Source organism: Apodemus sylvaticus, chromosome 1, assembly GCF_947179515.1.
Source record: "Apodemus sylvaticus chromosome 1, mApoSyl1.1, whole genome shotgun sequence".
NCBI lineage: Eukaryota > Metazoa > Chordata > Mammalia > Rodentia > Muridae > Apodemus > Apodemus sylvaticus.
In genome coordinates, this window is record NC_067472.1 from 200,018,168 (window position 1) to 200,090,095 (window position 71,928).

Consider the following 71,928-nt stretch of genomic DNA (forward strand, 5'->3'; position numbering starts at 1 on the left):
TACTCTTCCCTGATTACATGCATAGAACTTTTGTCCAGTGAGAAATTTCCTAAATTTCCTAATGACCTAAAAGGTTAGATGATCTGCTGGAGACTTTTTTCCTATTACTCCATGTGGTTTTATACTGGCTGTACTGTATAAATACACAACAAGGAAGTAAGACCTCCATTTGAAGGATTTCTCACCTTTATGAACTTAGGCTTTTCTGCAATATTACAATATGAATTATTTGATGCTCTATGAGAATTCTGGATGTAGTGTATCCCATGTGGTGACACGATAATTCTTGAATGATTTCTCTGGTGCCTGATAAGTGCTTGGGGAACTTTGCTCACTCCAGGCGGTCATGGTGTCTCTCCTCCATACGAAGTGAGAACTCCAACTGAGGCTTTTCCCACTCTGATCCCACTCACCGGCTTCACTTTGGGATGAGTTCCCTGTTGTCAAATGAGGTCAAAAAAGATTTCTTCTCACAGCAATGACACTCACAAGCCTTCTTAAAATCTTATTTTTTCTCCCCTATTTTTGAAAATAGATTATTTTCTCACATAATATATCTGCACTACTGTTTCCCCTTCTTGACTCCTCCCAGATAAACCCACCTCCTGTCTGTCCCGATCTCTGCATTCTGTCTCTCATTAGAAAAGAACAGGTTTCTAAGAGTTAATGAGCTCGCCCTCAGCTCTGCAGCAGGATAACTGTAGCAGCCTTCCCAGCCCACCCCATTCTCATCTCCTGTGGCTTCTTCTAACTTCTGTCCTCCCCACTCATTGCTTTTACCCAGCCCCCAACTCCAGCAGGGCCCCTCTGCTAACTCAGGGGCCACTCAAATGAAGGCAACAAGAAGGCCACACCTCTCCTGATCTCCCAGATCCAATCCCCACCCAGTCTCACCCCAAGCTCTGTTGCAGAAAACCTGCTGCAGTCTCCCTTTCCTCTCTAACCCCAGCCCCAATGGATCACAGAGGTCTTCACCCCAATCTTCCTTTCCCAAACTCATCCCATTATCCTAACCTCAAACACCAGTAGGAATTCACTAGGAACACATCTTCCAAAGAGGCCAGGAAAACATGTAAGCCAGCTGAAGACTTTCATCACCATCTCCTTCCCTCCAAATCCAATCCCCCAGTCTTTTCTTTCTAAATTCTTTGTTTACATTCCAAATGCTTTCCCTTTTGCTGGTTCCCCCTCCCCATATGTCCCATAGGCCCTCTTCTCTCCACCCATTCTCCAATCACCTCCCTCCTTTTTCTCTGTCCTTATATTCCCCTACAACGCTGCATCAAGCCTTTCCAGGATCAGGGCCCTCTCCTTATTTCTTCTTGGGAATCATTTGATATGCTACTTGTGCCTTGGGTATTCAGAGCTTCTGGGCTAATTAATATCCACTTATCAGAGATTGCATTCCATGTGTATTCTTTTGTGATTGGGTTACCTCACTTAGGATGATATTTTCCAGTTCCAACTATTTGCCTAAAAATTTCATGAATTCATTGTTTCTAATTGCTGAATAGTACTCCATTGTGTATATATACCACATTTTCTGTATCCATTCCTCCATTGAGGGACATCTGGGTTCTTTCCAGCTTCTGGCTATTATAAATAAGGCTGCTATGAACATAATGGATCATGTGTCCTTATTGCATGCCAGGGAATCCTCTGGGTATATGCCCAGGAGAGGTATAGCAGGCAATGCCCCAGTCTTATTCCTAGGTCTATAACAGAACACCAGCTGTGGCCTTCCAATCCCCCACCCCACCCACATCTCCAGTGGATTTCACAGGCCATCTATTTCTAGCCTCCATTCCTTGACTTGTTGTTTTATCCCAGCCCCCCAAATGGGTTGCTAACCCTGCGAATGCATAGACCTCCTGCTGGGAAAGCAGGCAGGCTGTCTGTAGATCTTTCCATCTTCTTCTGCTCCTCTCTCACCCCCAGCATTATAGCAGACCTTCTGGGATGCCCTTTCTTCACCGTCTTCCCCCCATTTCAACGAGACAAAATAAACAGATCCTGGTTAAAAACTCTGGTCTCAGCACTCCTGGGAACCCCTTCAGGCGCCTATCCTATCCCTATTCTCAAGTGTTAGCTTCCAAAACCCAGAAATACATTGTACTTAGGACAGTCAATAAACACAACTATCAGATTTAAAGAGTATTTCCTACCAGGCAACACACAGCCATCACGTGCTTCAAAATCTAGAAAGAAAACAGAAACCAAGGAACAAAATATCCACCCAGAAAAGACAAGTCAAAAATCCGCACCTAAATCTAAAATCTTCTCAATCCCTGATGCCTAGAAGCCAGTGTAAAAACATAATCAACAACAACCAGGGCAATATATTTTTACTAGAGAGCCCAAATATCTCACAACAGCAGGCCCTGAATATTTTAACACAGCTGAAGCAAAGGAAAAAGACCTTAAGGGCTGGAGAGATGGCTCAGTGGTTAAGAGTACCGACCGCTCTCCTGAAGGTCCTGAGTTCAAATCCCAGCAACCACATGGTGGCTCATAACTATCTGTAATGAGATCTGACACCCTTGTCTGGAGTGTCTGAAGACAGCTACAGTATACTTACATATAATAAATAAATAAATAAATAAATAAATAAATAAACAAACAAATCTGTCTTAAAAACCAAAACTCACAAGTAACAGAAATTATTAAAAGAGAAAAAAGAAAAAGACCTTAAGCCAGGTGGTGGTGGCGCATTCCTTTAATCCCAGCACTTGGGAGGCAGAGGCAGGAGGATTTCTGAGTTTGAGGCCAGCCTGGTCTACAGAGTGAGTTCCAGGACAGCCAGGGATACACAGAGAAACCCTGTCTTGAAAAAAACAAAAATAAAAATAAATAAAAAAACAAAAAGAGCTTAAACATTCGTTTATGAAGATGGTAGAAGTCTTTAAAGAGGAAATGAATAGATATGAAATCTCATTTCATATGAAATCTATGGAAACACAGTGTAAAGAAATGAATAAAACTGTCCAGGGTCTGAAAATAGAGATAAAATCAATAAAGAAAACCCAAGTTGAGGGAATTCTGGAAATGAAAAATGTAGGAACTTGAACAGGAACTACAGAGTCAAGCTTCATCATCAGACTACAGTGATGGAAGACAGAATCTCAGGCATTGAAGAAATGGCAGAAAAAAACAGAGACACCAGTCAAAGAAAATGTTAAATCTAAAACCCCTCTGTCACAAAACATCCAGGAAACCTGGGACACTATGAAAAGACCAAACCTAAGAATATTAGGAACAAAGGAAGGAGAAGAAACTCAGAGCAAAGACACAGAAAATAGTTTCAACAAAATCATAGAAGAAAATGTCCCTAACCTAAAGAAAAAGATTCCCATCAAAGTACAAGCAGCATACAGAACACCAAATAGACTGGACCAAAAAGGAAAGTCTCCTTGGAATACAGTAATAAAAAACCTTAATGCTATAGGGTAACAACAACAAAGAATATTAAAGCGGCAAGGGAAAAAAAACAAGTAACATATAAAGACAGACCTATTAGAATTATACCTGACTTCTCAGTGTAGACAGTAAAAGCCAGAAGGACCTGAACAGGTGTGCTGCAGACTCTAAGAACCACAGATGCCATCCCAGACTATTATATTCAGCAAAACTTTCAATCACCATAGATGGAAAAAAATACGTTCCAAGATAAAACAGTATTTAAACAGTATCTACAAAACCAACCCTACAGAAGGTGATAGAAAGAAAACTCCAACCAAAGGCGGTTAATTACAATCAAGAAAACACAAAACTTAAAGAGTAACATATATATTCCCAACCACCATCAACAACAATAACAAGACCCAGGAATCAACAATTATTGGTCAATGATATCTGTCAGCATCAATAGTTTCAATTCTCCATTAAAAAGGCATAAACTAGCTGGGTAGTGGTGGTGCACATCTTTAATCCCAGCACTAGGGAAAGAGGAAGGTGGATCTCTATGATTTCCAGGCCAGCTGGGTCTATAGAAAAAGTTCTAGGAAAGCCATGGACACACAGAGGAATCCTGTTTCAAAAACAAAACAAAACAAACAAAAAAGACACAGACAAAATGGTTACAAAACCAGGATCCATCCTTCTGCTACATCCAAGAAAAACACTTCAACATTAAGCGTGGTCATTGCCTCAGGGTAAAGGATTGGAAAAAGATATTTGAAGAAAATAGACCTAAGAAGTAAGCTGGTGTAGCCATTTTAATATCTAAAAAATAGATTTCAAGCCAAACTAATCAGAAGAGATAGGGAAGAACAGTATATACTATACTAATCAAAGGAAAAATGCACCAATGGGACATTTCAATTCTTATATATGCATGTATGTATGTCTTTATTTATTTTTATATGAGTACACTGTATCTGTCTTCAGACACATCTGAAAAGGGCATCAGATCTCATTACAGATGGTTGTGAGCCACTGTGTGGTTGCTAGGAATTGTACTCAAGACCTCTGGAAGAGCAGTCAGTGCTCTTAACCGCTGAGCCATCTCTCCAGCCCAACATTTCAATTCTTAACATCTATGCCCAAACACAAGGACCCCAAGGTTATAAAAGAAATATTATTACAGCTTAAATTACATGATGAGCCTCATCACTGATGACGGAAGACTCCAGTATTCTACTGTCTTAGATAGGTCAGACAAAAACTAAACAGAGAAATGCTGAACCTAACTGACGTTATAAACCAAATGGGCCTAACACATATACAGAACATTTCATATAGAAACAAAAGAAAATACTTTCTTCTCTTCATCTCATGGTTTCTCCAAAACTGATGACACTCAGTCACAAAGCAAGTCTCAACAGATACAGGAATATTGAAATAACTCCCTTCACCCTATAAGGGCACTTTGGACTAAAAGTGGACATCAGCAACAGAGACAATAAGAAGTTTATAAACTCATGGAAAGTGAACAACTCTCTATTGAATGAAAAATGGGCCAAGAAAGAAATGAAAGACTTTCTAGAATTTGATGAAATGAATACACAATATACCCAGACTTATGGGACACAATAAAGGCAGTTCTAAGAGGAAAGTTCATAGCACTAAGTACCTACCAAAAAAAAAAAAAAAAAAAAAAAACTAAAATGACAACTACAACAACCCCTACCCCCATACTTATTACACCTAAAATCTAGGACAAAAAGAAGTAATTACACCCAAGAGGAGTAGATGACAAGAAATAACCAAACTTAGGACTGACATCAATAAGATAGAAATGAAGAGAACAAAAAAAAATTCAATGAAACAATGCATTGGTTCTTTGAGAAAATTAACAAGATAGACAAACCCTTATCCAAACTAAGTAAAAGGTGAAGAGACACTATCCAAATTAACAAACTCAAAAACCAAAGGGGGCTATAACCACCAACATGGAAGAAATCCAGAGGAACCTAAGGATGTACTTTAAAAACCAGTACTCTGCTATGTTGGAAAATCTAAAATAAATGGATAATTTTCTTGGTACATGCCACTTACCAAAGTTAAATCAAGGTAAGAAAAGCAATTCATAGACTCTTTATTCTTCCATTTGTGGTTGTCTCTCATTATTACCGGAGAGCTTACTCAAATTTAATATTAAAAATTTCATAGCTGGCTGTGGTAGTACATGCTTTCATTCTAAGCACTTGGAAGGTACAGGCAGGTAGAATTCTGAGTATGAGGCAAGCCTTGCATATATAGTGCGTTCCAGGACAGCTAGAGATACATAGTGAGACTCTGTCTCGATCAGGACCCACCCAAGACCACAAAGAACTGGGTGGGCATGATGGCTCATACCTTTAATCCCAGAACTTGGGAAGCAGAGGCAGGCAGAGATTCAAGAACTCAAAGCCACACTTGTCAATATAGCTAGTTTGAGGACAACCAGGGCTACATAAGAGTGATCATGTCTCATTCTTTCCAAATACAGATTTTACATTCATATTTCTCATCAGCTATTTTTGGTAGTTTTTCAGTTTTCTTTGACCAACCTCTTCCATTTCTTGTAATGTAAAAGCCCAAGATTTACCTTCCACTCTTCTATCTTTAATCATGACAGTTATGTGGTAAATCTCATTCCTCCATAAAAAGTGCCTTCATTTCTATTGTCATAGTTCCAGAAGTGGGATTCCACGTCTAAGTAAGAATATATGGAGTTTAACTTTCTTTTGTTCTTGCTAAATTGCGCTTCCAGAATGGTGCTTAACAGGTTTGAGGATGTAGACAGCATAATCACAACTGTTATAAAGGGACATATTTAATTGGGACTGACTTACAGTTTCAGAGGATTAGTTGATTTTCATCGTGGTTGAAAGCATGGCAGTGGGCAGGCAGATGTACTGGAGTCAGAGTTCTCTATCTTGATCTGAAGGCAGTAGGAGACTGTGTACAGCTTGAGCATATATGAGACCTCAAAGTATATCCCCATAGAGACATGCTTCCTCCAACAAGGCCACACCCCCTAATTGTGCCACTCCATAATGACCAAGTATTCAAACACACGAGTCTTTGGGGGCCATACCTATTCAAGTCACCAGCGTCCCTCTGTGTACTAGCTGGGATTTTTGTTAATTTGATACAAGTTAGAGTCATTTTGAACTCTTGAGAAAATGCCTTCATCAGACTGGATTAAAGGCAAGCGCGTTGGGGCCACTTTCATGGTTAAGAGTTGATGTTGGAGAGCCCAGCCCACTGGCGACAGCTGCACCACTAAGCAAGTGGTTCTGAGTGCTATCAGAAAGCAGCCAAGCAAGTCACGAGGAGCAAGCGGGTAAGCAGAACTCTTCCACGGCCATTTCAGTTCTTATGCTGCTTGATTTTCGGCCTTGGCTTTCCCTCAATGGTGGACTGTGCTCAAGATGGATGTGTAAGTTGAAACAAACCTTTTCCTTCCCAATTTGCTTTTGGTATTGTTTTATCACAGCAACAGGAAGCAAACTAAGGTCCTTATAAAACTCCCAACTCTGCCTCAGAACTTTTCCTTGCCAACGTGGCCTAATGATTGAGAAGATGGGCTCAGTTGGGACTCACCCTTTCCTCCCACTGGGAGCACTTAGATCCTTTTCAAAACCTTACATATCTGTTATCTCACCTTTCCAAGTTGGGAAAAGCCCAGGTCAACTGGACCCCACCTGCTTATGACCACAGGCACTGGGTCTTTGTTGAAGGCACTGACTGGTCATTGGTCACCCATGCTGCCCCTGTGCCCCTCGCTCCCTTAGCGACTGACTGGCCTATAGTGGTTCCAAGACTGAATTCCAGAGTGACCATCTAGAGACCCAGAGTTACAACAGAACTTGAAGAAGCACCAGCTTAGCAACACTGTGACTTCTATCTTGGCAAGGATAGAAACTACTACCAGTCATTTTCTAAGCATCACTCACAGACTTAGTGAGAGGGGAATCAGACTCACTCCAGCTTTTGAAGGGAGACTAGCTGGGTCATGGAAGGCTTTCTCTGGGTAGGAAGGTCCACAGTTACGTTAGTCTTTATCTACAAAATTTGATGGTGAAGGCAGGAAGAGGAAGGTAAGGAGAGGATGTTGTGTGACAGGTTCAATGAGAGATTTCTACTTGACCTTACTTGATCATCTGAGAGCTTGAAAGGCAATCAACACACACAAAGTAGAGAGTCCATATACATCCAACCTATATTAAAATGGTCCCAGGTGTTTCACTTACAACTTGTTGTCTTTCTTGTTGATCCCAGAAACCAATGGTCAGGAACCATCTGTATGGTCTCCAAATTTACCCACAGACCACCAAATACCAAAATGGTGGTTTTCTGCCAGTAATTAGGAATTGCTCATTATACAGACTATATAAGCAAAGCATACTTCTGAAGCTGTAGATTGCACCTTCTGGCCCAAAGTTCTCCTATAGAGAACTCCTATAGTCCTCCATTGCTCGACTGCTCCCAGCTCATCTTTACTGTTAGGGATCCAGAAAAATGAGATTCTTGGGTTTTGATGTCTAGTCCAACCACTTCTTTCATACATGATAGGCAATAATGTGGAATAATTTACCAGCTAACACATCTTTGGGCAAACAAGCCCCATTTCAAAAATGCTAACAATCTTTAATCAGGTTGTTGAAACAAAACAGCACTATGTCTGATATATGCCTCCTGGTGGCCCTTTTTCTACACACTTGACCTTACAACATGCAATGTACCCTCTGTCTCTAGGTCCTATTTATTTCAGAGAAAGGTGAGGCATTCACCCAAGAGGGCCTAATTGCACCTGCATTATAAGATAAATCCCAATGGATCTGGTGTGTATGCTGAAGTTCAACCCAGGGCTTCATAGAGGCAAAGTAGCGCTCATCTATCGGGCTACATGCCTAGCTCTAGAATAAATGTAATAAATATAGAACAACCTGGAACTCTGGAAAAAGAGGTGACATGGGGTGTATATGATCTGGAGATGAAAATAAATTATGTGTGCCTGTGAGTATATGAGTGCAGGTGCCAAGAGGCCAGAAGGTTCTCTCTCTCAGAGCTGGAGCTACAGGTGGCTTTTGAGCCTTAAAATGTGGATGCCACAAATCAAACTAGATTCTCTGCAAAAGCAGCACAAATTCCTAACCATGGAGCCATCTCTTCAACTGCGAAGAATTCTGTAGTTTTATTTTGTGTGACTGTACACTATGGCACACATGTGAATGTTAGTGGACAGTTTGCAAGAATTGGTTCTCTTCCCACTGTTCTAATGGAATTTGAAAGTGAGCATCAAATACACAATGCCCTGGTGTTGCCAGTGTTTTGTTGCTTAACAGTGATGAACTTCTCCCATAACTGGTCTTTTAGGAAATATCCAGAGGTTATTCTCATGTGTTCCTGGACTTGCTATGGACTTCTAGACCTCTGGGCCTCCAACGATTCCTGAAGATTTCCTCCCACCTGTACACTGATCTGCTAGAACGTTTGAGATCACCAACATAAAAGACTGTTAATGGCCAGGTGGCTCACACCTTTAATCCCAGCATTTAGGAGGCAGAGGCAGGTAGATCTCTGTGTTTGAGGCCAACCTGGTCTTTTTTTTTGAGGCAGGGTTTCTATGTAGCCCTGGCTGTCCTGGAACTCAGTTTGCAAACCAGTCTGGCCTTGAACTCAGAAATCTGCCTGTCTCTGCCTCCCAAGTGCTGCCACCATTAAAGGTATGTGCCACCACTGCCAAGCTCAGCCTGGTCTATAGAGTGAGTTGTAGGGCCGCTAGTCCTACCCAGAAAAACCCTATCTTGAAAATCAAAAACAAACAAGATTCTTAGTTAAGCAGATATTATTGAAGGCACCCTAGTGCAGTGGGTCTGATAGAATGACTCTCTTTTCATGTGTACACATATACACATTCTAACTAGAATGACTTACAGGCTATAGTCCAGCTACTACGCCATGGCTGTGTATCAATGGAAGGACTAAGAATCCATGAGGCAGGATGCATCAGGAGGTGGATGCCAGAACCTCTAATGCAAGTGAAGGAGCAGACTAGGAAGAGCAGGCGGGCAAGGAGGGCAAACTTCCTTCTTCCATGTCCTTTATACAGGTTGCCAGTAGAAGGTGCAATCCAGATTAAAAGTGGGTTTGCCCACATCAGATGCTCTAAGAGAAAAATTCCTCAAAGGTATATTCAGCTGCTAGTGTTATAGTTAATTCCAGATACAGTCAAATTGACAACAAAAAACAGCTATCATGGCAGAAAAAAAAGTTCCACGCAAATGTTTATTTATCTACATACTTTTAGTTTTGTTCACTTACACACTTTACCCTGTATAGAAATATCAGTGCAATTTTTGGTACTTGACTTCTTAAACTTGAGATGAATTTTCATATCTTTTATTTCCTTTTAAGGATAAAAGAAGCAATTAATTCCCTGATGGTTTCACTCACTGCGTGCTAGGTGGTGTCCTGAGCTGCCCTTAAGGTGTGGGGATCTGCTTATTCAAAGCCTATCATACTCAGTGTCTGCATAGCACATCTCAAGGCTGAAAAAATATTGCTTTGAAAGGCACAAAGGCTACGGTTTGGGCTGCTTCTTGAACTTCATCCCGTGTGTTCTCTGATGCCCAATAAGGTGTGAGCTCTGTGTGAATGCCTTCCCACACTTGGTGCACACATATGGTCGCTCCCCAGTGTGGGTTCTCGCGTGCCTGGTGAGGTGGGAACTCTGGCGGAAAGCTTTCCCACAGTGCTGACATTGGTAGGGCTTGGCTCCAGTATGAGTCCTCAGGTGCTGAGAGATGGCTGACCGGTCATTGAAGGTCCTCCCACACTCTGAGCACTCAAACGGTCTCTCTCCACTGTGAATTCTAAGATGCTGCGTGAGGGAGGAGCTCTGAACAAATGCTTTCCCACAGGCCATGCACATGTAAGGCCGCTCTCCTGTGTGGATCTTCTTATGCACAGAGAAATACCTAGCATTTTGGAACATTTTACCACATTCACTGCATCGACAAATTTGGCTCCCCTTGTGAATTTTTATAAAGAATACCTGCTTAGCATGCCGGCTGATGGCTTTCCCACAGTTGTTGACTCTCCTGAGCTTTCCCACTCCAGAACCCTTATAGTAAGTTTTTATATAGGGACCATACTTTAGGGAAGCATTGATTTCCCCGCCTTTTCCTCTTTCAGAGGTCTTTAGGTGATTTTTTACATAGGGGACATGTTTTTCGGAAGTGCTAAGTTCCCTGACTCTTTCCCCTTTAGAACCCTTCTGCCGAGGTTTTACACGTTTCAATGAATTCCTGCTTCCTTGGACTTCATCTTCTTCATAGCCTTCCTGGTGAATATTTACAGGTAAAGCATGTGTCAAGATACTGCTGTCCCTGGCTCTCCCTGCCCCAGACCCCATCTGGTGATTTTGTACAGATGAGCCTTGTGACATGGAATTGTTACTTGTCCCAACTTGATGCCACTCGGGGCCTTTCTGGTGACTCTTTGTAGGTGCATCAGGCACCATGTCATTGCTACTGTCCCTACCCTCTTCAGAGCCAGTGGCTTCATGGTAAAATTTTGCAGGCACAGTAAGTGTAATGGGATGTCTGCTGGCCCGAGCCTTTCCCCGCTCAGAACCCTGTTGGTGGATTTTTATAGAGGAGCCATGTGTCACAGGATTGCGGCCACTCCTGCCTTGCCACTCCACAGAATCCTGCTGATTTCTTATGCGTAAACCTCGTGTCATGGAAATGGTGTTTGTCCCACCTTTCCCCTTTGCAGTGCCCTTCTGCTTAACTTTTACATGCTTTCTAGGAAGAACTTCATTGAGTAAGCAATGGCTTTCGTGAAGACTGGTTTGGTCCCGAGACTCGGAGCTTTCAGGGAGCTTCTTCTGAGGGTGGCCTTTTCCCTGTGGAAGCCCCACTTGATTTGATTCTATGGTGTGCATTTCTTGGATCCCATCTTGTGAGATACTTTCAAAAACAGTGGACTGGGGACCATTCCTTGAGAGATCTTTTGGGTTTGGGTCATGAATTGGTTTTACCACAGGAATGGGAAAGTCTGGAGTTAACTCTCTGTTTCCCAATGTAGGCTCCCATCCTGAAAGAAACCAAAAGATATATATTGCAGTTATAAGTGCCAGAGCGACAGTACTGTGAAGTAAGGATTCATCTTCTCAGTCATTCGGTCCAGGGAGAGGCGAGCTGTGAAGCAGCAAAGCCAGGAGCTTCCTCATTCCCGCAGCAAACCACACCTGAGGCTGCCTGTGCACTCAGGGCTCCCTACCAATGCAGTCACAGGTTCAGATAAAGATCCTGGACAGAGCAAGAGACTCTTGAGATCACAGACAGTTCTGACACTGGGCAGAGAAAAACTGAGAGATCTGGGGGGTTCAATGGCTTTCTAAATGGAGAAACAGACTTACCCACTGAGACCAAGTTGCCCAAGGTCTCTCGCATCACATCATGATACTCGGTCCTCTGCATCGGACCCAGTAGCCGCCACTCCTCCTGACTGAAGTCTACAGCCACATCCTGGAAAGTCACCGGCTCCTGTAATGTTATAAAAGTTTGATGTTTGCCAGTGTGGGTAGAAGAAAGGCCACTGGGACATTCTACCACACATCGGGATTTCTCTGCTTTGGTGGATTACTCAGGGACAATGACTTGTTTGATCCTGAAAGAGATCCACAGGGTATTTCTCCAAGCTAAGGTCTGGGTCCCACGCTGGTAGGCAGAGCTCCTGACTGACAAAGAGCTACAAGTGCAATAAGCACGGTGCACTGAGCACACCAGCATCTGCATGAAGCCTGCTTTGTAAGGACAACATCCCTCAAAGGACCTCTCCCTCTGGAAACAGCCTTGTCCCACAGTGTAAAACCTACGATGCTAATGGACAGGTCTGACCTATGTATAACATTCATCTATGCCATGTCAGTTTCTTACGAGTGGCTAAGGATTCTGAAGGAAGACTTTTCCATCTCAACACCTTGCCTGGATCTGGGAGGTATTTTGCCCAGATGCGGCAGAGCCTACCTTAGAAGGAACAGAATACAGAGCAATGAGTCTGGGATCCGTTTCTTCCCATTCCCAGGTAGCAGCCTTGCCTGAAGTCTAGCCCACACTGCCCATTACATGAGAGCCGGCAATTCCAAGCACATACCTGAACCAGTATGAACCACTTGTAAGTATCCTGGCAAACAGGGCTAATCCTATTGCATACCCATTACCAAGTTCTGAGACTGATCTGAGCCTATGCTGTTTTATTCCCAATTCCCCAATTAAGTGTCTCCAAAGGAAAAGGGCTCACTCAATCTAACTAGGGCACAATGTAGTCCTTACAAACTGCCTGAGATTCTTCTGATTCTTATGTCCCTCAGCCTTGATTCTTGGACTCCTGTTTGCTTTCTCTAAGCCCATCACAATGTCAGGAGGGTTACCCCTCACACTTGGGTTTTTCAGAATTCTACTCAGGCCCAAGAACTCAGAAAGTTAAAATGGCCTATCTCCTGTGAAGCCTTGGCAAGGCTCCGTGTAGAAATGACATCTCAGGGGCGGTCCCTTAAAGGAAGCTGGGACCAATGGAACAAAATGTTCTTGCTTACCTCAGGTGGTACAGTAACTGGCAGGGTGGCCACATCCTTCCTTTTCTCCTTTAGTTCATCAGTGGCCTCACTAGCACAGGCAAGCTGAGCTGAAGAAGATGCCACAAAAAGAGTGAATGAGGTGGTAGCCCTCAGGTAGACAGAACCACTGGATCTATAACCCATGACCTACACATACCTATGCCCCTTGATGTTGACCTCTTCATAACAGTAACCGATTTCCATATCTCGATGGGCCCAGTGTGTTACTCTGCATGGATCACTTGGGGACTACTGTCTCTACTATAGAAACCTTTTATTGTCTCCACATTCCAGCATCTGTCTCAGGCTCTGGCTTCTGAAGCAAAGGCCTTTTCCTTAGTGGTAAAGTCTGTTTCTAGTTTCCAAGCCATTATCATGCTTGTGTGATTCCCCCTTTGCTGCCTTGGAGAAGAGAAGGCTCTTCCCTTGGTCACAGAACTGTACCCATGTTGTGCTTCCGGTCATATTAAACATCCCTGGCCAGTGGTAACAGCCCTTCCAAGGATTCTCTCAGGTCTAGCCTTCCTCATGGGTCTCCACATACTCCACATGCTGGTTCTATTCTAGCCAGGATGGGGACAAAAGACATCACCCAGCCTAAGCCACCAGGCTATCCCTTCACCTTCACGGACTCTGGTAGACAGGGAGACCATATACTTCGAGAGCAGATGAAGTTTTGCTGGAATATTTAAGAAAGAGAAATTCTGTGCTTGGAAGCCCTAATGTCAATGAAGGCAGCTGAACGCATCCAGATGAGATGGGTGAGGGGATGAGTTAAGGCTCTTACTGAAACCCTAGGCAGAGGTGCGCCTAGAGTCAGAGCATCCTGGACTCTTCCAGTAAGGTTTCCTTCTTCCTGGAGCCACTTTGCAGCTTTTTTGGTGTTTGTAAGTACAGTGTATGTGCATGTACGTTCGGGTACACGCACAGGCTACATGAGGATGTTTGGTGTCCTAATCCATCATTCTTTGCTATGTCCATTTGAGACAGTATCTCTCACTGAACTTGTAGCCAGGCTGGAGGACAGGAAACCCAAGTGACCTTCCTGTCTCCAGCCACTATAATAGTGTGGTTAGGCATGCATGACAATGCCCCATTTTTTTAAATGTAGCTTCTGGGGGGGAGTTGAACTCCAGGTAACTGTCATAAACTGCCTCAATACCCAAATCCTGGGTCTTAAAAGCCAGAATACTGTGCACTCCTGGGTGATAGCCCCAGTCCATTTTTATTTTGAGACAGGATCATGATAAATTGTTCACACTGGTGTTGAACTCATTTGTAGCTCAGGCAGGCCTTTAACTGGTGACTTGACTTGGTGTCTTGAGTATCTTAGATGAGGCCTACCTCATCAGACCTGGTAAAATATATTAAGGTTTCAGAGACCAGAACTCTGGCATCAGCCTCACTGGCTTAAAATCAAGATGTTAACAGGGCTATGTTCTTTTTGGATATAGGGAAGAACTCATTCTTTGCCTTTTCAACTTCTACATACTTGGTCAATGTGTCATTGGGACATACATGCTGCTTCTTTTCTTCAAGGTTCTTGTCACAGCAGGTTTCAGTGACAGAGCAGCCTCCACACACTCCACCTGTACCCTGACCTCGTCGCCACCTTCATGCTATCATATGTGTATTCACTTATCACCTCCCATCCTGTCTGTAGGTCCACAGGCTCAGTCAACTCTCGGGTCCTCCCTCAGTTGGACTTCATTCACAGCTCCTTCAAAGAACTGGAAGGGTAGCTATGTGTCAGGGAGCCCAACAGGATAAAGGCGGGGCGGGGCACTGCATCTGTCAGCTTCCGCTGAAGCCCATGGAGGTTTTTGTTTGGGTGAACAGGGCTGGCTACCAAACACTTCAGGGTTCCATTAATTCTAACCTGGTAACATGGAAGACACAGATGTTTGTGATCTGGCATGGGAACATCCTCAGTCATCCCAGCACTCCTCATTCCCTCACAAAGCCTTCACAGACATGTTTGTCACCTCGCCCTTCCAGGACACTCACCATCGTCCTTAGACACTGAGGTCATATTCTCCAACAAAGCCACAGCTGCTCCGCAATCTTTTGGGTGCTGTGACTCTACCCACACCCGAAGCTTTCTAGGCAGTGCATTCAGGAACTGCTCGAGCACCAGCAACTCTAGGATCTGCTTCTTTGAATGTGTATTGGGCTGCAGCCACTGGTGACACAGCTTCCGAAGCCGGGACACAGCCTTCTGGGGACCAGCTGACTCCTCGTACTGGAAATGTCGGAACTTCTGGCGGGAAGCTTCAGTGTTAGTCAAACGCTTGCTTGTCTGTTGAACTGGCTTGAGGTTACCTGGGTTCAAGTCTTCTCCACTTTCTGGATAGAGGGATTGAATCAGGGCATTCCGGGGACCAGCCACATCCTTGTTCAATGTAAGGACTTCCACAACCTTGATCTTCATCAGGGGACTCTCAGCAGGAAAGCAATTCATTCTAGGGTCCGAGGAAGGCCCAGAACATTCTAAAAGTCAAAATCAGAGCAAAAGCTAGGCAATGTGGCACATTGCTATAATCACTGTTCTTGGGAGGCAGGGGTAAGAGGGGATCACTCTTAGGAGTCTAGCCTGAGTTATAGGCCAACTAGAGTCATAAAGACAGACCTATCTAAAAAACATATACAAAAACAGACTGAGTAGCTCAGTTGGTAGAGAATTACGTAGCATATCCCCAGAAATTCATTAAAACTAGTCACTGAGATGCATGCCTGTAACCCCAGCACATAGGAGATAGAGGCAAGAGGACAGATGTTCAAGGTCAAGCCTGGCCACAGTAAGGTTAAGGCCAGCCTTAGATATGTGAGACCCAGTTTCATGTTTTAAGAAACACAAATACTGTTTTATTAAGTACATAAGGAACTGGCTTATTCTTATATTAAAAACTACTACCATCAAGTTACATGCATTGCAGAGTACCTGTATGGACTTCCTCCCTTTCCATCCTTCTTTTATATAGATTTTTAAACTTGTCTTTTATTTTACACATCATTGGTTGTTTGTATTTTATCTAAAATAAAATAAAATAAAATAAAATAAAATAAAATAAAATAAAATTCATGTAGAATTTTTGTCCCTTTCCTTTTTGATTTTTCTTTCTTTGCCTAGGTCCTAGCCCTAAGGGATTGCTCAGTCACTGAGAGAGTTCCTAGGACCCAACCCATACTCTTTTGAGATAGGGCAGCAATCCCAGGGTGGCCTTGAGCTCTATGAAGCAGAGGAGGACTTTAAACTTTTGATGTTCTTCTTATCTCCTGGGCACAGGAACCCATGACCATACCTGGTTTATGAGGTGCTGGGGATTCAATTCAAGGCCTTGTGCATGCTGGACAAATACTTTGCCAACTGAGGTACATCTGCAGTCCCTCTTTTTGCTTTTTATTTAAGGACAAGTAATTGCCCAGACTGGCCTTGAACCTGCCTTAGCTTTCCAAGTAGCTGGGATTATTGGCCTACAACACCAGGGCAATTTGTTCTTCAGAGGGATGTCTCCCCTTCATCACCCACAAAGTTTCCTTTAAAGCTCTGTTCATTTGTTTTAGCAGTGCATTGTAAGCTTTCCAGTGACCCTAGATTTTAGGAGTGGATGCTAGAGAATGGTATCCATTTAAGAGAATCATGACATACATATTTGAGATAGACAGACAGACAGACAGATGTCATACAAAGGTCCCAGAGAACAAACACATGAAAGAAAAAATGTATTCTTGAACAAAAATCAACATGCTATGAAAATACACTACTGGCCTAGACTCTAGCACAGCAGTTCTCAACCTGTGAGTCACGATCCCTTTGAGTGTTGAATGACCCTTTTCCAGGGGTCAATAACAAAATTACAGTTATGAGGTAGCAACAAAAATAATTTTATTGTTTAGGGTCACCACAAAATGAGGAACTATATTAAAGGGTCTCAGCATCAGGAAAGTTGAGAACCATTGGTCTAGCCAAAATATATGGCCACTCTATAGATTCTAGACTTTCAAACAAATCTATAATTCTGAGCCCTCAGATGTCTCTGTAACACTATCTGCCTCAAGACTTCCCTTATTCTCTCAAAGTATGGACTCATACTGAAATTACCTTTGAAGATACCCTCTTGTTTCTTGGGGTTCCTTCAGGTATTCATTCACTCTGTAGTACCTTCTTACTAAGGGCCAAGTAATTCAGTCATATTGCTAATTGGAATGTATAGAACAATTTTTTTTAAGGCCCTTTTCTTATTCACTGTAATCCTTTTTTTTGGGGGGGGGGGTGTTGTTTTTTTCAAGACAGGGTTTCTTTGTATAGCCCTGGCTGTCCTGGAACTCTGTAGACCAGGCTGGCCTTGAACTTAGAAACTCGAACGCCTGCCTCTGCCTCCCAGAGCGTTGGGATTACAGGCGTGCGCCACCACCACCCAGCTCACTGTAATCCTTTCTAATTGTGTATTTTCTCATTCTCAGATAATGTGGGAATTAAAGTTGATGATTTCCCCAGAGAATACATCTAAAAAGTCCTTGCCCATATGAGTCCTCTGATACAGAATCCAATGAGGACTCCTACTGAAGCCTTCCACATTATCATACTCACGGGGATTCCTGCCAGGGGTTTCATTGCCGCTTAGTGGCTTCCTAACAGCAATTACATCCTTAAGACATCCCTAGTACAACTGTGACACTGAGTAAGAGCGCTCCACATGAAAGTGCGTCTGTATTATGCACATCCTCATGGCTTTAGAGTTCTCAAATGCTATTATTTACTGTGAGAAAATTGTGTTTTGGTGGGGGTGGGTCTCTAGTGCAAGTTCTCTCAAGGTAAAACTAACTTAGGTCAGAAGTTGTTTTCTTCTCCAGTGATACTTTTGAGATTTCTTTCCTTAGAGGAGTTCTCAGATACTGAAAATTTCACAAGAGTCCCAGTCACATCTTTACAGATTGTTATCCTGTTTTAGCCATCTAACAAGGTGGTCCAAGCTGAGCTGAAACTGGGCTTTCTCACACTAAACATATTTACTACACACTTTTTTGATATCACCCCCCCCCAAAGATCTCAGACAGAAAATTCATAAAAGATGAGAGAAAATGTGTTCTTGAAGAATCATCAACAACACTGGACTAGGCTCTATCCAAAATACATGATCACTCTAGATTCTAGACAGTCAACAAACTGATAAGGCCCTAAGAAGTCTGTAGTGAAATTCCTTTTTTCCCACATATATTTATTCTAACATTTTGTGTATTTCTTTCATTCTCTACATGTTTGCTCCAACGTGTGGACATCCTCATGCTATACAAAGAGTATCTGCTTCTTTTCCTCAAACAAAAGAGAAATGACTGTTATAAGGTTCATTTCCTGCTTCATTTTTTAAGTTGACAATTTCAAGTTTGGCGCTGGAGAGATGGCTCAGCAGTGAATAGTACTGCCTGTTTTTTCCAGAGAACCTGGATTCCATTCTCACCACACATATGATGATTCAAAACCATGTGTAAGTCCAGTCCCAGGGAATTAAATGCCCCTCTTTGGTCTCTGTGGGAACTGCGTGCATATAATGTACAGAAAAACATACAGGCAAAACCACACAAAGAAAAAAAAAGTATTTTTGCAGGTTCTCCTGTGATTATGACCTATTCATCTACTAGATACTCTCTTTCTCTTTTATTTCTTGATAGGGTCCCACTATGCTACCTTGGTATTCTCGAATTCTTAAGAGATCAGCCTTCCTCTGCCTCTCAAGTGCTGCGATTTAAGGTATGTGCCATGATGTCTGGCCAGTAGTGTGTTTTATGCATTGCTTCTGATGAGTAAGTCTAGCTAGCTTTCAAGTGCCCCACTTCAGGGATATACATGTGCTGTGCTTTTGGAATGGTTACAGAGTAACAGCTGAATACATGAGCACAACCTAATTTATCTTCTCATTCTGCCTTCACAAGATCTTATTTAACTCAAAGCTTTCTTGAGGATAAATGACATTTGTCTTAGTTTAAGCATTTTCTCATATTACCTCACCAACCACATTCCATGTTGCCATTCTAGCTGGAGAAGCTTGTAAGCTTAGTTGTAAGAAAAGATTTAAACTTTGGACTCAATCTCACCTTTGTGCATTAATAAGAGGCATTGCACATTACTGTTGGGACACTAGTAAAGATGTGTTTTTTCATTTACTAGTAATATATGACATTCTAAAATCTAAAATCTTTTTTTGCTACCTGGACCTCTTTAAGTTCAAATTAATTAAACTCAATTGGTTCAGCAAACCTTTTTGGATATGTCTTTGGTTCCTCTTCATCTATAATCTATTGACAGGATAAGTAGAGACTTAGTACAGTTTAAATCCAACTTTCAAGGTAAATACTATTAGGTAGTTCTTCACATGATTAGTGTAAAATTTTACCTAACATTATGTCATTACGGAAAGAAAATGAAAACCACAGTTCGACTCTTTAAATTTATGCCTTTAACACCTTTAAAATAAGTTAGTTCCAAAAATTCAGCTTAAGTTTCCCTTGCAATACATGGCTGGGGTGTATGCAGCCCAGAGGCAGAGGCCTGCACAGCACACACAAGGCTCTGGGATCCGTCTCCAGCACCACAGAGTGCTTGTAGGAAGCATACAGATTACGAACAACAGCCACAGGAAACCCCTTCAAGGCCTCCTGCACCCATAGGAATTCTCAGCAGCTTTTTGATCCAGTTTAGCTAATTACTTACTCAGATCCATGGGTCTACCTTCGAGTCAACACACTCTACAAACCAACCAGAGTGAGCTGTGAAAACCCATGCTACACCAGTCCTCAACAACAAACGTCAAGCTTTCCCCACAGCTGAGGTGGTCAAGTGCTTTCTGCTAACGTAACCTGCATGTTCTTGTATTTTGGTTTCCTACTCCTAGCCTCAAATTTTGCTATTCCCAGCATATAGGAATGATTTTCCATTCATCAGAAAGCACTAGATAAATATTTACTCATTCAGTTAATGTTGTTATGAAACTAAGCAGAATGTAGCATCATGTTTCTCTATACCTGCATGTCTGTCAGGCAGACACCCACATTTCCAGCATGTCTGTCAGGCAGACACCCACATTTCCTACATGTCTGTCAGGCAGATACCCAGTCTTTACTTTCGGAATCATGTTTTGCATATGATGATGGAACTATGTAATTGTCCAAAGCAAAGAAAAAAATTAACGACACCCATAGACCCCTATGTTTGAATACTTGGTGTCAGTTGGTTGAACTGTTTGGTAGGATTACAAGCTGCGGCCTTGCTGGACAAGGTGTGCCCACTGGGGGTGTTTCAGAGCTCATGCCAGCCCCAGTTAGCATCTCACTCTGCCTTCTGCTTGTGAATCAGACATATACTCTCCATTACAGCTGCAGTGCCAGGCCACCCACTATGATGGTCGTGGACTAGCCTTTCCCGTAAGTAAACCCCCAGTTACATGGACCTACAGGATTTGGAGTTTGCCTTGCTTAGTTTTGATTAGGTCCAGGATTTCCTCACTTTCCCTCTTCTGGAATGGGAATATATATTCTGTGCCATTGTATACTAGAAGAATGTAACTTGCTTTTTGCATTTTAACAGGGTTACAGTTAAAGAGATTGCTTTGAGTCTCGGAAGAGACTTTGAACTTGAGTACAGTGCCCTCGGAAGACAGAACAGGGCATCATGTAACTCCCAAGACTGGAGTTACAGATGGTTCTAAGCTGCCATGTGGCTGCCAGGGCTCTGCAAACAGCCAGTGCTCTAACCACTGAGCTACCTCTCCAGCCCCAAGGCTATGGACTTTTAAAGTGTTGAGACTATGGGGACTTTTCAAGTTGACGAAATACATACTGCCATGGGCTTAGGGGGCCAGCGAGAGGATTGTGGGGATCTGAATGAAAGTGGCCCTCCAGGCTAATATATGTGAACGTCTGCCTACCAGCTGGGGGAACTGGTCAGAGATGAGGTGTTGTGCTGTTGGAGGAGCTGTGCCACTGGGGTTGAGTTTTGAGGTTTCAAAAGTCCATGCCACTCCCAGTTAGCTTGAGCTCTCTAGCTCCTTCTGCCTTGTGAATTAGGATAAGCTCTTAGTCACTGCTTCAGCACCATGTCTACCAGCCTGCCGCCATGCTCCTCACCATGATGGCTATCACTTACCCGCTCAACTACACGCAGACCCTCAATAGAATCTTTTTTCTTGTATCTTGGTCATGGTATATCTTCACAGCAATAGAAAAGTAATTAGAACGTCAATGTTAGGAAGATTTAGCAGCATGCGGGCTCATAAGAACAACCATGTAAGAGTTAACCAGAACGGGAAAGAGCAACAACTAAGTCCAATCAAATTTAATCTACATTCTAACATCTTTTCTCAACTACTCTAGGCAAACAGGTCTTTATCTGGAGGACTGAAAGACAGCTAAGATCTCTTTGCCTTGTTTGTTTAAGACAGTTTCTCTGTGTAGTCCTGGCTGTCCTGGACCTTGCTATGTACACCAGCTGGCCTTAATCTTAGAGAGATCCAATTGTCTCTGTTTCTCAAGTGCTGGGATTAAAGGTGTGTGCTACCACTGCCTGGCTAAGATTATTTTTTTAAGCCACAAACTATTTTTTTTAAACTTATTAAAGTTCTTTAATATACAATAAAATGTGTTGCATTAGGATATACACTCAGAAATGGAAAAAACAAACTAACAAAGCACAAGACCACAGAAGAGGCTTAGTAATAGTAATTTAGTCCACAGAGAGATGCTATTTCCAACAGAAGAAGAATGATTCTGAATATTTTTGGGGTGCAAAGATTTTATGCCTACCATACATATATCAAGTGAAACCAGATAAATAGAACAACAACAAAAAAAGGTTAAAAATGCTTGAGTATTCAGACAATATGCCTATGTGCTTAAAAACAACAACAAAAAACTTAAAAGAGAAATTAAAAACAGGAGCTAGTGTGGTAGCATACATTTGTAATTCGAGAACTTCGACGACAGAGGGTTGGTTCAGGAATTCATATCCTTAGTTAATTAATAGGTTGGAGGCCAGCCTGAACTACCTAAGACCTCATCTCAAAACAAAACAAAAATCCAAAACAACAAAACCCCCGAACACAAACCCGACCATCACTACACACAAACCCCAAATACCACAACCCCCACCCCTAAATACAGACTGAAGCTGGGGATATTAGTTCAAGTGGTAGCACGCCTGCTCTGCTTATCATGGGAAAGGCCTTGGCTTAATCATTAGCGTCGTGAAAGAATGACAGCAGACTGGAAAACCACGAATACTTAAATCCACGTGCCACCCGGGTTCTCATCCTGCTCAGAGACAGTAGTCTCCGAATAACCAGAAGATCATCCCTTTTGGAAACTCCCGTATGCCTGGCTCTTACCTGGAAGAGTATCTTGAGGCATTTCTCTCTGCATTGGCCAGCAGTCTTCTGCTTCTTCTAACTGAGATATCACATTTGGCTTGGAAAAGTGATGCTCTGCTCAATCAAAAAGAGACAGGGCTTGGAGGTCTGCTTAGAGAAATGCTGCCCTGCCGCGCGCGACATTCTAGCTCCTCCTCCCCCATGCTGTGTGTGACACGATGACTGCAGGTCTTGGGCAGTGACAACTACATATCCATTCCTTTTGTTAGATTTCTTAGGTTTCCTTGACAACAAAGATACCATAAAGTAAAAATGGAGGTTGGTCAACTGGAGGACATTCTGGGAAAGCCTTTGCTTCCCTGCTAAATTTGACAGTTGAGAAAGAACTGGTCAGCACTATCAACTTTTGTTTCTGCTTAAACTTAAACATAGCATAGCTATGAAATAACTAGAGAGGACAGAAGACTTCCATTTATTTATTTATTTATTTATTTATTTATTTATTTGTTTGTTTGTTTGTTTATTTATTTTCTGGTTTTTCAAGACAGGGTTTCTCTGTAGCCTTGGCTATCCTGGAACTCATTCTGTAGACCAGGCTGGCCTCGAACTCAGAAATCTGCCAACTACTGACTCCCAAGTGCTGGGATTAAAGGCGTGCACCACCACTGCCCATACAGAAGGCTTCCTAAGAACCAGAAAGGAGTCACAATTTTTGATGATACCCCTGAGCTGTTGGATACTGACATCTCATGTTTGATGTGCCATAAAAATTGTAGGCAATTGTCAGTACAGCTACAAACATCCCTTATAGACTCTGCCCAGTATTCAGAGACCCTTATGTATTGCTTGCATTTAACTTCTTAAATCACACAGAAAAACTGCCTTTTTCTTCTCTAGCAAGCTCTACACTCCCTTAACACTTCTCTTGTTCCTCTAGCCTAAGCCCAAGCACAAACAGTTCGGAGGTACTACACATTCAGAGTTGGGGTGGGGACAGGTCGAGTCAAGACTGGCATCGAACTTCCAATCTTCCTCCACCTCTGAAGTGCTGGAATTAAAAGCATGGTCCACCCACCCAAACAGATCATTATTAAAGTGGAGGCTGGCTTACCCACTGAAATCACGTTATTGTAGTTCTCCATCACGATTTCCCTGTACAGACACTTCTGTTGGAGATCCAGCTGTGCCCACTCTTCCTTGGTAAAACTCACTAATACATCTTCAAACTTCACAGATTCCTAAAAGCCACAAGATGCAGTTCAGCCTCCGGTTTTCCTCTTCCGCAGTGACAGAAACATAGAAAGGCTGAGCAAGATGACCCACTTACATTTTATTTATCTCAAGATCCTCTGTTTGAATCCTTGAGCAAATCGGTCTGATACTAACCAGGGGACAAGTGAGACCTGTGGTCTGTGAAAACCTGTTCATTTCTCATTAACCAGGGGATAGGACTGTTGGCCCCATCTATACCTCTTTTCTTGTTTTTGAATTGTCACTTCCTAAAAGTAGCTGCTGAAAACTAAACATGAGCCTCTTATCTTCTTACACCTGTTTCTTTCGACAGCCCCCGAGCTTTAAAAACAAAAAGAAAAAAGAAGAAAAAGAAGGAAAAGAAAAGAAAAGGACTGCTGAGATGGCTCAGTGGGAAAAGGTGCCTGCTACCAAGCCTGAGTTTGACTGATCTCCAGGCTCATATGTTGGAAGAAGGGTAGCGATCCGGAAAGGTGTCCTCTGTCCTCTACAAGCAGGCAATGGCACAGACGTGCATACCCACACACAAAATAAATGTAATAGAAGTGGTTTTTTTTGTTTTTTAATTGAAAAGCCTCAACCTGGCTTGCCAGTTTCGGTTCAGAAATCGCTTTGTTTCTTTTATTCTAAGGACCCTCTTGGGCAGTCCTTCAACTCCTCCCGGAACTCTAGGGTATTTGAGAACAAACGTGTCACCACTAGCCGGCCCCTGAACACACTCAGAGGCTGAAAGAAGCCTTTACTCACATGGGTCCAGGTTGTAGGAAGCGTGGAAGCCATGCTGTCCTCACTGTTCTCTCGAGGGATTAGGGAGAATGCTGACGGACCTGAAGGTGGAAGAGGGGGGCACTAAGGATTGTGCCCGGGGGCTCCCCCACCTCGGCCCATATCCCGCCCCTCCGCAGGGTAAGGCCAGTCCACCCCAAAACTGCAAAGTACCCAGTGAGTCCTCTCTCCGACCTCCATAAGCTTACAAGACAGGTTCCCTTCTAACCGAGACGGGGCGGCTGGTGTCCTCTAATCCAGAATGCGGCTGGTTTTCATAACTGTGTTCCCCATCTAGAACGCGACGTCTTCCTCGGGATCCGGACCCACGACTACACACCTTCTCCCAGGTCCGTGGGAGAAATGGAGCCACTAACGAAGCCGACACTGGGGTCCAGAGGTTGCAAATAAAACAGAAGATGGGTGCAGTCCCGACGGGCTTTCACGCAGCGTCACGAGTGACTGCGAAAGACAATGGCGCTCGCCCGTCGGTCTTGTCCCGAATTGCGTCAGCTCACGGGGCCGGACTACAACTCCCAGACGCCCCCGCGGACGTCGAGCAGCCGCGACAGGCGGCGTCCGTCCCGGATGAAGCCTTCGAAGGCGTGTACTAAGACGCTGAGCACCAGCACCTCTGGAACCGAGACCGAGGCTAGGGGAGAGTCGAACCCACTAACAGGAGCAAATGAACTTGGACAAGCCGGAAGCTGGGAATGGGCCAGGGGTGGGCCGGAAGTGCTGGTGTTAGGTCTGCTGAGGGATGCAAGCCAAGGGGCAGAGTAAGGAAGGCGGGAGGGACGAGGGGGACAGACGGATCGCACAGCTCAGTTAGTACCGAGGGAAGAGATCCGGACGGGGCAGGCTGTGGGTCGGAGGCAGGAGAAGACAAGTTATTTAACCGAGTTTCCGGAGGGGCAGGGGAAAAGGATGCAATCTTGCGGAGGAAGTTTCACCGGTACCCTAAAGGGAGAGGAAGAAAGGACTAAACTGTAGAAGCAGAAAGCCATTGGGCTTTGGGATTGAAAGTTTACTCAAGTTCTAGGAGGGGACAGGCGTTTGCGTCCAGATCTGTAGAGAGGGGAGGGTTGTATGGCCTTGCAACGTTTAGGGGGCAGTGTGGACACCTGGTGGACTTGAAGTATATGGTAGGCTACACTAAATGACCTCTCCAGTTTTCCCCAGCAGAGGGATGTAGTGAGGATTCTGGAATGTTTGCTTTCTTGAAGAACCAAAGCAAACAGTATGAGAAGGTGCTTTTGTTTTGATTGCAGGTGTCGGGAGGTGGGGCTGCTTCGGACTGCCTGCGGCAGCTGGCCACGACTGGCCTTGTGCTCTAGCAGCACTGTGGCTCTGTCCGCAGCGGATAGTTTTCGTAATTGTATTATATTTGGAATTCTGACCATATGTAAATGTTTTGGGCCCGCGTAGGCTGGGGGCTGGGGTGGGCCAGTTGTTGGTTGTATAGGGAGGAGGTTGGTTGTGGCTTGTTAGTAGCCGAGGTCAAAGGAGAAGCAAAAGAAAAGAAATCAGATTCAGGGACTTTCCTAATTCCTCTCTCCCCCCTACTCTTGTTTCTTTCCCGTCTAGTGTTAGGGGGTGAAAAGGGGGCAGTGATAATGATGGGAGGAAAAAGAGAACCCACAAAGTAGCAAAGACCAGATACAAAGGGACATGGAGGATCAGAGATGGATGAGGAGAACTAAAATCACCCCCAGTCCCAGGGAGGCTAACTGTAAATATCCATACATGTGGAGAGCTCTTGGGGCCGCTTATAGGAATTTGGTAAGGATTTGACATTAGGCTAGGACATGGAAGTAGGCTCAGGCAGGAGTTTGACTTTGGGCTAGGACAAGAAGGTAGGCTCAAGATCTTCGTTGTCTTGTAAGTCCCTGAATACCACAGGACTTTGTTTATTGTCTTCTTTGTCCTTGACTGAGAACTCACCTGATTCTTTGCATGTACGTGAAGTGACATAACAACAGACTGGGGAAGAATAAACCTGCGTCAGCCTCAGCACTGGATTGAGTCGTGTTACAATGTCTAGTTCTGTTTTTCTTTTCAATCCTTGCTCCCTCCATTGGGACCCTGTTGACTGACTGAGCTGGCTTGGTCACACACAGGGACTGATTTGTATGCTACACATCCAGAGGGTGTGGGCTCTGGTAATGCCAGTTATTAGGTGACCCGTAATTAGGTAACCTGTGGTTAGGTTTGTTCCTGAGGGCAGATTAGATCAGGGGGTGCCTAAAGTCTGCCCCTGATCATAATTTGGTATGTTTGTAACTCTCCAGACAGCTTAGAGCAACGATGAATTCTGTTGTGTTCCTTATACTGACTAGTATTCTATTCCTAGGGTATCTTTCTATTCTGTTCTGATAGATGTAGTCTTACTTGGGGTCCAGACATTCTGATGTTCTCATAATGCCTAGAGCCTACTGACCTATCCTTCTCAACCCAGGGTTTGTGCATTCCTTTGAGGTTTCTAAAAAGGGTTGGCAACACTGTGTCTAACTGTGGTCATGCTTCTTATTATGGCTAAAATAGACTATGTATTCTTGATTTTTAAAAATTTTTATTTATTTTATGTATATGAGTACACTATGGCTGTCTTCAGACACACCAAAAGAGAGCATCAGATCTCATTTTAGATGGTTGTGAGCCACCGCGTGATTGCTGGGAATTGAATTCAGGATCTCAGGAAGAAGAATCGGTGCTCTTAACTGCTGAGCCATCTCTCTAGTCCTGTTCTTAATTTTTACTGCAATTAATTTTTATATTTAGTATTGACTAAGATTATTATGTTTTAGTATGATAGTATTTCCTTGGAATTTTTTCATTCATTCATTCATTCATTCATTCATTTATTCATTCATTCCATTTCATCCTGGATCACGTATATTTTAGACTGTCCTTGAACTTTGTAGCTAAGGTTAACCTTGACTTGCTTCCACCTTCCTAGTGCAAGGAATACAGATGTGGGCCACAGTGATCATCTATCTGTGGTGCTGGTGTTGGAACTCAGAGCTCTGTGGCATGTTAGGTAAACACTGATGGCTGAGCTAAATTGTGAGTCCTTCTTAGTTTTCAGAAGGACCATACCCGTTGAATAAGTAATTGGTCCCTTTTTTAATACTTCAAATTAAATAACCCTGGCTGTTTGGCAGACTCTTGCTGTGTGACAGAGTTGTGGGAATAGCCGTTGGCCGATGGGTTTTATTTTAGCTGTCACTGTGCGTTTGTTTTTGTGGCTCACCCAATGGTTCAGTAGAGAGCTTCGGTATTTTAAGGAGGCAAGTTATCTTTTTAGTTAAAGGTTGGTTCTTAGTTTTAAAAGTTAAATCTGGGAGGTGGTGGCACACACCTTTAGTCCCAGTACTTTGGGAGGCAGGGGCAGGTGGATCTCTGTAAGTTCAAGATCAGCCTGGTCCACAGAGTGAGTTCTAGGACAGAGAAACCCTGTCTTGAAAAACAAACAAGCCAAAAAAAGTTAATTAAATTGTTTTGTTTGATTTAGTGTGTGTGTGTGTGTGTGTGTGTGTGTGTGCATGTGTGTGCATGTACACACATGCATATTCATACTACAGTGTACATATGGAGTCAGAGGAAAGTTTCAGGGATTGGTTCTGTGCTGTATGTGGGTTGCAGGAATAGAACCTAGGTGGTCACATTTAGGTGGTTTTACTCAAAGAGCCAACTCAACAGCCTGAAAATGGTTTTCTAAAAAGTTTACATTTATATATTGTGCATGTTTGTATTTCTGCACCACAACATATTAGGAAATAACTTGAGGAGTTTGGTTCTGTCCTTTCATCTTCAGGTTCTGGAAATTGTGTACACATTTCTAGAGTGGGCAGGGTTACTGGTCTCCCAAGGTTAAGGTGTGTTCCTAGGGGTGGTACAATCCAGTCCAGACTGGATTGTGTCCAGTAAAGCGAACCTAAAGTCTGCCTTTCATGGATCAAACTTTGCTTTCTAGTTCCTGGATTTTTTTTTTCTTGTTTACTTACATATTACACCTGTGAGTGGTTATACACATCTAAACCAAAAGGAAACACTAGCAATTTTGATTTAAAAATTTTAGATGTTCTTGTTTTGTAAATAGATACTATAGACATATGTCTTAAAACTATTGGGGGAAGGTAAAAGAGGTAAATAACATACTTAAAAATCCAATATGGCCGGGCGGTGGTGGTGCACGCCTGTAATCTGGTGGTGGTGCACGCCTGTAATCCCAGCACTTGGGAGGCAGAGGCAGGTGGATTTCTGAGTTCGAGGCCAGCCTGGTCTACAGAGTGAGTTCCAGGACAGCCAGGGCTACACAGAGAAACCCTGTCTCGAAAAACAAAAAAACAACAAAAAAAATCCAATATGATTTTTTTGTCTCAGTGTGGAGCCTTGGCTAGTTTGAAACTTATCATTATGTTTATCAGGCTAGCTTCCAGCTCACAGTATCTACTTGCCTTGCCTCTGAGTGCTAGAACAAAAGTTTTGTGCCTCCATGTCCAGCCTAGAGGAAAACTATTCAAAACCAGTGAGATCAAAGTAGGCATAATAACATGAGTCATAAATTAATTTTCACATATGTTGGCACAAAAACTGCCATAACTTAAACAATATTGGGGTAAAGGGTCGTTTAATAGCAGAATCATAAAAATAAAATGTTAATTTGTTGGGTCGTTCAGAGAACCTCTTGACCTATTGAGAACAACTTTTGAGATACCTGAGTAAGCCTACACAGTTGAAAATGCTTGTGCTCCAGAATTAGACGCCAGTGCGTATCACTCATTCTCGTCCTCATTAGAGTCAATAAAATTTCAAGTATTAATACTGTACTGGTTGGTTTCGTGTGTCAACTTGACACAGGCTGGAGTTGTCACAGAGAAAGGAGCTTCAGTTGGGGAAGTGCCGCCATGAGATCCAGCTCTGGGGCATTTTCTCAATTAGTGATCAAGGTGAGGAGGGCCCCTTGTGGGTGGTACCATCCCTGGGCTGGTGTTCTTGGGTTCTATAAGAGAGCAGGCTGAGCAAGCCAGGGGAAGCAAGCCAGTAAGGAACATCTCTACATGGCCTCTGCATCAGTTCCTGCTTCCTGACCTGCTTGAGTTCCTGTCCTGACTTCCTTTAGTGATGAACAGCAATGTGGAAGTGTAAGCTCAATAAACCCTTTCCTCCCCAACTTGCTTCTTGGTCATGATGTTTATGCAGGAACATATGCAGAAACCCTGACTGAGACAAATACCTCCATGGACCATCCAAGCTGGGCATGGGGGTCCCTGGGATGAGGGTCGTTCAAAGTCCAGATGAGTAAGGATTCAGCGGGGACAAACAGAAACAAACACAGAGGCAGTTTGAATCTGAGGGTGTTCTGCAGCTCTCAAGCAGGGGATTTTATACATTAAAATCAAACATAAAAACTCGTAGAAACCATATCCTGTGCCACAATCACAAATACCAACAAAAATCATTTGGCACAGTAAAACACAAAAATCTTCCCAGTGGCTACCTCCTGCCCTTTCTGCTATGGCAGAATCCTGCCAGGTCTGCCACAGTGAAGACACCATCTCCTGTTACTTCCTAGAGAACTAGCAGCACTCAGGTCATTTGAAGTGCAGAGGCTCCTGGGAGGACAGGAGAGCTGGTCTCCCAGGAAAGCCTACATGCCTGTGTGAACAAAGAGAATGGGAATCCCAAGAGTACAGATACACAGGCTTGCAGAACAGATAAGCCAAAATCAGAGACAGCAAGACCAGCTAATACCAGAGAAAACCAGATGGCAAAAGGCCAACACAAGATCATTATCAACAGAACCCAAGGCAACATGGCGCCATCAGATCCCAGTTCCCCCATAACAGCAAATCCTGGATTTAAAATCACAGTTCATGATGCTGATAGAGGACTTCAAGAAGGACATAAATAACTCCCTTAAAGAAATACAGGAGAACAAGGGTCAACAGGTAGAAGCCCTTAAAGAGGAAACACAAATATCCCTTAAAGAATTTCAGAAAAACACAAGTGAAGGAACTGAACAAAACCATCCAGGATCTAAAAATGGAAGTAGAAACAATAAACAAATCACAAAGTGAGACATCTCTGGAGATAGAAAACTTTGGAAAGAATTCAGGAGGCTGGGCAGAAAGAATTCAGGAGGCTGGGCGGTGGTGGCACACACCTGTAATCCCAGCACTCTGGGAGGCAGAGGCAGGCGGATTTCTGAGTTTGAGGCCAGCCTGGTCTACAGAGTGAATTCCAGGAAGGCCAGGGCTATACAGAGAAACCCAGTATCCAAAAAAAAAAAAAAAAAAAACCAAATTGAAAAACCAAACCAAACCAAAACAACAACAACAACAACAACAACAACAAAAAGAATTCAAGAGTCATAGATACAAACATCAATAACAGAATAAAAGAGATAGAAGAAAGAATCTCAGGTGCTGAAGATACCATAGAAACCATGGACTCAACAGTTAAAGAAAATGCAAAATGACAAAAGCTTGTGACCCAAAACATCTAGGAAATCCAGGACACAATGAGAAGACTAAACTTAAGAATTATAGGTATAGATGAGAGTGAGGATTTACATCTTAAAGGCCCAGTAAATATCTTCAACAAAATTGCAGAAGAAAACTTCCCTAACCTAGAGAAAGAGATGCCCATGAACATACAAGAAGCCTACAGAACTCCAAACAGACTGGACCAGAACAGAAACTCCTCCCATCACATAATAATCAAAACACCAAATGCACTAAACAAAGAAAGAATATTAAAAACAGTAAGAAAAAAAGGTCAAGTAACATATAAAGGCGACCTATCACAATTATACCAGACTTCTCACAAGAAACTATGAAAGCTAGAAGATCCTGGGCAGATGTCACACAGACTCTAAAAGAACATAAATGTCAGCCCAGGTTACTATACCCAGCAAAACTCTCAGTTACCATAGATGGAGAAAACAAGACATTCTATGACAAAACCAAAATTACACAATATCTTTCTATAAACCCAACTCTGCAAAGGATAATGGGTGGAAAATACCAACACAATGCAGGAAACTACACCCAAGAAAAAGCAATAAAGTAATCTTCTTTCAACAAACCCAAAAGAAGATAGCCACACAAACAGAATTCCACCTTTAACAATGAAAATAACAGGAACTAACAATCACTTTTCCTTACTATCTCTTAACATCAATGGTCTCAATTCCCTAATAAAAAGACATAGACTACCAGACTGGATATGTAAACAGGACCCAACATTTTGCTGCATACAAGAAACCAACTTCAGTGACAAAGAGAGTCACTACCTCAGAGTCAAAGGTTGGAAAACCATTTTCCAAGCAAAGGGTCTTAAGAAACAAGCTGGAGTGGCCATTCTTATATCGCATCAAATCGACTTTCAACCAAAAGTTGCCAAAAAAGATAAGGAGGGACACTTCATACTGGCCACAGGAAAAATCTACCAAGATGAACTCTCAATTCTGAACATCTATGCTCCAAATGCAAGGGCACTAACATTCATAAAAGAAACTTTACTAACGCTCAAAGCACACATTGCACCCCATACAATAATAGTGGGAGATTTCAACACCCCACTCTCAGCAGTGGACAAATCATGGAAACAGAAACTAAACAGATATACAGTGAAACTAATTGAAGTTATGGACCAAATGGATCTAACAGATATTTATAGAATATTCCACCCTAAAGCAAAAGAATGTGCCTTCTCAGCACCTCATGATACCTTCTTCAAAATTGACCATATAATTGGTCACAAAACAGGCCTCAACAGATACATGAATATTGAAATAATTCCATGCACCCTATCAGATCACCATGGCCTAAGGCTGGTCTTAAGTTCAAACAAAATCAATGGAAAACACACATACACAAGGGCCTTGAACATGCTCTACTCAATGGTAGCTTGGTCAAGGAAGAAATAAAGAAATTAAAGACCTTTTAGAATTTAGTGAAAATGAGGTCACATCATACCAAAACTTGTGGGACACAATGAAAGCAGTGCTAAGAGGAAAACTCATAGCTCTAAGTGCTTCTAAAAAGAAACTGGAGAGAGCTTACACTAGCAGCTTGACAACACACCTGAAAGCTTCAGAACAAAAAGAAGCAAATACACCCAAGAGGAGTAGATGGCAGGAAATAATCAAACTCAGGGCCAAAATTAACCAAATAGAAACAAATAGAACTATACAAAGAATCAACAAAACCAGGAGCTGGTTCTTTGAGAAAAATCAACAAGATAGACAATTCCTTAGCCAGACTAACCAGAGGGCACAGAGGCACTACCTAAATTAATAAAATTAGAAATGAAAAGGGAGACATAACAACAGAAACTGTGGAAATTAAAAAAATCATCAGATCCTACTACAAGAGCTTATACTCAACAAAATTGGAAGATCCGGATGAAATGGACAATTTTCTAGATACATACCAGGTGCCAACGTTAAAACAGGTAGTCCCATAAGTCCTGAGGAAATAGAAGCAGTCACTGATAGTCTCCCATCAAAAAAGCCCAGATGGCTTTAGTGGGGAATACTATCATATCTTCAAAGAAGAGCTAATAATGATACTCTGAATTCAAACTATTCCACAAAATAGAAACTCAGAGAGCACTACCCAATTCATTCTATGATGCCACAATAACGCTTATACCTAAACCAAACAGACCAAACAAGGAAAGAGAACTTCAGACCAATTTCCCTTATGAACATTGATGCAAAAATACTCAACAAAATTCTGGCCAACTGAATCCAAGAATGCATCATAACAACAATTCACCACGATCAAGTAGACTTCATCCCAGGGATGCAGGGATGGTTCAATATACGAAAATCCACTACATAAACAAACTCAAAGAAAAAAGCCACATGGTCATTTCATTAGATGCTGAAAAAATTTTTGACAAAATTCAGCATCCCTTCATGATAAAAGCCTTGGAGAATTCAAGGCCCATACCTAAACATAGTGAAAGCAATATACTGCAAACTGGTAGCCAACATGAAACTAAATAGAAGCTTGAAGCAATCCCACTAAAATCAGGGACTAGACAAGGCTGCCCACTCTCTCCATATTTATTCAATACAGTACTTGAAGTCCTAGCCAGAGCAATCAGACAACAAAAGGAGGTCAAAGGGATACAAATTGGAAAGGAAGAAGTCAAAACATCACTATTTGTAGATGATGTGATAATATGCTTAAGTGACCCCAAAAATTCCACAAGAGAACTCCTATAGTTGATACACAACTTCAGCAAAGTGGTTGGATATAAAATTAACTCAAACAGATCAGCAGTCTTCTACTCAAAGGATAATCAAGCTGAGAAAGAAATTAAGGAAATGACACCCTTCACAATAGTCACAAATAATATTACATACCTTGGTGTGACTCTAACAAAGCAAGTGAAAGATCTGTATGACAAGTACTTAAAGGCTCTGAAGAAAGAAATCAAAGATCTCAGAAGATGAAAAGATCTCCCATGTTCACGGACTGGAATAGAATTGAAGAACCAGAAATGAACCCACACTTGATCTTTGACAAAGGAACTAAAAACATCCAGTGGAAAAAAGACAGCATTTTTAACAAACGGTGCTGGATCAACTGGAGGTCTGCATGCAGAAAAATGCAAATCAACCCATTCTTATCTCCTTGTACAAAACTCAAATCCAAGTGGATCAAGGACCTCCATAAAAACCACATACACTGAAGCGTATAGAGGAGAAAGTGGGGAAGAGCCTTGAACACATGGGCACAGGGAAAAATTTACTGAATAGAACCAATGGCTTATGCTCTAAGAACATGAGTTGGCCTCATAAAACTGCAAAGCTTCTGTAAGGCAAAGGACACTACTGTCAGTGGGATAGAACGACAACCAACAGATTGGGAAAAGATTTTTGCCAATCCTACATCCCATAGAGGGCTAATATCCAATGTATACAAAGAATTAAAAAAGTTAGACTCCAGAGAACAAAATAGCCCTAATAAAAATGGGGTACAAACCTAAACAAAGAATTTTCAACTAAGGATGGCTGAGAAAACACCTAAAGAAATGTTCAACATCCTTAATCATCAGAGAAATGCAAATCAAAACAACCCTAAGATTCCACCTCACACCAGTCAGAATGACCAAGATCAAAAACTCGGGTGACAGCAAATACTGGAGAGGATGTGGAGAAAGAGGAATGCTCTTCCATTGCTGGTGGGCTTGCAAGCTGGTAAAACCACTCTGGAAGTCAGTTTGGCAGTTCCTCAGAAAATTGGACATAGTACAACCTGAGGACCCAGCTATACCACTCCTGGGAATATACCCAGAAAATGCTCCAACAGGTAATAAGGACACACGCTCCACTATTCATAAGGGAAATTGGTCTAATGTTCTCTTTCTTTGTTGGGTCTTTGTGTGTTTTAGGTATCTGAGTAACTGTGGCTTTCTAAAACCAATTGGGTAGTGTTCCTTTTGTTTCTATTTTGAGGAATAGTTTGCAGCGTATTGGTGTTAAGTCCTTGAAGGTGTGGTAGAATTCTGCATTGAACCCATCTGGTCCTGGGCTTTTTGGGAGACTATTAATGACTGCTTCTATTTCTTTAGGGGTTATGAGATTGTTTAGATCATGTATCTGCTCCTGATTTAACTTTGGTACCTGGTATCTGTCTAGAAAATTGTCTATTTCATCTAGATTTTCCTCTTTTGTTGAGTATAGGCTTTTGTAGTAGGATGTGATGATTTTTTTTTGGATTTTCTCAGTATCTGTTGTTATGTCTCCCTTTTCATTTCTTATTTTGCTGATTTTTATACTGTCTCTGTGCCCTCTGGTTATTCTGGCTAAGGGCTTATCTATCTTGTTGGTTTTGTCAAAGAACCAGCTTCTGGTTTGGTTGATTTTTGTATAGTTTTTTTGTTTGTTTCTACTTGGTTTATTTCAGTCCAGAGTTTGATTATTTCCTGCTGTCTATTCCTCTTGGATGTATTTGCTTCTTTTTGTTCTAGAGCCTTCAGCTGTGCTGTTAACCTGTTAGCGTATGCTCTTCCCAGTTTCTTTTTGGAGGCACTCAGGGCTGTGAGTTTTCCTCTTAACACTGCTTTCATTGTGTCCCATAAATTTGGGTACGTTGTGCTTTTGTTTCATTAAATTCTAAAAATTCTTTCATTTCTTTATTTCTTCCTTTACCAAGTTATTGTTTGAGTAGAGTATTGTTCAGTTTCCATGTGTATGTGGGCTTTCTGTTGTTTTTGTTGTTACTGAAGACCAGCCTTACTCCATGGTGATCTGATAGGGTGCATGGAATTATTTTAGTCTTCTTATATCTGCTGAGGTCTGTTTTGTGACAGAGTATATGGTCAATTTTGGAGACCATGTAATACCATGAGGTGCTGAGAAGACGGTATATTCTTTTGTTTTAGGATAAAATATTCTATAGATAATCTGTTAAATCCATTTGGTACATAATTTCTGTTAGTTTCACTGTTTCTCTTGTTTAGTTTGTGTTTCCCTGATCTGCTCATTGATGAGAGTGGGGTGTTGAAGTCTCCCACTATTACTGTGTGGGGAGCAATGTATACTTTGAGTTTTAGCAAAGTTTCTTGTATGTATGTGGGTGCCCTTGTATTTGGAGAATACATGTTCAGAATTGAGAGTTCTTCTTGGTAGATTTTTCCTATGATGAGTATGAAGTGTCCTTCCATATCTTTTCTGATTACTTTAGGTTGAAAGTTGATTTGATTTGATATTAGAATGGTCACACCAGGTTGTTTCTTTGGACCATTTGCTTAAAAAATTGTTTTCCAGCCTTTTACTCTGAGGTAGTGTATGCCTTTGTGCCTGAGGTGGATTTCCTGTATGCAACAAAATGTTGGATCCTGCTTATGTGTCCAGTCTGTTAGTCTATGTTTTTTTTTTAAATTGGACAATTGAGTCCATTGATATTAAGAGATATTAAGGAGAAGTGATTGTTGCTTCTTGTTATTTTTGTTATTAGAAGTGGAGTTATATTTGTGTGGCGCTCTTCTTTTTGGTTTGTTAAAAGAAGATTAATTTCTTGCTTTTTCTAGTGTGTAGTTTCTCTCCTTTTGTTGGTGTTTTCCATTCATTATCCTTTGAAGGGCTGGATTTGTAGAAAGATATTGTTTAAATTTGTTTTTGTCACTGCCCAGATCCTGGGTGCAGGCGGAGTCTGGGCTGACCCTGTCCCAGCTGTTCTGCCATTCCTGTGTTCCCTGCACTCCTGGCTGTACCTGCCTGCTCAGTTGCAGGAGAGAAGATGGCGGCCTCACCTCTAAACTTTGAGTCAAATCCCTCCCTGCAGAGCAGTTCTCCCCTGGCAGGACAGCTGCACAGATGGCTGTGGAGCTGCCCAGCTCCTGGGTGCAGGAGGAGCCCAGATGGATCCTGTCCCAGCTGTTCTGCCACTCCTGTGTTCCCTGCACTCCTGGCTGTTCCTGCCCGCTAGTTGCTGGAGAGAAGATCAATAACTGATTTTTTTCTTATCACATTATTGATCTGTACATTTTGTATTGGTGAAAGATAACTATTTGGATTTACTGTTTTGTTGTGTTATTCCTATTTATTATATCAATATCAAATCAAAAATCTATAGTGAGGGGCTGCAGATATCCAGGCAGGGAAGCAAACTTAAGAGATGCAGATGAAACCTTGGTTCAGACTGATTTCAGCAACCCGGATCAGACTTTGGGGAGTCCAGTGCTAGGCATAGTTAAAACAGTTTCTAGCCAACAATCAGTCCAGTCACTCCAGTTCCAGGTACATAATAAAGTTTAATGTGAGACTACATAGAAACTCTTCTACAAAATATACATGACCATGAGGGTAGGTTCTAGAGCTAAATGGCCTAGAATCTAGTGTGGTCTCTGACCAATAGCATAGAGGTCAGCAGGCCATCAAGTAAGTGTGACATCTCCTCTACAAATGGATAATGGTCTAGGGAGGGAAGAGTCTGAAATAAGCATTCCGGGGAATTTGGGTGAGGTATGCCTCTACGGCAGAATGTCAGTGAGGTCTGCCTCCACATAGCAAAGGCCACCAGGTCATTAACACAATTCACTCTCAGCTTCCTGGATGGAATACAGGTAGGCAATTTATTTTATCTTCTTTTGTTGGGGAGACATCCTTTGTGATTACCATGATTGGTTCCCTTCATGTTTCTCTGGGAGGGCAAAGACCTTGGTGTCCCCAACACTACATTCCGTGAGCTATTTTTCTTTGTACTGCTTTTTGTTTTTCTATTTCTGGTTATTTATAGACAGGGTCTCCTGTAATCCAGGCGGGCTTTAAATTCCTGATTGTTCTGCTTCCACAGCCTGAGTGATGGGTGAAATTACAGACATGCATGCCCAGGGTGTTGTCTGCTTTCTTTATAAATGTTGTGGATCCTTATGAAGTAAGCTGTTTGAGGTTCTTGAAGTCAGGGTCTTATATATTACAGGCTGGCCTTGGACTCAGGATGTGCCTTGCGCTCCCAATTCTTCTGCCTCCACCTCCCAAGACCTGAGACTACGTTATTACCCTGCCCAGTTTAACATTTAATTTTAAATCTTTCACCCTTGCTAGTAAGACTATCCAAAGCTTAGTTTCCTCATTTGATATTTTTTGTTTACTTCACCATCCAGCCTTCAGAAAAGTTTGAGTTGTGTGTTTATAACTTTGAGACTCAAGCTGTTTGGTTACAGAAAGGTTTCCATTCTAACTGTAGCTCCTGCGTTTGCTCACCTGTGTTGGACGAAGGGCATCCATCTTCTCTCACAGCAGTCTTTTGGTCTTCCTTGTTAGTGGCCTGTGACAGCCGGCTCATCTCTTAACTGGTTGCTGGAGCCTTGTTTTTTTTGTTGTCCACAACATTGCATATCCTTATTGGCTGGGTCATGGTGAGTATCCGGCTAGTGAATATGGCGGCTGCAGGTACCTTCCTTATCGATGGAAGCAACAGTTCATTTCTCCTGTTTGTTTTGGTCCAACTCTTTGGAGTGTGAGCAGTTCAGTCAAGTCTATATAAGATGTCACAAAAAGGAAACCTCTCCCAAAGGAGAACATACAACTAAATCTGTGAGATTTCTAAAATGTCTTTTTCTCTAACCTAGCCTATGAAGAGAGAGAGAGAGAGAGAGAGAGAGAGAGAGAGAGAGGGAGAGAGAGACAGAGAGAGAGACAGAGAGACAGAGAGACAGAGAGAGAGACAGAGAGAGAGAGACAGACAGACACACAGAGAGACAGAGAGAGACAGAGAGACAGAGAGACAGAGAGACAGACACAGAGAGAGAGAGAGACAGAGAGAGACAGAGAGAGAGACAGACAGACACACACAGACAGAGAAACAGAGAGAGACAGAGAGACAGACACAGAGAGAGAGAGAGACAGACAGACAGACACACACACACACACACACACACACAGAGAGAGAGAGAGAGAGAGAGAGAGAGAGAGAGAGAGAGAGAGAGAGAGAGAGACCTTACCTGGCTTCATCTGTATCTGTGTCTACGAGGATAGAAGACTGTGCCATTACATCTTTCTCACTTGAGAAGCTGTCTTCTTAGAAAACTATCTGATCTGTGAGCTTCTGGTGCTCCTTCTGTCTTCTTTCACATCCAACTGTGGGAGAACTGAAGTCATACAAAGATGTGTGCCACTGTACCGGGCTCCCCATCTCCTTACTTAAATGTGGTTCTGGGAATGGAACTCACAGTCAGCCTTGCATAAAGCACATTTACCTGAGGAATCATCATGTGTCCTGATCACATTTTGTTTTTGAACACTTTCTCACTCTGTAGCGTTGGATCATCTGAACCTTGATATGTTGACCAGGCTGGCCTCCAACTCAGAGATCCACCTGCCTCTGCCTCCCAAGTGTTGGGATGTGACACCATGCCCAACAGTTCAGTGTGTTTCAGACACAGCTTTTTAACCTCCAGTACAACCAATGCAGACATTTTTTGTTTTGTTTTTTGAGACAGGGGGAGAAATCTATTACTACCCTAAATAGTCCCTGGTAGCAGAGTCTGTTTTCCCATTAACAACTCTGATTTGCTTTTGTTGGTAGTGTTTTTTTTTTTAAAGAGACTTATTTATTTCTATTTTATGTGTGTGGATGTTTTTTCTGTATGTTTGTCTGTAACCCGCTTATGTGCAGTGCCTGCAGGTTTAAGAAGAGGACAACAGATCCCCTGGAACTGGAGTCACAGACTGCTGTGAGCTGCCATTCGGATGCTAGTCATCATGCCTTGGCCTTCTGGAAGTGCAGCCAATGTCCTTAACTGCTGAGCCATCTCTTCAGTACTGTTTTCTTAAAAGCAAAGCAAAGCAAAGCAAAACAAAACAAAACAAAACAGAAAACGTGTTCTTTCTTGTGTTCAAAATGGAGAAATGCAGTTATAACTATTTTGTTGGTTAACCTTCATTGTCAATTTGTCTAGGTTCAGAAACATCTAGAATATTGGTGCAGTGCACCTTTGGCATGGGCCTGAAGAAATGAAGAAAGTGGTTAAGAGCACTTATTGCCCTTACAGAAGATTGGAGTTCAATTCACAGCACCCACGAGGCAGCTTACAACTGTCTGTAACTCCAGCCCTCGAGAATATGACACCTTTTTCTGGTCTTGAGGGCACCACAGGCACGTGATGCAGACATACATGCAGGCAAAACACTCATACACACAAGGAAAAAAAAATATGCTGGGCGGTGGTGGCACACGCCTGTAATCCCAGCACTTGGGAGGCAGAGGTAGGTGGATTTCTGAGTTCGAGGCCAGCCTGGTCTACAGAGTGAGTTCCAGGACAGCCAGGGCTACACAGAGAAACCCTGTCTCGAAAAAACCAAAACCAAACAAACCAAAACCAACCAAACAAAGAAAAACCAAAACAAAATACCAAAACAAAACATAGCTTATTTCCACAGATGATTGTCAAAAAAAAAAAAAAAAAAGAGCTGTATTTGGCTGAATTTTAGTATTTTCACCTATAATCGTGTTCTTGTTAAATTATGCAGTAAATAAAAATAAGGCTGTAGAACAAAATTATAACATCAGGAGAGTTCTGGAGATGCTGAGGTAGGAGACTCTCATACCCAGAGCAAACCCTCTCAAAAGACAGAATCGTGGTAGAAAATGAATATCCGCGAGTCATCAATTACTTAGTAATAACTCCGTACATAAAGGTGAGGAGACGTTTCTTCCCGATCGCAATGCTTTGCGCCTGCCTCTGCAGCTGCAGGTACCAGTGCGAGACACTCAGATCCGAGTGCACGGCGGTCAGAGGGGCTGAACGTCCAGGACGCATGCGCGGCCCAGGATAAGGGTCTGCGCATGCGCAGCTGCTGCGACCATGGCCGCCGCCGGAGTCCTCGGCACCTTGCTGTTCCTTCGCTTCCCGTCTTAGTGTCTTGCGCGAGGGAGCCGAGGGGTGCTGGAGGGGTGGCGTGCAGGGCGTCTGCGTCGGGCTCACCCGGAGGGTGCGAGCGGGGACGCGTCGGAGGGTTACCTGTCCGGCTGCTGTAGACGCTCCTCCGCGCTGCTGTCGGGTGAGGCTGCCCCGCTTTTCCTGCTCGTGTCTTATGGCGTCCTTGTCTCCAGCCCCGCTGTTCTCGGAGGTTTTGCTGAGATCTTTTGGGCGCCTGGGCTCTTCGGATCTGCCGGGCTGAGTTGGCTGCCAGGCTCCAATGAGCCGCAGGGCTGTTTTCTGTGGAGTCTTCTAGGTGGTTTCCACTTTACTGGTACTTGCAAAATCAATCAATCCATCAGTCAGCCAATCAGTCAATCAGTCTGTCCATCCATCATCTATGTATCCCTCTCTCCCTCCCTCCCCAGGGAGGTTCATGTGTTCCACTTCTGTTCTGCGGTCGGTTTGCTATTTCTTCCTTGGCTTTCAATGGTTTTATTTCCCTGAAAAAACAGGCTTTTGTTCATCCTCATCCAACAACTTCCCTCCATTCTTCTTTCTTCTCCTAGTCTTCTAATTTGAAAGGTGTCACACCCGCAGCTAAATCGCGGGCTTAATGTAATAGGTAATGACGAAACCATCCAGATTATCACGTATTAACATTTTACCACATTAGCTTTTCCGTTCTCTTAAACACATGCTCACTATATTTTACACACATAATGAGTGTAGGACAGGCAGGCGTGATAGTGTGTGTGGGGGCTGGATTACTAGAAGTAATACTGTGACTATTCTTACACTACACTTTGAAATTCTTTCGTGAAGATTCTCTTTAAAATGTGAACCTAGCTTTTTTTTTCCCTTTTCCTTTTCTTTTTCTGTTTCCATGAGCAAAGGAGAATGGGTATTCTACCAACCTCCCAGTCGCTACACTACTGAAATTAATGTTAATCTTGTGGGGTTGGAGAGACTCAGTGATTAAGAGCATTTGCTGCTCTTCAGATGACTTGAGTTTGGTTTCCAGCACCCAAGCTGTAATTAGCATATAGGCCTGTAATTCCAGCTCCAAAGGAGTCACCCAGGTATGCAATTCATTATTCTGGCTTTAGAGAGTGTGACATTCACTCATATGGACACACATATACAAATATATAAAAAGAAATCTTACAAAAAAAGAATTGTCTCTGCCAACAACCTTAACTGCCTGTGTAATCCTCAAGGAGGCATGGCAGTCCATGCCCCAACCCTGATCTATGATAGAATGTTGTTGGGGCCAATCATTGTTATATATAACTATACGTTTTAAATTTTTTTTTTAAAAATGCCTTGTTTCAAGGTTTATTCCAGGATTGTGTGTGGCATTAAGTTTGTCTTTTCAGTCATCTTCAACGATTAATGCTATTTCTCGTTGATAATTTTGTAATGTTTTGATGGATGTTTCTTAAAAGACAGGGTGTCATCTTGTGGGGTGTGCCTTTGTTCAGTTCAATACTGTCACTGACAATCCTTTTCTTGCCTTGCAGATAAGCATAAATAAAACACATAAAGTTGGTAGTGGTCAATCTTTGTGGTTAAAGTGCTTGTTCTTATTTGTAAATCATTCTTGGGGTTGCTACTTTAAATTTTTTACGTTTTTGATTTTTAAATGCCCAATATTCCTGTTTTTTCCTCATTTTCATATAGTTAGATGTTTCTTTTCTTTTTCCTTTCTTTTTTTTGGGGGGGGGGATATGTTTTATACCTACTGTCTTTTAGAGACGTTCTTTACCATAGTAACTTGGATAACTCCTTAATTCTGTATTTTGCTTTATATCTTTCCTTAGTTCAGTATTTTACCTTAAGACCTCCCTCTCCCTCTTCCCTGCACCCCCTGCCACCACCGAGTGTGTGTGTGTGTGTGTGTGTGTGTGGTTGGTTGGTTGGCTGGTTGGTTTTGAACTAAGCACCTTGTATATGCTAGGTAGCCATTGTCATTGAGCTACATTATTTTAGTCATTCTAAAGTTTATGGAGATTCCTGCCCCATGAGTCTTTTTTGTAGCATTTTATAAATGTGTGAGAATGTGTGTGAATTAGGAACTAGAATATTTTTCTCATCTGAAGAAGCAGTAAAGGAAACATGCACTCCTGTTAGACATGGTGATGGGTGCGTACAATCCCAGTGCTTGGGAAATGAACAGTTTCTACACAAGTTCAGCCCAGTCTTGTAGCTATTAATTTCTCTCCTGAACTTTTAATGAATGTACTATCAAAGTGTCAGCTGGTGAGTAGGCAAATAGGTCTGATCCTGGTGGCTCAACACACTTAAATCAACAATAACAAAAACCTTGCTATGTGGGTATACCACATAGTTTACCCTCTGAAGCTTTGTAGTTCAGCTTTTCTTTTTTCCTTTTTTCTTTTTCTTTCTTGAGACAGGGTCTCACCATTTAACCTTGTCTTGACTGGAACTTGCAATGTGGACCAGGCTGGCTTGTTCTCTGAGATCCATCCATCTCTGCCTCCTGGGTGCTGGAATTTAAGGTCAGTGTCACCATGCTTGTCAAGTTTAGAACCTTTTCATCTCTCCCAAAGGAAAACTCATTCGTTTAACTATCACTTTTATCTTCTCCATTTCTCTTTGATGTCTTTTTTTTGGTCTGTTTTGGAAATTTCTTATACCTAGTTAAAGAATCTGTAGTCCTTTGTGTCTGGTTTCTTTGACTTAGAAAACATCTTCAAGACTCATCCACTTTATAGGATGTATATGTATTTTATAGCTTTGTAATACTCTTTTTCTTTTTATACTTTGTAACTTTTTTTCAGTGTATTTTCTTGCTTTAGATGTCATAAACAATTTGTCTTGTAGAGTAGCTACATGGATGTGGAAGTGGTCACTGACTCTTAGTGGGTGTGGCTCTAATTTGCATTTTTCTCATGACTATTGATATCCAGCATCTTATTGTTTTGGTCAGCTGAAGTGAGCCCTTACCCAAACCTGACCATCGTTTTCGACTTCCCCGACTCCAGAACAGTGAGGTATAAATTTCTGTAATTGAGGTCATGAGACTATCATATATTCAGAACAGTGAGGTGTAAATTTCTGTAATTGAGGTCATGAGATCATATATTGGAATTTAGAAAGCGATCTAAAGTAAGACAAGATCTTTGCTTTGTTCATTAAAAAAGATGGGTTGTTGTTGTCGCCATACTTTGTCTGTACGTCCATCCATCCATCCACCCGTCCATCCATTTATCTATCTAGCAATGGATTGGGGGTGGGTGCAGTAGGCAGAGGCAGGATCTCTTATAGCTCAGGCTGGCCTCGAACTCTTGATTTGCCTACCTTCACCTTTCAAGTGTTCGGATTGTAAGTGTGCACCCACCATGCCTGTCTCATTTTATTTCAGGCTTCTAAGTTTTATATATTCTAGATACCTGTATATAATATTGTCTCTCATCTGGTAGTGTCTTTTGACTTTGTTGGTTGTGTTAAGTCTTAGGCTTTGATAAAATAAGTATCAGTTATAAGTGAAATGAACATTATTTTTTTTTTTAAATTCTCATGATTAGTTACCCATCCTATTCACAAGACTGTCACTATCTGAGCTTAGGGAGAACTTGTCAGACCTTACATTTTTATTTTATTTTAATTTTATGTGTATGGGTGTTTTATCAGTGTGTATATATGTGCACAGATGCAGTGCTCACTGAGACCAGAAGGAAATAATTGGTTCTTTGGGACTGGAGTTAAGAGAGTTCTGATCCTTCATGAGGGGGCTTGGAACTGTACATGGTCCTCCACAAATCCTCTAATATTTCTTGGGATTTTTCTTTCCCTTTAAAAATACATGGTTTTCATTTATTTGACACATGGGAGTATATATTAATGGAGTATAGAGTGAGAAATGAGCTTACTAGTGTTCTGTCTTGTTCTTTTTTAAGTCAAATTAAAAGTAGGTGGTGAAAGGATGATTCCATCGAAAGCCTCAAGTTTTACATGTTCAGGCAGTTTCCCCCTCCCTTTGTCTTGTGTTCTTAGTGGAGAACAAGTGCGTGTTAACTGCTCTGGAGTGCTGCTCAATGGGGATTCACGGGTTGAATTTAGAACCAGTAGATGATTGTGTTGTTGTAGCCAACAGAGGCACTTCGGGAACACCATGCTTTACCCACAGCTGCAGGTGCGGTTCCGCTATTCACATTAATAGCCAATACAATCCATGAGTTGTGACACCTTGGAGAAAAGTCCATAGAGGCCATGGTGGTCCCCATGGCTATTAACCTGCTGCAGCGTACACGTTAATATACCCAGGCGTTCATCATTGCTATTGTTCGTGATGCTGGGGCTGGAACACAGGGTGTGAGACATACTAGGTAAGCACTCTTCCGGATTACACTCCTAGCTCTGTGGTCTTCCGTTTTCACTATAAATGTTAAAGACTAATATTTTCTGTCCAAGAACTAAGTTTACTTCAGCCTGAGTTGCCTCATGTTTTGTGATACAGCATTTTCATTCTTGCTTACTTACAGGTATTTTCTAATTTTTATCAAAGTTTTCCTTGTGTCACTTAGAAATAGGTTATTAAGTTTTTGCTTTTCCGAAGAAGCACAAGTTTGTTTTACATTTCTTTTACTTTGTAGTTGATATTCTTCTGTTGATTGTTTCTTAGCTTGACTGCATTGTATCCACTAGACCTGTCTCTTCTGCTGTTGTCTGCTTTGTTCAATGTGTTCTTTTGTTAAGGGACTGTTTCACATATGCTTAGAAAACATTTGGCTTTTCATCTGGCTACTGAAATTTTCATCTTGGCTGGCTACTGAATATTTTTGCTGCGTGTCTCTCTGTCCAGCAGTTTTTCTGAATTTTATTTCTGACAGGAACTAAGCCCTTTGTTCTGTTTGTATATATTGATTTCTTCCAAATATAGATGCCTTTCCTCTTTTTTGACGCACAACTCTGTGATCTTATCTGGTCAGCACTGTTTTTCTTTTCAGCATTGGATATTATCCATTTATCATTTCTTTTTCTTCCTGTTCCCTCCTTTCTTGAGTCCCTCTTCCTTTGAAGAATTATTTTTGCTTTTTCTGAATTTGTTTTTATTTTACTCTCATTTCCAAATCTTGGAAATGGTTTTCTCAAATCTAGTAACTGGCTTTCTCTTCAGTACTTTGGAAGAAACTTTCGGATCATTCTTGGTTTTCTACTGTGGTATTGAGTAATCATGACCAGTTGTATTAAATTTCATCTTCACTATTATTGGTCTATTTTTTCCTCCTTCTCCTTCTTCTTTTCTTTTTCCTTTCTTCTTCTTTTCTTCTTCCTTCCATTTATTTATTTATTTATTTATTTATTTATTTATTTATTTATTTATTTATTATATGTGAGTACATTGTAGCTGTCTTCAGACACTCCAGACTCCAGAAGAGAGTGTCAGATCTCATTACGGATGATTGTGAGCCACCATGTGGTTGCTAGGATTTGAACTCAGGACCTTCAGAAGAGCAGTCAGAGCTCTTAACCGCTGAGCCATCTCTCCAGCCCATCTTCCTTCCTTTCTTCCTCCTCCTCCTCCTCTTCTTCTTCTTCTTCCTCCTCTTCCTTCTCTTCCTCTTCTCCTTCCTTTCTTTCTTCTTTTCTTCTTTTCTCCTTTCTTCTTCTTTTCTTCCTTCTTCTTCTTCTTCCTCCTCTTCTTCTTCTTCTTCTTTTCTCCTTCCTTTCTTCTCCTCCTCCTCCTCCTCCTTCTCCTCCTCCTCCTCCTCCTTCTGCCTCCTTTCTTCTCCTTCTTTTTCCTTTCTTTTTAAATTCTAAGATCATTCAGTAAGGGGTTAGAGAGATGGCTCAGTGATTAAGAGCATTGGCTGTTCCTCCAGAGGACCTGGGTTCAGTTTCCAGTCCTTACCTGGTGGCTCACAGCCATCTGTAGCTGCAGCTGTAGGGATCCCGCATGCTCGTTTGGCCCCTGCAGGTACCAGAAGTGCACGAGTTACACAGACATACATGCAGAAAAAGCATCTGTACACAAAATGAATTAGTAAAAAAGGTCATTTCATAGGTGCGTATTGATTATTCACCCGTCCTGATTAGGACTTACGTTTCTGAGGTAACCATGAGTATATGTTCATGATGGACGGGAAAGTGAACAGCTTTATGCTTTAACAGCTGCCACCAAATTATCCAGCCATGCGGATTAAATGCATAAATACAGGTTTTGACTGTCATACTGGGTGCCACAGAGCTTCAAGTATTTATCAAGCTTGTATTTATTCATTTAATTAGTTTCTTTATAGACAGGGCTTTACTCTGTAAGCTTGACTGATCTAGGACCTGGTATATAGAGTAGAGTACTCTCATACTTGTGGTGATCCTCCTGCCTCTGCCTCCCAACTGATGCATATACATCACTGGTTTACAATTCTGGATTTCCTTTTTCATTTTACTCATATCACACATCTGGTGTTGAGTTTTTTTGTTTGTTTGCCTGCATATTTGGTTGTTTGTGACAGGGTCTCATGTAGCCTAGGTTCCCCTCAAACTTACTATGTGGCACAGGATGATCCCCTCACTATTCCCTAACCATCCAGACTCAGCTTTCCAGGTGCTGGGAGCATAAGCAGAGGCCACTCCACCCATTTTGTTTTTAGAGTTATAGTTTATGAGTCATATGATGAAGAAGATGGTGCAGAAAGATCACTTGATTCCAGGAAGTTTGAGATGAATCTAGGCAACATAGTGAGACCCTGTCTTAAAAACTAAAACAGATCAAAACCTAAACCAAGCCAAAGGAAAACAAAACACAGAACAATAAGAAGATGTAATTGAATAACTCACAGAATGAGAAGATGGTTGTTTTCAGGATTTCTGTTTTCATTAGGATAAAATACATTTTTGTCTTTTTTGCATTTCTGTATGAGTTCTTTGTTGCTATTGGGTGGTAATCTTTATCACTATTTCATATTTATCTCTACCTTCCACTTGTATATTATTTTTTATTGTATTTTGTTTTATTGAAACTTTAGTGTTGCTGTTGAATTTGTTAGGCTGTCCGAATGGCTCTTCCTTCTTAGGCTCTGCTGCTCCAGGTCTGTCCTGTCTCTGAAAGCGTCTTTTATACTTTAATCTTTGGCTTTATGTAAAAGACTTTATCATCTTAAAATACATGTTCTGAGTTAAGTGTCTGGTTTTACTCTAAAAAGAGCAAGTTGTGTTTTAATTTCTCCTCCCATTGACTGATTGGTTGATTGAGGGTCTGGGCGTGTGTGCCCTGGAACATGTGGAGGGCAGATAACAACTTTGCAGGTGAGTTTTTTCCTTTCACTGTGTGACCTAGGCATTGAACTCCGGTCGTCAGTTTGGCAAGTGTCTTTACCCACTGAGCCGTCTCACTGCACCCCATTTGTCCTAATATTGTGAACTATAAAGAGTAGGAAAGGTGGTAGGAAAAAGGTTAACAATGGTGAAGAGCTGTGGAGCCGCTTTCCACATACGTCTCATTCTGTATTCGTGGGCCTTGCCTTGGACATGATCAGGTTTTCACAGCTTTGCAGGAGAGTCTCTAATGAATTCAGCATGCAGACCCAGACCTTTCAGGTTTGCTAGCCCGTGCTGTCTTCTTCTCCATGAGAGGACTAGCCCGTGCTGTCTTCTCCTTCATGAGGGCAGAGCTCTGATCATGAACCTGGGGCAAGAACTCCTCACTCTGTGTTTTTGTGGATAACTGTGAGGCTGGGGCTGGGAGAATGTGTGCTGACCTCTAATGAGGGGCATTGGTGCTGGGGACAAGAAGGCAGTGGCCAAGAGAGCAGAGATGTCTGACTCCTTGTCGCCCATGTACCTTCTACGGCACTCCTTTGACCTGTTCTCTGAGACTATTACAATGTAATGTCACTTCTTACAATCTGCTCTTGGCTTTGGCCCTTGACCCCCATTTGAACTCTTCATTTTACAGATATCAATCTTTTTTCATTTTCTTCCAGATATATCTGTGTTTACTTAATGTCCTTTTCTTTCTTTTCAGTATGGAACATGAGACTGAAAATAATAGCTCAGAATGTTCCTGAAGAAGAAAGTGTTTCCTTTGAGGTAGAAATGGAAGGATTTACAAGAGAGGGTCCCTGCTTCCCCATTTTAGGTGACAATTGGGACTGTGAGAACCAGGAAAGAAATTTGAGGCAATCTCCTTTAGTCGATGAGAAGACAGAGGCTCAGGAAGCAAATTGTGACCATCTTAATTTGGGGGAGCATTTGAGTACAAACCCAGCCCTTCTACCATCTCAGAGAATAAACCGCTTCCATGTTCATAACTCAGATATTAAAACTTTTGATTGTGACCAAACCATACATAGTTGTCCCCAGAATTATACAGTTAAGGGAACAGGTGACAGCGACGCTTGTGAAAAAATCACCCAACCTTCCATGGAAGTCACTCAACTTGTAAGGAACCAAACAAGAGATAAACCCTATAAATACGCAGAAAGTATTAAATCTTTAAACTACTTTACCACTGCCCTTTGTGATAAAAACATTAAGAAAAGAAGCAAGAAACTTTACAAAGGTAAGGACTTTGGGGACATCTCAGCCCTGAGCTCCTCTCTTAATGAGAAGAGAAGTCATTCTACTGAGAAACCCAATAAATGTGCTGAATGTGGCAAGTGCTTCAAACGGAACTCTTCTCTGGTTTTACACCATCGAACTCACACTGGTGAGAAGCCTTATACCTGTAATGATTGTGGAAAATCATTCTCCAAGAACTACAACTTGATTGTACACCGAAGGATTCATACAGGAGAGAAACCCTACAAATGCAGCAAGTGTGGGAAGGCCTTCAGTGACGGATCGGCACTGACGCAGCACCAGAGGATTCACACGGGTGAGAAGCCTTACACATGTCTAGACTGCGGAAAATCTTTCAACAGAAATTCATCCCTGATTTTGCATCAAAGAACTCATACAGGGGAAAAACCATATAGATGTAATGAATGTGGGAAGCCCTTCACTGACATCTCTCACCTCACGGTGCATCTCAGAATCCACACCGGGGAGAAGCCCTACGAGTGTAGCAGATGCGGGAAGGCCTTCCGAGACGGCTCATACCTCACTCAGCATGAGAGGACACACACTGGAGAGAAGCCTTTTGAATGTGTAGAGTGTGGGAAGTCCTTCAGTCGCAACTCTCACCTCATTGTGCATCAGAAAATTCATTCTGGGGAGAAACCTTTTGAATGTAAAGAGTGTGGGAAAACCTTCATCGAGAGTGCATATCTCATCAGGCATCAGAGGATTCACACTGGTGAGAAGCCTTATGGCTGTAACCAGTGTCGCAAACTCTTCAGGAACATTGCTGGACTTATCCGGCACCAGAGAATTCATACTGGTGAAAGGCCTTATGAGTGTAATCAGTGTGGGAAAGCTTTTAGGGACAGCTCCTGTCTGACTAAGCACCAGAGGATTCATACTAAGGAGACTCCGTACCAGTGTCTGAAGTGTGGGAAGTCCTTCAGGCAGAACACTCACCTGGTAGTGCATCAGAGACTTCATAACAGAGAGGGTCCCAGCCAGTGTCCTCACTGTGGGAAAATATTTAGAAGGAGCTGGTGTCTTGCCCGACATCAGAGAACACACCTTGAAGAGCAGCCCACGGTAACGTAATGGACATGGGCCGTACTCTTCTTGAGTGAACAAGGGATTTGTCTTTACATGTGACTTCCCTTGCTAACAGAAAAGAATTCTTTATAAAAAAAAAACTGAATAGGAGATATATTATAATTGCAGTAATACTGTTATTAGGGAACTCCTGAAGAGAGGATTGAATGGTAATCAATGTAGTAAAGGCTTCAGGGATGATTCAGTCTATACCAAACATATAGTGCATACACTGAAATAAAGCGCCTGTCGGTGAAGGAGGCATTTTCCTAGAGATACCCATTTACCTTTACATCAGGATACTGAAACTGGAAAAAAAACCTGGAATTCATTCAGTAAGTAACCAGTAGGAGACATCTTTAATAGTATCACCTTGTTGTATACAAGCAAATGCTTATTAGAGTCAGTCAAAGCTTATAAATGTTATTTGTAAGTGACATTTTTGTCCAGAGGTTTTACTGTCCTGTTTCCACAAAGGCATAGTGCTAGGACGTCTTTCACAGTGCTCTACAAACTACCCCAGGATGTAGCTGGGTTTGCTGTTCGAATGCACTTCTGTTTTATGGCCCTGCCAGAACACAGATGACTCACTTAATGAGATAGGAGTTGCTTGTGATTGAAATGAAGTTGTCCTTCTTAAGACTAAAATACTCTCCATGGTGGAAAGGGCCGCTTCTAAGAAATAGGACCCATTGTTTTAGGTGTTGAATAAGAAAATATTGAATTGTATTTCAGTTATCACCTGCCTTCACCATTGTTGATTATTTCGGATACTAATTTGTGTAGAGTTCAGGTCTTTTGAAGCAAAATCCAAAGGTTTCATTGCTATCCTAAAAATGCTTAGATCACTGCAAAAGAAGGCATAAAAGTAGATTTATTATAATCATGTAAGCATGTTCATATTTGATTGTAGGTTAGCAGTGGATGATGGAATTAAGTGGCTTCTTAGGAGACTACAACTGTGTTGTTTTGCCTTTTTATTTATACATTTTTATGTACTAATTTGGTAATGTATATAAAAGTGAAGCTAAAAGGAAACAAATTCGGAGTTTCTTGGATCTTTGCCAGTGGATAGAGGCCAAAGATACCATCAGATATCCTACAAAGGCTAGGTCATGGTTACAGGAAGCTATAAGCATCTCCAGGTGTATATTGACAGATGCTCTTCTGGAATCAGAGCATCCCAAAGCCTAGTCATTTATTTGGAATTTTGGATATAAAGATTATGGCGCTGTAGAGGGAGAGGCATAAGAGTCTTAAGGGTATGGGAGAGAAAGTTACGGAAAAATCTGGAATAATCTTAGCATGTCCTTTCTCAGTGCAGTGTTAGCTGACTGAGAGCTTCAGAGGCCTCTGATTCCTCCTGGAAATTTTGTTTTGACCCTATCTTTTATCTTTTGGTTCCTGTGGAGAGAGAATCATAAGTCTATTTTGAGATAATTAAGGCTGCTGAGTAGATTCATAAGGAAGTTAGACATCCCAGTCTTCTGTATGCATGCCGTTGACGGAACGGCAGGAAGGTTATCATCTGATAGGGATGGAGAGATAGTGGTAGAGAGTGCTTGATATTCTTCCAGAGGACCTGGGTTCAGTTCCTAGCACCCATACGATAGAAAGGGTCTGGTGCCTAGTGAATAGAGGCCAAAGATATTGTCAGGCATCCTATAAAAATAGCCCTTGGAACAGTTATGAGTACTGTGATTGGGACACACAAACACACACACACACATACACACACGCACACACAATCATTTGTAACGTACAGATTATGTATGAATGAGGTATTAGCAAATACCTAGTGGACTGTTTATATTACTCAAGGGTGCAACACTTTGGTGTCTGTTACTCTCAAGTAAAATATGCATGTACTATTAGTGTTAGTAGTGTCCCTGCTTCTTGATACTACATTTCAGATTCTGGAACAGGAGCTCTGAAATTGTAGTGCGTCCACATGGGATTTGTGTGAGTGTAGATTGTTTCCTCTTGCTCTTTTTTAAAATTAGTTTTCTCAGATGATCTGGTAAAACTACTGTAGTGAAAATAACTACTGTGTAGAAGATGGACACTGTTGACTAAAGAGGGAAAGGTGAGATTTGACTTGGGAGAGTTCCAGATGACTTCCAGTGCAACCTGGGCAGTTTTCAGTGGTGGGCTTGCTGGACTGGGGAATAGACAGGAGAGTGTACTGGACTATCAGGATGAGTACCATGTACTCACACAGCCCTTACATAGGTAGAGGAAACTTGGGCTGGAATCAGATGGAGAAAGTGAAGGTAGAGTATTTTAAAGAATGAACACTTACTTTACTTTTCCTGACTTTGAGGGGCACTTAACTTACTGTTCCTGGCTTTGAGGCTGGAGAATCCGCACATGAGTGGCTTCTGAAAGCCAGAGAGGTAAGAAAATGGGTTCTTCCCCAGAGTCTCCCTAAAAGGAATTACTCCTGTTCTTATTAGTCTATTGAGATTGAGTGGATTCAAGTCCTAAACGGCAATAACTGATGTGTGGTTTTAAGCCACATTTTTCTTGTGTGGTAATTTGTTATATTATCTATAGGTGATAAACTTTGTTTGATAATTCTTTTTAGACTCCTCACTGAAGTGTGTTCTTTAAAGTTAAGTAAACTAACCCTTTCCACTCCATAGCTATAAAAATTTTTTAAGGAAAAAAAGACGTCTCTTGGCTCTGTTGGCCTCTGTGCATTCACCATTTTAACAGTCCTGGATTCTATTACTAGCTTAGAGATGTAAATACTGTGAATGTGCACAGGCGTACTCCTTTAATGCCAGAACTCAGGAGGCAGAAGCAGAGGGATCTTTTTAAGTTTGAGGCCAGCCTGCTCTACAAAGTGAATTCCAGGTCAGCTAGGGGCTACCTAGTGAGATCCTGACCCAAACAAGAAATAATAATAAAATAAATTCTGTGAGTACCCATTTGTGAAAAGAAATCGCAGAAAAGATAGAGCAACTTTCTTGTAACTGTAATCCTACCCCTGTCCACTTGGTTGGCCAAGAAGAAGGCATATTTCAGCATCATGAAGCATGTCCAGAGCCCAAGAATGTCCAGAGCAGGGGTTACAGCCAACACGGAGATTGGGAGCATTTATAATTATGGTCAGTGTCTTAACTAGTTGCCATTAACCCACATCCTTTTAATTTTCAAGCTGTCGGTGTTCAAGTATGCCGGCTTGCAGATTGTTCACCAGCTTCAGTCTTTCTTAGTTCTGCAGCTGTATAGAGAACTTGCAGTAAGGGTTGGTGTTACAGCAGAAAGCAGAACAAGGTGTTTACAGTTCAGCAGGGGAGAAAAGTGCACAGCATGCATCAGATGGTGGTTGACGTCTGAGAGACAAGCAAAGCTGAGAGGGGGATGGGATGTCCATGTTGGATAAATGTGATTGCAGTTTTAAAAAGCTTGATCATTCATTTCCCTTCCCAGTGAAAGGCAATCACCTGTGTGACATGTGAGGGTGTGATGTCATGGGACAAGAGGTTAGGCTTTAGGGAGAAGAAACCTTCCACCATGTGAGTTACAGGGAGGAGCAATTCAATTATAGACGGAACTTCTTTATGAGCAGCAGTTAAAGAACTGGCTTCATTGCAGAGGCAGATGTGGAGAGCAAAACTTGGCGCCAAGGGTAAGTGCAGTTACAGGAAAACATCTATGATTCTGAAGTTAAATGGTTTCAGAATATGAGTAATGAAGTCCTAGCAGAAGAAAATAACAAGTACATAAGTATATGCTTGTATCTATGCTTAATAACCGGAGGTATTCAGCATTAATGGCCATTTCTGATAAAATAGACTAGTGTTCAAGTTTTAAAAAATAAAGGGACTATTGAGTGATTCATGATATCCTCACCAGGTTGTTCAGTCACTTCCATTCTGTAATTGCGGGACATTGTTCGTTATCCATAGAGAAGCCCTTGGTGCCTCTTAGCCTCCTCCTGTTCCTCTGGCCCTGGCAGTCTCCAATCTCCTTCCACTGTGTCGTTGCCAATTCTTTACATTGTACATCAGTGGAAAAATAAGACATGTGGCCCTTTGTAACTTAATTTCATTTAGCATAATGTTTTCAAGGTTCATGTTGTATGTTCAAGGTCCTTTTTATGGCTGAAAAGTATTTTGCCACAGTATGATTACAACTGTATCTTACTGGTTGCTGGATCGTTGTTTGCTTTTGAGGAACCGATGTCCGTTTAACGTTCTACTGATGTGTGACTACTTTGACTTCTTCATGTCCTTGCCTTATTTATTTTTTGCCTTAGTGGTGTGAAGTGTTATCATGTGGTTTGGGGAAAATAATTTATATAGTTGAAAATCTATACCTTATTCCTTATCCCATGGATCAGCATTTTTTTTTCCTGCAAGGGAAAAATCGTATGTTAAACTGTAAAATATCATTGCTGCAACTACTCAACCACAGATGACTGTAATGTGGACGTAGCTGTAGATGATTTGTAAGGAAATGTGTGTGGATATGTCCAATAAAATTTTACATATGGACTCTGATTTTTTAAAAATTGTATTTCACAGTGAAAAATGCAGAAAATTCAAGTTTCATTTATTAAAGGAAGCCAGGCCTGGTGGTGCTCACTTGTAAATCTCAGCATTTAGAGGCAGTGACAGGATGATTGCCACAAACATGGACCACATAGACTCAGTCTCAAAAGAAAAACAAAAGACAGAACTATAATAAAATATTCATTGACCAAACCCACAAGATTCGGAGTAGCGTTTACCCAGGGGCTGTAGTTTTATAGACAAACTATTTAAATGGAAAGGCGTCTTGAAGCTTCTAGTTGAGAATTTCAAACTTTTTAAAGTGAAATGACTATCAGAGAAGTTACAGTACACTTAAGAATTCTTGTGTGTCCCTCCCCCTCGGACACTGAGCTGGGCTTCCAGCCTCTGCTCTGATCTTCAGTTCTCAGCCTGTGAAACTCCTGGCCTTTGTTCTTTAGAGAACAATACAGTATGCTGCTCTCACCTGGAAGTGTTCCTGATCGCTAGACTTGAAGAATGCTGATCTTAGCAGGCGACCTGCTGAGAGCGGAGCCTGCGAGCTCTGGGACTTCACCTCCAAGCCTGGGAGGAGGGGGTCCTTCCAAGCTATATATTTATTAACATTTATTAAAGTCTCAGTCTTGATCGGCAGACTCCTGACTCCATTCTCTTTCGCCGCCTCCCCATACATCCCCAGGGCTCCTTTTCAGGTCTCCGGTTCACCTGTTGCTGTGGGTGGCAACACAGGTGCATCAGAAAATCCATATTATGTAAGTGAAATGGCAAGCTATAGAGAAAAAAAAAGACCATGTAGCTCATAGATCGGACATAGGAATGTTATTTAAATATGTTAAGGGTTCAGCATCTCAAAGATAAAACCCATTGAAAATGTGGGCAAACGCTTTGGTTCTGTGCCATTTTGAATATGGAAATCCAAATAGCCAGTAAATTCATGGCAGTGTCCAAATTCATTACATGCTATAGAAGTCCCAGGACACTGGATGAATAATAATACGATAACAAGTGTTGACAGGTAACTAGTTAATAAGCAACTCTGCATTTCTTGGTTTTGACTTGGGAGGAAGTCTTTCATATGACTATTCTCAGAAACAGTACGGTTCTAGGCACTGCCTGGCCAAGAAACTGTGGATAGTCATAGTAGTTTCTAGTTAAAAAGAGGTTGGGTGGGGTGGGGTGGGGTGGGGTCTTACTATATCCTGGGCAGGAGTGGAACTCCTTATTTGCCAGGCTGGAAGAGAACTCACTCAAGAGATCCTCCTTCCTGGGTCTCCCAAGTCAGGGGGCCTGAGAGCCATTATCCTGACACAGCTATGCCCTCTAATGACCTCCGACGTGGTCATCCTTTTGCCATAGTACCCAGGTAGGGTAGCTACCCCTGTCATCTCCCCACCCGCCTCCCGCGGGATATAACCGAGGGCACCTGCAACTCCAGCGCCCTTCCATTTATTACCCCTAGGTAATCCCCAGGGATTGCCTCTCCTCAGCAATTAAAGAATTTAAAAGCAGGAAAAACCTCTAAGGTGACAGCAGCAAGGAAACCGAAATGCAGCATGCAGGAACAGACAGAAATCAGCCCATCAAGAATGGCTTTTATTGGGGGGCAAGGAAGAACACAGAAAAGACCCAGCAAAGCTTCTCCAAGACAATTGTTTTCGTTTTTTGTAAGTTCTTCTTCCCCTAATTTTGGAGAGTTCGGTTTCAAGACAGACAGGATGGGTGACTGAACCGCATCTGTTGTTTAAACATGTCTGGGCCCGGCCTTGAACTTTTGAGCCAGCCCATCAGCAGGGACCCTACTGGCAGAGAAAAAGCCCTCAAGCCTTTGTTTCCACTGCCAGGCTTTTGTCTCAGGTAAGGAATGTGAGGAAAAAACTATCAGGGTTATAAATTTACTGTTTGTATTCCCTAGGCATGGCCCCTTTCCCTAGCTGCCCGCCTGTCAGAAAGTGACTATGTCTCCTTGTCAGCCCCTCAAACTCTGGATGACCAATGCTCAGAGTACAGGAAGGCACCGCCTAAGGAAATCTGTTTATGGCCGTGTCCTCTGAGGCTCGCCAGCTTCACGTTTATATAGTGGTAGAATTTTCCATGGCACATAAAAGGACATTAGTACTGTTTCCATTTCCGACGTGGGGGTGGTGCCCATGGAGGTGAGTGGGCGTCTCCATGGTTCTTAGGTGGGGTCTTCATCCTTTGTTGTCCGCCCCCCACTCCCCACCCCTAACCCCCATCCCTCGCTCCCCACCCCCTCCCCTACCTCCCCATCCCTCCATCCCCCCCACCCCTCATCCCTGCTCCTGCAGAGGTGCAGCAGAGCCTTAGACCTGTGTGTCTGGGTATCTTGGGATCTGAAGTTGAGGCTGGGCTGGTGGCTTTTTTTTTGTCCGTAATGTCACGTGTGTACGCACCCCGCAGGACGCGGAGACTAGTTCTTTCTTCCTTTGGGTCAGACTCCCTGGGGTTCGCACTCCTCTGGTAGGGTGGACCTTGCTGCTTTCCGACCAAGTGCAGTTGTAGACGCAGCTCCTCCTCCTCCTCCTCCTTCTCCTCCTCTTCCTCCTCCTCCTCCTCCTCCTCCTCCTCCTCCTCCTCCTCCTCCTCCTCCTCCTCCTCCTCCTCCTCCTCCTCCTCTCCCTCTCAGGGTTAGGGACCGGAATACCTACTGTTCTCTGCGTCCACTCCCAAGCTTTCTTTTCTGTGCCTTTCTGGCCACCAGTCCGTATTCTGCCTTCTCGCCATCTCTTTCCTCATAGAGACTGACCTCTCCCTGGACTCCACATAGATGGGTGCCAAACAATAGTAAGAAATATCATCTGTTTAGGTGTGGTAATAGCGTTAAGAGTTATATAGAACAATGCTCCTTCCTTTAAAATACAAGAAAAGAAATATTTAGAGGTAAAACATCCTACTTAAAAAATTTATTTCCATTGTCGGGCAGTGGTGGTGTATGCCTTTAATCCCAGTACTTGGGAGGCAAAGGCAGGCAGATCTCTGAGTTCGAGGCCAGCCTGGTCTACAGAGTGAATATTAGGTCAGCCAAGGCTACATAGTGAAACCCTGTCTCGAAAAAAACAAAAAAAAAATTATTTTCAAATGGTATATAAAAATTAATATATATGAGTAAACATATATATGCAGCCATATTTATATGTAAATATGTGACCATATATAATCATAAATATGTATATAATACACACAAAAATACATATAAACCCATTACATATAGAGGTCAAACTCACAAATATAGTATATGAACATGCACATAACACATAATATCAGCGCATAATATATAACTGTTACATGCTGAAAATATATAGGAAAGATGCAAATGCTTCTGGGAGAAGTACTCTACTATGGTCAGCATTCATTAAGGACTTGGCAAGAACAAATTTAGTAACATACTTCTCAGAAGGCGTCTAGTGGATGGCTACGAAGGAGTGCTGGGATTAAAGGCACGCACCACCACCGCCCGACAATGGAAATGAATTTTTAAGTAGGATGTTTTACCTCTAATTTTTTTTCTTGTATTTTAAAGGAAGGAGCATTGTTCTATATAACTCTTAACGCCATTACCACACCTAAACAGATGATATTTCTTACTATTGTTTGGCACCCATCTATGTTCAGGTTTCTGCATTTTCCCTAGGGCATTTATGTTTCTTTAGTCAGAGGCTTTTACACATCATTGTGTTTCAACAGTTTTGAAATAATTATAGATTCACAAGAAGAGTTTTTTCGAGCCGGTCACCTCTCTATGTAGCTTAAACCGTCCTCCATTTTCTAGTTGCTGAGGTTTTTAAACCATTCATCTGTTGAACACGTCAGGGAAGTTTCATGTTTTTAAACTAGTAAAAGTGGAGGGTCCTTAACGTGTCAAAAAGATTTTTGTCTCTTACACCTTAACTTTCTTAGGATATATACTTAACAGTGTAGCATGCTAGCGTTTCGTAGAACTTTCATAGTGCTGCGCTTTATATGTAAGCCCGCGACCCATTCTGAGTGGAGCCTAGATCAGGGTTCAGCTTCATCCCCTTGCATTTGGATCTATTCAGTGTTTCTCACCGTTGTCTGAAGGGCTGCTCTTTCCCGCGGGCCGGCCTTGTTCAAAGTCATTTGCAGAGTTTATACACATGCTCTATATTCTGTTCTATTGGTCTGTAGTCTGTCTCTCTTCAACTTTTACAGTCAACAAATCTAGCTGGTACTTTGTCTACATCATCAGGATAGCTGTATGTTTTTCTTTTGTTCTGTTAATGTGGTTTGTTACATTGATGAATTATTTATGTCTGAGTCTTCAAACTGCAAAAATGAGTCCTATTTGGCCCTGGTATACAATCTTGCCAGTTTACTTGTATGTTGTTCAGTATTTTTGCATCAAGATTCATAAGAAGTATTACGCACATTCTTTTTTTTTGACATTGATTTTAGTTCAATACTTGTTTTGTAGTATAGTCTCTCTTCTTTTGGAAGAGTTGGGGTAGAGTTTGGGGTTAATTCTGTAAGTGGTTGGTATAGTTCAGCACATACATGACTCTGAAGAGCTACTGTTGATCCATACAAGCTCAGCACCAGAGCATTTATGGTCTTGCTCATGTGGAGTTTAGAGCCTAGAAAAGCAGTCCTTGTAATAGAGATCAGAATAATAACTGGTCAGACATAGACATGTTTTATATCATCAGTGTGAGAAAGTCAACAGAAATGTATTTAAGGACTTGGTGAGTTGAATTTATTGCTTGAAAGTATCATATTTGTATGTACATTTCAAATGGAAAAAGCAGTTATAGTTTAGGCCACAGCAGTAGAAGGGGTGAGACATAAAATTCCGGGCATATTTGAAGGTGGGAGCTGACAGATTGTGACCTAGAGATAAAGAGCAGATAGAAGATGATGCGTAGGTGCCTGGCCTTCCCTGCTGCGTAGATGTTTGCTGGGATGGGGAGACTCAACATGCATTATGTCATCAGGTGAGATAGCTTTAGCTTTCATCTGTGGTGTCATGGAGACATAGACAGTTCAGGATGTAGGTCTGCATTCGACAGATGCAGGAGCCGACTAGGTGGCTGAGGTGAAGTTTGCGCTGAGGGAGTCTGGTACACGGGGCATGAGAGAGTGCGGTATGAAGGGAGAGGAGAGGAAGAGAGCGGTTGTGTTTGGGCAGCTAGTAAGATCTCAGGAAACTAAAGAAGCATCTCAGATATGACCGGGGATAAACTTCTCCTTGATGGGGGACTTTATAAACCAGACTGATCTCTTCTCTTAAAACGGAATACTGTATGACACATGTAGAAACCATCTGTTTTCTTTCCTTTTTTTTTTTCACAGTCACTGTTTTGTGTTTCTTAGAAATTTGACTCTGGCCACTTTCAGATACAGCACATAAAGTAAACTCGGCTGTGGTTCCAGTGCCTTCGATTCTTCATCTACAGTGAACTTGGACATCTTCTCAGACTCCCTGAATCTGCTAAGTTCCTCACTGGCTAGATATCTCTTCTTTCCCAGCAGTCTGTACAGTACACATTGGGTTTCAGGGTACCCCTTGCAGGGCTTTCTGGATGTTGATGTCATAGATGAAGTCTAGCCCTAGTTCTTTGATGGTGGACTTATTAAGTACAACTGCAGTATTAGCCTGATTGGATGATCAGTTTGTTGAGCTACATCTTGATAAATTAAAACTAATTCATGTAGAACCTCTGCAAATGATCACATTTCTGTTATAAGTAGCCATGCTTAAAAGAAACGTTTAGTTCCAGACTGAGGAGTTGGGAGAACAAGTAACCAAGTAAAGGGTGCTTTGCCATGTTAAGAGTTAGATGTAATTCACACAACTGTAGAATACGGACTAAGACAAAGGATGCTGCACATTGTTAATAAATGATCTCCATCGGTATGTTCAACTTAATCCATTTGAGTAGCCACCGGGGCAGATGCTCACTTACATAGAGGGTCATTGTCCATGTTAAGATTCAAAGAAATCCTGGAGAGCCTGAGTCCATTCTTACTTCAGTTGGGCCTTTGTCTAGATCCTGTATTCACGCAATCCTGTACTGGTGAGCTGCATGTGAGGAGACATATTTCTCTTACTTGTTCCAAGAAGATTCTGAGATCATCCCTTCTGGAAGGTAGTTTCTGTTGTAACAGAACTTCTAGGAGGAAATCAGAAACCACCAATAACGGTGAGAAAATATGGCCGCATTCACTTTATTCTAGGCTCCAGCAGTGTCGGCACCAAAGAGAGAGAATATTGCAGAGGTGTGCTGTAGCATTGCTTTGTGATGCTGGGAACGACTTTCCCCTGGGGAGAAGGAGGCACTCAGAAAATTCTTTGAGAAGTATACCTTCTCATGTGTACTTGCATTATTGGCATCTCGTTGTTGAATTGGATAGGTTGAAAGTCAAAAGACATTTCTAGATTTTTGTTTTCCTGAATAAATGCCTACTTATGGAAAAGTAAAATCAAGGTGTTAGGAAAGGAAGTTGTTCCCTTGGTGGAAGGAGTGTGACAGGGCAGGAACAGTTCATCTTAGGGTGCTGCTTCCAAGCCTGCCTACCTGTTCAGCACTGCTCTGCCAATGCTGGCTTTCTCCCAAGAGCGGACGTGTGCTTCAAAACTAAGAGTAATGAAGCCAACACGAGGCAAAGGGACGCTTGCTGAAGAGTGGAACTTCTTTTGAACCTCTGGACTGATTGACAGACTAGGAAAAAAAAAGTGTCAATGGCTGTGGGCAGAAAGCCCTAAAAGAAGCCAGGGAGAGAATACAAACACTAGAGGTACGATGGCGCCATTTCCATGAGTGGCTTTCATGAAAAATTATTTTCACTTTACAGTAATCAGAATCTTTAAGAGACTGAGGAAGCCTTAAAAGGTACAACCCTGGATGTTGGAGGGAAGTGGGTGTAGTTAATACAAGGGATACATGCAGGTTAGAGGCTTTGTGTTGGAAGTGCTCCTTTTGATGTTAACTGTTCTACATTTTGCAAATGTTGCCATTGGGGCTGTGAAACACTGTACATTGGGTTAGTGTTTATTCCTGTTATAAATGTATAACAAGGAATCCATCACCTGTGACCCCCTAGCACCCACCAATGAAAATTTAGATTACCTAATCCTTCTAAAAAGTTCCCCTAGTTTTCTATAAGAGGGCCTTTGTTTAGGGTCGCCATTTCAAAGACTGGTTGATACCCTCACCCCCACCCCTACATCCTGGTTGTTTCTGCAGAATAAATGTTCTTTGTCTTTGCATGCTATCTGGGCCTGGGGTCTTCATTCAGCAATTTTGGACCCTTACAACCCAATACTCTGGTTGGTGTACTATCTGCTGTGTTAGACTTTCTGCCCCTTGATAATAATAATACCCAAGAAAATAACTGTAATGGAGGAAAGATGTATTTTGGCTTACAGTTAGAAAAGTTATTGTTCCTCGTTAGCTGGTGTCATTGGTTCTGAGTCTGCACTGGGGCCAGAACATCATGGTGTAAGTGTTCATCTTTTGGCATACAAGAAGAGAGAAGGGGAAGAGGGAAATGGAGAGAGAGAGAGAGAGAGAGAGAGAGAGAGAGAGAGAGAGAGAGAGAAGAGAGGATGAAGGAGAAGAGAAGGAGAAGGAAGGAGGAATAGAGATAAAATGGCAAGGGACAAGGCAGCCTTCAAAAGCACATCTTAGTGATCCATTCCCAATCCTCCCGTCCTAGTTCCCAAAGTTTCTACCAACTCTGAAGCTGGTGCCACCAGCTGGGAATCAAACCTTCAATATAAGAATCAGACCTCAAGAGCTGCATAGTCTGGGCATGCTATTTGGGAATCCTTCGTCTCAGGGGAAGATAGATGCTTCAGCAGCAAGTACAAAGTCAAAGTGAGCTTGACTCGAAGGTCAGGGGACATAGGTGTGATGAGAAAAGATGTCGTGCATTGGTGGACAGGGGTGGGGGTGTGCTTCCCAGAGGAGGCGGCTTTGAGAGTCTGGGGCCAAGGATACTGTTGTGCTGCATGTTTGGAACCGAGAGAACTGAGGCAGACAACAGATGGTCCCCAGGAACTATGAGTCTCTTTACTTGCTTGAGAGCCCTGTAGCAGCTGTGGTTGGTCATGGGAGATCTTTAGTGCACTGCAGGGTTCCTTTTAGTACAGGTAGAGCCAGGGTCCAGCTATGATCATGATGATACTGGGGTACCCTACCCCAACACATTGTATCAAGCGGTTATCAAGGTGTGTCCCTGTTTTCACGATTGCTGATTGTTTGGCTGGGCGGCACCTAATGCGGGCTGGAGATTATTGCCATTGCTATAGTTCACAAGACCTCTTCTCTATAGAAATGGTTGTTACTTCTTCACCTGCTCCCAAAAATGATTCTTTGAGTTTATCCTACTTAAAAAACAAGCTGCCCCGGGGAATGTCATGAAGCCCTCAATCTGGTCAAAAGGTGGCAATAGTTAGGGGTAGTCCTGCTGCTGATTAGTTCAGAGTAAGCTGTGGACTCTCCCACTATGCTAATAAGCCCTTTTTGTATCAGAAAGGAGAGGCTCTGGATGAATGAAAAGCTGGAGGTTGGAGCTGGGGGAGAGCCTTAGCAGATCAGGGATGCAGGGGGAGTTGGCTGAATAGATGTGTAGATGAGGGGCTTCCCTCAGCAGAAAGGCCAACAGGTTTATACTATACAGATGTCTCCATGTCTTTATTATTAAACCCCAAGTGAGACTCCCCAAGTTCCAGCAATATAATCCACTGGGAGCTCTGTTTCTCAACTGATAGAGCTTTCCCAGAACAACCGTGAGATGTTATTAGTTGTTGTTTGCTAGTGGCGGGATGTTTGGGAGGTGAACATGTGGCTTCAAATGTGACAAGAATAATGGCCTCTATGTTCCAGATGTAATGTGTGTGAAAAGTGTTCCTCTTGTGCCTTATTATGCGCCTGAGAATTCACACAGGAGAAAGCTGTGTGTGTGCCTGGAGTGTGGAGAGGTTTTCGTTGGTGGCTCAGACCTTAGTAAGCACAGACTCCCCACCGGAGAGAGACTGGGAAGTGTGTAGAGCTGGAAACGTCCTTCAACAGCAGTGGCCACCTCACTGCATGTTAAGGGAAAGAAAAGACAAAAGCAACCAACATCCTTTCTTTCTTTTTTTTTTTTTTTTTTTTTTTTTAGTGTGAACTTTGTCCTTTCTTTTTTTTTTTTAATTTTTTTTATTCGATATAGTTTATTTACATTTCAAATGATTTCCCCTTTTCTAGCCCCCCCTCCCCGAAAGTCCCGTAAGCCCCCTTCTCTTCCCCTGTCCTCCCTCCCACCCCTTCCCACTTCCCCGTTCTGGTTTTGCCGAATACTGTTTCACTGAGTCTTTCCAGAACCAGGGGCCACTCCTCCTTTCTTCTTGTATCTCATTTGATGTGTGGATTATGTTTTGGGTATTCCAGTTTTCTAGGTTAATAACCACTTATTAGTGAGTGCATACCATGATTCACCTTTTGAGTCAGGGTTACCTCACTTAGTATGATGTTCTCTAGCTCCATCCATTTGCCTAAGAATTTCATGAATTCATTGTTTCTAATGGCTGAATAGTACTCCATTGTGTAGATATACCACATTTTTTGCATCCACTCTTCTGTTGAGGGATACCTGGGTTCTTTCCAGCATCTGGCAATTATAAATAGGGCTGCTATGAACATAGTAGAGCATGTATCCTTATTACATGGTGGGGAATCCTCTGGGTATATGCCCAGGAGTGGTATAGCAGGATCTTCTGGAAGTGAGGTGCCCAGTTTTCGGAGGAACCGCCAGACTGATTTCTAGAGTGGTTGTACCAATTTGCAACCCCACCAGCAGTGGAGGAGTGTTCTTCTTTCTCCACACCCTCTCCAACACCTGCTGTCTTCTGAATTTTTAATCTTAGCCATTCTGACTGGTGTAAGATGAAATCTTAGGGTTGTTTTGATTTGCATTTCCCTAATGACTAATGAAGTTGAGCATTTTTAAAGATGCTTCTCTGCCATCCGAAGTTCTTCAGGTGAGAATTCTTTGTTTAACTCTGTACCCCATTTTTTAATAGGGTTGTTCGGTTTTCTGGAGTCTAACTTCTTGAGTTCTTTATATATATTGGATATTAGCCCTCTATCTGATGTAGGATTGGTGAAGATCTTTTCCCAATTTGTTGGCAACCAACATCCTTAACAGAAAGAAGTTCCACATGTACAAAAAGTGCCTCTGCCAGGCACCAGAGGGTCCATACTGTCTGCTGAAAAGCCTTGTGGAGTTTTAACTCCTGTGGCAAAGCTTTCGGGAACAGCCCCTCCCTGACCAAGTAGCAGGAGTCACATATGCATGAAGTCTTTTGCTACGGTGTCCAATAGGAGAAATTTCCAGTGTGCCATTTTTTCAGGTTATATACAGAGATGTCACACTGGAGCAATTTCTGGGGACTCCGTGAACATGGGTGGCAGTTACTATCAGAATCTCTTTAGTTACTGTTAGAATTTATACTCAGGCATAGTTTGAAGATATAGCAACTCACCATGTAATCCATGGAACAAAACCTATGAGACACTGTATCTCTTATAAATTACAATTATTTTGCTACTGTCCAACATACTAAAAATGAGCCTTAGAAACATAATAAATTAAAACTATCTGAGTTTACTCTTCACTAAATCTAAGACCAGGAAAAAATTGAATGCTGGTGACAGGATTGAGAGAAGAGGAAGACTTTATTCTTTCTACATTTCTTTCTTATATGCAGATGTTTATTCATAAACTATCTCAAGGATGTCCTTGTAGTTCCGTGGCAGCGAGGGAGGGAGGGAAATGCTTTCCTAGCATTTGTGAAGCCCTCATTCAATCCTAAACACCACTGAATAAAAACGTAGGTGTTGAGTGAGCTTGAGACTATTTGAATTGGAGCTCTGTCTTTTTCCCCCCCATCAGTGGACTCAATTAACACAATCAATCACATAATGTAATACAATAATATATATAATATAACACAATCAGTAATATCTGCTGGGATGCTTCTGCTCCAAGGATGCACTTGGAATTAATCTATACTATGTTGATGTGGAGAACCCTGTTAAGATGCATTTCTTTGTGTTTTAAGGAAATTCAGTGGGTCTGGCGCGATGACTCAGTGGTTAAGAGTGCTTGCAGCTCTTCCAGAGGACCTGAATTTGGTTCCCACCACTCACATCCACAATCACTTTTGACTCCTTCTCTGGGGTATCCAATTCTCTTTCAACATGTGTCAACACTCAAGTACACACATGTACCCCCCAAAACACACAGGTGTGCACACACCATCACACTGTGCACACATGCATTTGAAGTAAGTAAAAATAAATTTTACAAACTCACGCTAGGAACAGAAGACACCCTGTACTGTGTGGAAAGCCTCCAGAGAGCTGTTCTTCCCTTGTTGCTTTATTTGATGAAAATAAAGCATTAACCACATATGTAACTTGAAGTTCTCTAATATTTACATTAGAGAAAGAAAGAAAGGAAAGGAGAAAGAAGGAAATGGAGGGCGGTGATTTGGCAGTGGACGGTAAGATGCCTGCCCCTAGGCCTGGGGACCTGAGTTTGACTCCTGAGACCCACAGGATCAAGTCTGGGAAGTTGATACCCACATGTGTAGCATAGTGCCCATGTTCACACACGCATCAAATAAGAAATGAATGAAATGATCAGGAACATTTATTTTATTTTGCCTTTATACTCCCTAAGTAGTCTTATTACGCTGGGGTACTCACTGTATTTAAGATTCTGTGCTATTACACAGAAGTGGCGACTACATTAAACATCACAACTGTGGTACATTAGGGAATGAGTTGTACAAGGCTGTTTTATGTTACATTTGTCCCGGTCCAAGTCAACACTCAGGTTTTTAGTAGATTTCTATTTTAAAAAAGTAAGTTTATCATGGTCGGTTGCATGACAGTGTGAAAGCATTTCAGACAGTTTGTGCTTGACATACTTATGTTCATATTTATGGGTATAACAATACGTGGCTAAACACTTGTCATTGCCAGGTTTGTGTTTGATAATTTGCCCATCTGGAGGCTAACCTAAATGTTCTGGGCATGTGACGGATAGGCTGGGCTATACTGTCATGGTTTAAGCATGTGTTTCCAATGCATTGTTTGTGTAGGTGCTGGTGGGATGGGATGCACATGCTCTGTGCCTACTGCATACCTCCAAGCCCTTCGGTGTGTTACTTAGTTACGTGCTTTACTAATGTGCTTGTTGCATTCATTTGGTTTGTGTGTGCACCTGCCAGGAGCCATCCCCACCTAGATCTCGATGCCAAGAACTCTCCCTGCCAGGAGCCATCCCCACCTAGATCTCAATGCCAAGAGATCTCGATACCAGGAGTCATTCTCACTTAGATTTCCATACCAGGAGTCATTCTTATGTAGATCTCAAAACCCCTCCTTTTGAAGCTCATCTGTGGATAGGTTACTATAGCAACTCCTTTCCACTTCACCTCCTCATGATCCCCTTTTTACCATGCCAAAATTCCAGCAGCAATAACTAGCTTTCCCCAGACATTCTGATAACCTGAGTCTTAAAAATTATGCCAACCCCCTGAGATTGTTCCCCCTTTACCCCTGACAAACCTTGTGAGCTTCCCTTTATATTGACTTGTGTAAAACATAAAATTTGACAGTTTGATCAGAATATAGACTTGCTGTCCGTCTCTCGTGTCTCTTGTCTCTTGCCTTTCCCTAGGTAGTTCTGGGGACCTTGTTGACTGTCCTGTGGGTCGGGACATGCACCTGCTGTTGTGCCTGTCAGGATGTCAGATGACAACATGTAAGAACTGTTTCTTTCCTTCTACCATATGGTTTCTGGTTGTGTGTCTTGGCAGCAGGTTCCTTTACCTGTGTGAGCCAGGTTGACAGCTTTTATTTAGATTTATTGACGCAGACTCTGTTTCTTAGCTAACCTGGAACTCAGTATCTAACCCTGCTGGCCTCAACTTCACAGTTTTTCTCAGACTCTCTTCAGTGCTGATTTTTTTATAAAAGATTTATTTATGGTACGTATATGAGTACACTGTAGAAGACACTTCAGCCACAACAGAAGAGGGCATTGGATCCCATTACAGATGGTTGTGAGCTACCATGTGGTTGCTGGGAATTGAACTCAGGACCTTTAGAAGAGCAGTCAGTGTTTTTAACCACTGAGCCATCTCTCCAGCCCCCAGTGCTGGAGAGATTTTAAGAACAAACCACCATTCCCACCTTAAATGTAGTTTTTATTTATACTTTCAACTGGAGCATTAGGTCTCTTGGGGCATAATGCTAGTATAAATTATGGGGCACCTGTATCTGGAAGTTAGTCCTCTTGAGGACTGAACTATATTTCACACACTTTTTGGTGTGTCCTTTCACATTTTAACCTTCCAGTAATATCATGGTTTAAGGCAGAAGTCTTTTCTCTTAATAGCACATGCATCACACCTCTCCCTATTGCCCCAGGAGGAAGAACTGAATGAGAGGGCTGTTGCTAAAACTGCTTGCAGATCTATTGGAACAAAAGATGGTAAGTCTGTTTGCCCCCGTGCGACAAAGTCCATCCCACTCTGTCAGCAGCTACTTGTCATCTTCTGGGGAGTGGCATGCAGCTGCAATCCTAAAATTGTGCTGGAAAGTGAAGATACTCATTTATTAGAAGGTTGCTGCATAGAGGGATGCATAGGCTCTTAACAGGCAATGAAGACAACTGTTTGCCTTTTGAAGGCAGGCCTTGAATTCTTGCTCCTCCTGTCTCAGCTGTGAGTGCTGAGATTGCGGGCCATCATACCTGGCTTAAGGAGCTGCTTAGACAGAAGGAAATATCTGTGTCCTAATGGGGTTTCTCCTGCGTTCAGCGTTGTAGAGCTGCTTAGACAGAAGGAAATAATTGTGTCCTAATGGGGTTCCTCCTGTGTTCGGTGTTGTGGAGCTGCTTAGACAGAAGGAAATATCTGTGTCCTAATGGGGTTCCTCCTGCGTTCAGTGTTGTGGAGCTGCCTAGACAGAAGGACATATCTGTGTCCTAATGGGGTTCCTCCTGTGTTCAGTGTCATGCATGCACACTCTTACATCCATGTGGGAATTACAAACTTTTTATGTATGAAAAAAGGCATATAGATGCCCATGTAAATGGGAAACCCCTATTTTAGAGGGCCTATGCAAGAAGTGCAGTCCCAACCTAAAGAAATTGTTAAAACTGTATGGAAATGTTGGACTGTGTCTACGTAAGTTTGGCAAGGTGAAGGAAGGCACATCTTTTGACTTCAGTTAGATTTGATTTCATTCATGGGGCTGCTCGTGTAGTAGTGAACTGACATGGATTTACCCTCTGGGCTTTAGTTCCTCACAGAGTGCCACTAAGTCCTGTCTTAACAGAGCCATGGTGAATCATGTGCTGCTCCACGCCATGCAGTGCCCCGCCTGCATGATTGTTCTCATGTGTCTCCTACTGTGACTCCTGAGCTTACTGTTACTAGTGGTGATAGTTTTAGTGTTGATGTTGGTGGTTTTTATTAGGGATGATATTGGAGTTCCCCTCCTGTGACTGATGTGGAGGATGATATTGGAGTTCCCCTCCTGTGACTGAAAGCAAAGGGACGCAGGCTGCTCTCCCGTTTACCTGCCGGTTGTGAGACTTATTACTGGTAGTTCACAGACAGCTTTGCTTCCTGCAGTCTGGTGTACATGACCAGGATTGGGAAAAGGCTGATGCTCACAGGCTGAAGACTTCCTAGTGGGCAGAACTGTAAGGAAAAGTGTGAGAAACTCCAGTTGGTTCATCAGTAGGTGGATGCTGGTAACTGGGATTGGTGTGGGATGAAGAAAGCAAGCCACTGGGTGTGCACCTTCAGGGCGATAGACAGCACAGGGTGGGGCAGCGAGGAGCATGGTGTACACCGCTGGGTGTGCACCTTCAGGGCGATAGACAGCACAGGGTGGGGCAGCGAGGAGCATGGTGTACACCACTGGGTGTGCACCTTCAGGGCTATAGACAGCGCAGGGTGGGGCAGCGAGGAGCACGGTGCCCAGTTCTCATCCATCATGGTGTATATGGTATCCATAGCAGTCAAAGCCTGGAACTGTGCAGGCTCTTCACTACTAAAATTACCCAAGGTACCTCTACCCTATTCCATAGTTCCCCCCTCGCCTAGTGTTAGCATTCTGTCTAAGCTCCACCCCAGTTACCTGGCAAGAGCCAGGTAGGCCTGGCCCACTATAAAAGGGGTGCTTGCCCCCCTCCATGCTCTCTTGTTTCTCTCCTGCTCCCTTTCTTTTCCCTTCCCCCCCCTCTCTCCAGTCATGGCTGGCTTTCTCCTCTCCTCTCCTCTCCCTCTCCTCTCCTCTCCTCTCCCTCTCCTCTCCCTCTCCTCTCCCTCTCCTCTCCCTCTCCTCTCCCTCTCCTCTCCCTCTCCTCTCCCTCTCCTCTCCCTCTCCCTCTCCCTCTCCCTCTCCCTCTCCCTCTCCCTCTCCCTCTCCCTCTCCCTCTCCCTCTCCCTCTCCCTCTCCTCCCTCTCCCTCTCCCTCTCCCTCTCCCTCTCCCTCTCCCTCTCCCTCTCCCTCTCCCTCTCCCTCTCCCTCTCCCTCTCCCTCTCCCTCTCCCTCTCCCTCTCCCTCTCCCTCTCCCTCTCCTCTCCCTCTCCCTCTCCCTCTCCCTCTCCCTCTCCCTCTCCCTCTCCCTCTCCCTCTCCCTCTCCCTCTCCCTCTCCCTCTCCCTCTCCCTCTCCCTCTCCCTCTCCCTCTCCCCTCCCTCTCCCCTCCCTCTCCCCTCCCTCTCCCCTCCCCTCCCCTCCCCTCCCCTCCCCTCCTTTTCTCTTCTCTTCTTTTCTCTTCTCTTCTTTCTTCTCCTCTCCTCTCCTCCTTTCTCCACCCCTTCTCTCCTGCCTCCCTCCCTTCCTTTCTCTGTCCCTCCCTCCCCCACCTCTCTCTCTCTCTCTTTCTCTCTCCCCCCTTTTCTCTGCCTCTACTACCCTCTTTGTCTCCCCTCCCCATGCACTCAGTAAATTCTATGCTATACTTCTATATCGCCGAGACACCCCTTCCCCATACCTCACCATATTTCCAAAGAACACATCCCCTCCTCTCTTTATCCTTTTATAAACACATCACCTAGGATGCCTTGAAGGCCTTTAGTTTCTGAGGGGAGTTTATCTCCTGTCTTAATTCCTTCTTCCAGAGAAGAATCCCTAATGGAAACAGTTAATCTACTCTCTGCTGCCTGTGGACAGCAAAGAAGGCTAGAGGTTGGGAAGGTGGATGTAGAGGCCCATGACAGAAATCAGGAGCTATTTCCATTCATTTTCTATTTGTAAAGCCATCGGGTGATGTGCTTATAAAAGGTAAAGAAGTATTAAGACATGTTCTATGGGGGTGTGGGGGAGGGCTGCCTCAGCGGGCCCATGCCAAGGCCTCCCTGCCCCCGAGGGACCAGACACACAACAGATAGTAGAGTATAGAACAGAGTTTATTCAGGGACCACGTGGAGAGAGGGGGAAAGGGAATGGGGCAAGAGAGAGAGGTAAGAATCAGAGAGGGAGGAGGGGCAACCAGCCCCTTTTAGGGTGCACTCTAAAGTGTTGCCAGGTAATGGTGGGGGTGCGAGTTTAGACAGAATGTTAACATCAGGTTTAATTTTCCCAAGTGCAGAAGAGAGAAAGTAGCTGTTCGCTTGATAGTGCAGTGGGCAGTGGATCCATGGCTTAACAGCAGGTCTCAGGGAGGGAGGAGCCAGCTGAGCTGGGGGGGCCAGAGGCCTTGTCAGTCTTACACCTGTTGCTGCAATGCAAGGAAAGTTAACTAGGAAGTTGTCCTCCCACTTTCTATAGATTATGAAATCAGGTAGAAATCCATCGTGAGAAGGTTTGGGGGAGGTGGTGGTGGATCAGATGCACAGGCTAATTCAACCACAGTCAAACCCCCAGGGAGAGGGTGCCAATGCTTGTCCCTTCTGGAGGTAAGTGTTGATGTAA

At 42.7% G+C, this 71,928-nt stretch overlaps 2 protein-coding genes across 6 annotated transcripts; one reads left to right on the top strand and one right to left on the bottom strand.

Moving 5' to 3' along the window:
• Positions 1 to 9,698: 9,698 nt before the first annotated feature.
• On the bottom strand, positions 9,699 to 24,957 carry Znf274 (zinc finger protein 274). Of its 5 annotated transcripts, none has more exons than XM_052170952.1 (8): positions 24,773 to 24,957; positions 24,415 to 24,494; positions 23,528 to 23,654; positions 22,435 to 22,530; positions 15,065 to 15,547; positions 13,037 to 13,125; positions 11,858 to 11,984; positions 9,699 to 11,532 (listed from the first exon to the last, which is right to left on the bottom strand). In XM_052170952.1, exons 2-8 carry the CDS (start codon positions 24,445 to 24,447, stop codon positions 10,013 to 10,015), a joined length of 2,475 nt encoding a protein of 824 aa, XP_052026912.1. In that variant the 5' UTR covers positions 24,448 to 24,494; positions 24,773 to 24,957; the 3' UTR covers positions 9,699 to 10,012. The 5 variants fall into 5 exon arrangements, with proteins under 5 accessions (XP_052026912.1, XP_052026885.1, XP_052026906.1 ...); XM_052170925.1 differs by having other exon boundaries at positions 24,662 to 24,957; XM_052170946.1 differs by having other exon boundaries at positions 24,642 to 24,957.
• A 15,803-nt stretch (positions 24,958 to 40,760) lies between these two features.
• Znf329 (zinc finger protein 329) lies at positions 40,761 to 55,595 on the top strand. Its single transcript, XM_052171033.1, has 2 exons — positions 40,761 to 40,963; positions 48,815 to 55,595. Exon 2 carries the CDS (start codon positions 48,823 to 48,825, stop codon positions 50,443 to 50,445), a length of 1,623 nt encoding a protein of 540 aa, XP_052026993.1. The 5' UTR covers positions 40,761 to 40,963; positions 48,815 to 48,822; the 3' UTR covers positions 50,446 to 55,595.
• Positions 55,596 to 71,928: the final 16,333 nt, after the last annotated feature.

Coding starts and splice junctions, on each gene's coding strand:
- Znf274 (XM_052170952.1), bottom strand. CDS start 24,447: ATGGCTTCCACGCTTCCTACAACCTGGACCCAT. Junction 22,531..23,527: donor CAATAACGTGATTTCAGTGG/GTAAGCCAGCCT, acceptor TTGATTGAGCAG/AGCATCACTTTTCCAAGCCA. Junction 13,126..15,064: donor CTCAGTGTCTAAGGACGATG/GTGAGTGTCCTG, acceptor CATCTTCTTCAG/CTCAGCTTGCCTGTGCTAGT.
- Znf329 (XM_052171033.1), top strand. CDS start 48,823: ATGAGACTGAAAATAATAGCTCAGAATGTTCCTGAAGAAGAAAGTGTT.